This window comes from Equus caballus, chromosome 20 (assembly GCF_041296265.1).
Source record: "Equus caballus isolate H_3958 breed thoroughbred chromosome 20, TB-T2T, whole genome shotgun sequence".
NCBI lineage: Eukaryota > Metazoa > Chordata > Mammalia > Perissodactyla > Equidae > Equus > Equus caballus.
The window spans coordinates 54,024,834-54,075,639 of NC_091703.1; the positions used below are offsets into that span (position 1 = coordinate 54,024,834).

At 43.4% G+C, this 50,806-nt stretch overlaps 2 protein-coding genes across 6 annotated transcripts; both read right to left on the reverse strand.

Moving 5' to 3' along the window:
• Positions 1-7,736: 7,736 nt before the first annotated feature.
• Positions 7,737-28,967, reverse strand: LOC100069318 (glutathione S-transferase A4-like). Of its 4 annotated transcripts, XM_005603987.4 has the most exons (8): positions 28,627-28,849; positions 22,406-22,495; positions 21,938-22,044; positions 20,739-20,790; positions 16,208-16,340; positions 15,165-15,306; positions 9,983-10,114; positions 7,737-8,020 (listed from the first exon to the last, which is right to left on the reverse strand). In XM_005603987.4, exons 3-8 carry the CDS (start codon positions 22,022-22,024, stop codon positions 7,898-7,900), a joined length of 669 nt encoding a protein of 222 aa, XP_005604044.1. In that variant the 5' UTR covers positions 22,025-22,044; positions 22,406-22,495; positions 28,627-28,849; the 3' UTR covers positions 7,737-7,897. The 4 variants fall into 4 exon arrangements, with proteins under 4 accessions (XP_005604044.1, XP_070101777.1, XP_005604045.1 ...); XM_070245676.1 differs by having other exon boundaries at positions 22,406-28,967; XM_005603988.4 differs by lacking the exon at positions 22,406-22,495 and having other exon boundaries at positions 28,627-28,851.
• Positions 28,968-30,949: 1,982 nt separating this feature from the next.
• On the reverse strand, positions 30,950-47,438 carry GSTA4 (glutathione S-transferase alpha 4). 2 transcript variants are annotated; one of them, XM_070245675.1, is made up of 8 exons: positions 47,295-47,438; positions 46,248-46,352; positions 39,806-39,857; positions 38,258-38,390; positions 37,281-37,422; positions 35,520-35,651; positions 32,794-32,932; positions 30,950-31,102 (listed from the first exon to the last, which is right to left on the reverse strand). In XM_070245675.1, the coding sequence occupies exons 2-7, from the start codon at positions 46,332-46,334 to the stop codon at positions 32,810-32,812; spliced, it is 669 nt and encodes a 222-aa protein (XP_070101776.1). In that variant the 5' UTR covers positions 46,335-46,352; positions 47,295-47,438; the 3' UTR covers positions 30,950-31,102; positions 32,794-32,809. The 2 variants fall into 2 exon arrangements, with proteins under 2 accessions (XP_070101776.1, XP_014589978.1); XM_014734492.3 differs by lacking the exon at positions 30,950-31,102 and adding an exon at positions 41,771-41,872 and having other exon boundaries at positions 32,335-32,932; positions 47,295-47,420.
• Positions 47,439-50,806: the final 3,368 nt, after the last annotated feature.

Consider the following 50,806-nt stretch of genomic DNA (forward strand, 5'->3'; position numbering starts at 1 on the left):
AACTTTTTTGATTATTCAGCTATTATCAAATATAATACAGCTTGTAGAGTAGACCCAGTGAAAATAAAGATTGAATGTATACATCAATTTCAGTGTGCTTTTGTTCCCATTTGGAAAAAAATTCTACAGAAAAATTCAGCTTCCTCTTCCACCGAGTTCCCAACGGGCAAAAATTATTTGAATAAAATGTGCCTTCTTGCCTCTGCTGACCTCTAGTGGTGTCAGGAATAGTGGTGTAAGGGAGGAAGACAATTCCTCTACCCTCTCTGGGTTTGTCTGGCCGGAGAACGAATTAAATTCACATGAGACAGAATAATAGGAGAAAATTAAACACAGCTTTTTTTTTTTTTTTTTTTTTTTTTTTTTTTTTATTAATGTTATGATAGATTACAAGCTTGTGAGACTTCAGTTGTACATTTTTGTTAGTCATGTTGTGGGTACACCACTTCCCCCTTCGTACCCTCCCCCCACTCCCCCTTTTCCCTGGTAACCACCGATCAGATCTCCTTCTCAATATACTAATTTCCACCTATGAGTGGAGTCATATAGAGATCGTCTTTCTCTGACTGACTTATTTCGCTTAACATAATGCCCTCGAGGTCCATCCACGTTGTTGTGAATGGGCCAATTTCGTCTTTTTTTATGGCTGAGTAGTATTCCATTGTGTATATATACCACATCTTCTTTATCCAGTCATCAGTTTCTGGGCATGTAGGCTGGTTCCACATCTTGGCTATTGTAAATAATGCTGCGATGAACATAGGGGTGCAACGGACTCTTGAGATATCTGTTATCAGGTTCTTAGGATAGATACCCAGTAATGGGATGGCTGGGTCATAGGGTATTTCTATTTTTAACTTTTTGAGAAATCTCCATACTGTTTTCCATAGTGGCTGTACCAGTTTGCATTCCCACCAACAGTGTATGAGGGTTCCTCTTTCTCCACAACCTCTCCAACATTTGTCGTTCTTGGTTTTGGATGTTTTTGCCAATCTAACGGGGGTAAGGTGATATCTTAGTGTAGTTTTGATTTGCATTTCCCTGATGATTAGCGATGATGAACATCTTTTCATGTGTCTATTGGCCATATTCATATCTTCTTTTGAGAAATGTCTGTTCATGTCCTCTGCCCATTTTTTGATCGGGTTGTTTGTTTTTTTGTTGTTAAGCAGTGTGAGTTCTTTGTATATTATGGAGATTAACCCTTTGTCGGATATGTGGCTTGTAAATATTTTTTCCCAATTAGTGAGCTGTTTTTTTGTTTCAATTCTGTTTTCCCTTGCCTTGAAGAAGCTCTTTAGTCTGATGAAGTCCCATTTGTTTATTCTTTCTATTGTTTCCCTCAACTGAGGAGTTACAGTGTCCGAAAAGATTCTTTTGAAACTGATGTCAAAGAGTGTACTGCCTATATTCTCTTCCAAAAGACTTATTGTCTCAGGCCTAATCTTTAGGTCTTTGATCCATTTTGAGTTTATTTTGGTGTGTGGTGAAAAAGAATGGTCAATTTTCAATCTTTTGCATGTGGCTGTCCAGTTTTCCCAGCACCATTTGTTGAAGAGACTTTCTTTTCTCCATTGTAGGCCCTCTGCTCCTTTGTCGAAGATTAGCTGTCCATAAACACAGCTTTATAACATATGTACATGGGACAGGCTCAGGCAACCTGAGAAACTCGCCAAAATGGCTGAAGCCACTACCTTCAATATCATCTTAAGCTAAAGACAAAGGAGGATGTTGGGGATGAGGGGAGTCAGTTACAGGAGGCTACCAGACAAGCACAGTAAAAAGGAATAAGATTATTATGCAGATTTAAGTTCTTGCCTTCTCCATTGATAAGAGTTTCTAGAGATAAGGTCATCACCTTCTTCCTGGTACAGAGAGGGAGACAACTTTGCAGATGGAGATTTCCTTTACAATGTAAATGTCTCTTAACAAAGGGTAAGTAAACTCTGCTTTTCAGAGTTGCCTTCCTGTCTGCAGTTTATTAAAAGTAACCAGCCCCAAATAATCTTCATGCCAAAGAGACATATCTTGGGGTGGCCAATTCCAGTCCCCCACCGTGGTTAAAAGGAGCAAGAAGAAACGGGCGGAGATGCCAGGAAAAAACAAAGTACATGCTCTTTGTGGAACGCATGGAATTTATAATACCCCAAACATGTTTTAGTCAGAAGTGCATTTTAGACCACCAAAACGAAAACTCATTGATTGGTGATACTTAAATACTGTTTCCTCTTAAACAAAAAGTTGCTATAGTTGCAAAAATAACCATAAAGTTGCATTTTGCTTGGAAGCAACTCGAGTAAAGGATCTCATCCTAAATTTGCAAACCAGGAACTACCTCAATCAGAGCTGAATTCATGGCAGACCAGTAACAGATGGAATGCGAGGACGGCCCTGGTTTGTATCTCAAGTGCTGTTCACATCCGATTCTCTGGCATCAATATCAGAGAAGACCATGGACCCAAGGACAACCAGGCCAGGCTGCTAGGGCTGCCCAAGGATCTAGTGATCAAGACATCGCCGAGAACAGCCACTGACATTGGGCAAGCGATACATTCTGTGCCAGCACTGTCTCTACTGCATTGAGAGCACCACTGTCCTCACTTGAGGCTTAGAAAGATAACAGTGGCTTAGTCACCAGCTGACAGAGGCAGACCTAGGTCTTTCTGATACCAAAATCTATGCTGTTTTCACCACATTGTGTGCCTCTCACCTATGATGGGAGAGGAAGCAAACCACGATCTGGGGCTTGAAGACAACACGAACCAAAGCCACCACCCCGGGAAGCGAGTAAGGGTCTCAAACACAGAGCAGGTAGAGATGGGTGGGGGGGAGGTGGACAGGGCAGCCCAGGGCTTTGAATCCTGAGTAGTGTCACCAGTTAAAACACAGGACACATGCCACATTTGGGACAAACTTATATCAAAAAACTATCCATTGCTTCATCTGAAATGCAAGTTTGACTGGATGTCTTGTATTTTTGTTTGCTAAATCTCGCAACCCTACTCCTGAATGCCCTTGCGACTCATTTGTTTGAGTTGGAGGCAGGCCCTTGCAGTTGTCCTTGTTAAGTTAATGTTTGATGACTCCTATGGTATTGATAGCAGGCAGTGGATGAAAGGAAATAGAACATTCTTACCTCCGAGGAGGATGGCCTTCTACCTGGGGATCCAAGACTGTGTTTGCTTGAAAAGATGAGTAATAATACAAGGCCATGTCGGAAAATTCAATGCGCACGCAGGTCACCTGGGGATCTTGATAAAACGCAGGTTCTGATTTAGCAGTTCTGGGCAGGGCCTGACACTGCACTCTCACATGCTCCCAGCTTCCGCCCTGCTGCTAGTCTGGCCACACTTGGCGTAGTGAGTATAAACCTTGTGTGCTCAATGGGTGATTCAAACAAAGGGCTCGCTACTGATGAAGCTGTCCACCCCGGGGTGGGTGACAGAAGGGGACAGCAGCTGAAGTTTCACAAGGCTCAGTGCTTCAGACACAGCAATCTTCGGAATGCCTATTATTTTCTGCTGCTGTTGCAGTCTGACTGTGTGTCTTAACTGTATTCTTTTGTCAAAAGACATACAAGGCACTGTTTGGCGGAAGTGCTGACCTGGGGTTGCTATCTATTTTCTACCACTGGAAATACTTCTTCATTTCTACAGGGATTGGACCAGTCATGGGCTTCGGTTGACTTATTTTCCTGCAGACATTGATGTTAAACAATGGGGAGGATCTCATCTCATCTTTCTGTCTCCAGGGTAAAGGAATCCTTTCCGCACAATTCCACTTTTCAAAGCTAATTCTTTTTGAACAAAGGGGGCAGGACTGGATTGTGGGGTCAGCTCCAGCAAGGCTGGTTAAGGAGAAACCTCACCTGCACCAGACGGAGGAGTGGGGTTTCCCCACCCAGGACCAGCAACGTGGCTGCCACTGAACGAATCTCTGTTGTGGATTTCAAGGCCTCTGACCTCATACGTGGCCGACCTGGAGGCAGATGTCAATTTCAGGGTCATCAGCAAAAATCTCGACTCCTCTTTTCTGGGTTTGGAAGGAAAGAGGAAAACTGTGGTTTATGAGGGTCTGCCGAATGCCAGGCCTCGTGCTTAAGTCCCTCACTGGTCACAGACATCAGCTTGAAGTAAGAGTTAGCAGGCAGCCTCTGATTTTAAATTTTTGTTGAATTCATTTTATTAGTAGGAATAAATGTCTATCTTTAAAGTCTACAAACAAACCAAACATTTCAAGAATTTCTTTTTGCTTTTCTTGACGTGGATGCCCAGATACACCAGAAAATGATTTGGGAAATTGTTCAGATAGAGGATAATCTTACCCATGGAAAACCCTTTGCAATTCCATTTCCTGGAGGAGACTGGGGCTGCCCCTCCACTTGGGCGGACGTGTCTCTGGGTACGAGTATCATCTGATTCAATTAACTCCAGCATCTCTTCCAACCCCGTGACTCTTCTGTCTGCATGTTTCACACTTGACAGGATGCTTTGTCACTATGTAAAGCTATTCTCCATGACGCCTCCTGGGGATAATAAACGCAACGAAATTATAGTTTAAAATTCAACCACAAAGACCAGAAAGGAAAAACAATTGAATTAACTAGATTATTGGATTCTTTTGCAATTGTGAAAGGACAACAGGGGCATCTAGACTCCTGGGAAACAGCAGCTACTTCTAGGTGTATATTACGGCCCTGTGAATAGGGGATGCAGCTTAAAGGAGAACTTGAGAATTCTCCACACCCGCCTCTCCACCATACTGGTATCCTTGTTACGCACAGTCTGACAACAGCACAGGTCCTTCCCGCCCCTTGACGTGCTCTGCTATTAGGATTGACAGCAGGCGCTCCAGGTCCAGGCAGATCTGTGCTCAAACTTCCTTTCAACCATCTACGAGCTCTGTGATGTGGAAAGTTACTTAACTTCTCTGGGACCTACCTTAAAAGGTGGTTGTAAAGATTAAGTAAGAGTAGAAATTTCGTGCCTAGCACAAAGCTGGACACAGAGCAGACGCTCAAAAACCGTAGCTGTTATGATTATTGTATCATTAGAAAGAGAAGAGTCTATGGAAAGAGAATGTAAGGGCACTGGGGAGTGAAAACAGCAAGTGTGGATGAGAGAGGGAAGTCCACTGCCTCCACATCTCCTGGAACGGCTACTGTCTTGGGTGGTTAGAAGTCTGGCCAGGAAGCCAACCTGAGTCTACCAGGCAGGTCTGGGAATGCATCGAGGGAGAATGGGCCCGCATAGACCCACCACCTGAGGACACTTGCAGTTCACCACCACCAGGAAAACAAAAGCAAATCGTCCCTCTGGCCCATTCTGGGCTGTTGGCCTGGTGGTCTGGCATGTCAGAAGGCTTTCACTGGAAGGTGGCCAAGCAGGAGGTCCCTGCAGGACTGGGCTCCTTAATGCAATCAGAGGCCATGCAGGGAAACAAGATGGAATAATCTCTCCCCAGCCAGTGTCTGGATCTTTTTAAAGCCTTGTGTTTTACAGTTATTAGCTCAACTCTGGAAGAAGAAGGTGCCTCGCCAACACTTGTTTCTGGTCCTTTTGATAATAGCCCTTCTAAGAGGTGTAAGATGGTCTCTCATTGTGGTTTTGATTTGCATTTCCCTGATGATTAGTGATGCTGAGCATCTTTTCCTGTGCCTGTAGGCCATCTGTGTGTCTACTTTGGGAAAATGTCTATTAGATCTTCTGCCCATTTAAATGGGATTGTTTGTTTTTGCTATTGAGTTGTACAAGTTCTTTATACATTGTGGATATTAACCCCTTATTAGATACACAATTTGCAAATATTTTCTCCCATTCTGTAGGTTGCCTTTTCATTTTGTTGATTTCCTTCGCTCTGCAGAAGCTTCTTAGTTTGATGTTATCCCACTTGTTTATTTTTGCTTTTGGTGTCAGATTCAAAAGCTCATCGCCAAGACTGAGGTCAGGGAGCTTATTGACTATGCTTTCTTCTAAGAGTTTTATGGTTTCAGGTCTGTTTGTTTGTTTGTTAGATTTGTTTTGTTTGAGGAAGATTAGCCCTGAGCTAACTGCTGCCAATCCTCCTCTTTTCTGCTGAGGAAGACTGGCCCTGAGCTAACATCATGCCTACCTTCCTCTACTTTATATGTGGGATGCCTACCACAGCATGGTGTGCCAAGCAGTGCCATGTCTGCACCTGGGATCTGAACCGGTGAACCCCAGGCTGCCAAAGTGGAACGTGCAAACTTAACCACTTTGAGTTAATTTTTGTGCTCCCAGAAGGTGCCAGGCTGGCATCGGGCCTAGGACTTCTTTTCAAAGACCATCAAGTGGAACTCAGGGCAAACTAGCTTGGAGCTTTGGGAATTCAACCACACAACCCTTGGCTTCTCAAAGGAGGCACTGGGGCAAGGAGTGAGGACCGAGGGTGTGGCTGTCTTTAAAAACAATTCATGGAGGGATAGATTTTAGTTTTCCCTGTATAACCTTCTAGTCTGTTTGAATTATTTACAAAGGTCATGTGATTATAAATGGCTTATAGTTTTGAATCATTAAAAAGTCATCTCTTTTTCTTTTTCCACTTAATTTTTATCGGGTCAGACTCTCCGCTTCAGCTGGGGTTATAGGAAGAAGTCATCCCACACAGAGGGGCAGGGTTTCCTCTGAGAAGCCTTTTCTCTCACTGTGTCTTATCCATCATGTGGTGGCTGGTCATGGCTTTCTCGGGGTGCAGAATGAAACGGGGTGATTGGCTACATGCTAATCCCCAGGTTGGCATTCGACCACCCTGGGAGCAGGAAATCAGGCCTCACACGGCCTGGGGAGGGGTTGCTGAATGGCCCAGGTTGTCATAACTCTGTGATGAGCCCGTCCTCTGAAGAGGGGAGGAGGAACAGAGGGGCAAGGTGTGGTCAGGAACGGTTATGCCCTGTGGTGGCCCTGAGGGAATGGCATCAAGTCTGGCGAGTCGTTAAGTCAGTTCACTAGGAAGGACATTTTCACGGATACACACTCAGCCAGCCTGGGCAGGATTTCCCCGGAGCAGGGTGGAGCTGGGAGAGTCGTGGACCCCAAGCCGTTGGCAGGAGCCCCGGTCCAGACCAGAGACCACTGGGAACCACAGTTGTGCCTGGTCACCCTGAAAAGCTGCCCCTTCACCAGGTCAGCCCCTCCATCCCCCACCAAACAGCCCTGATGCGGAGCTGAGCTCCAAATCACACGACTTTGGAACACAACAGCTATCTTTCAAGAAAGTATATCAAGGCTAGGGACTCTTGGGTCAGTTTGCATGAAGAGTCATCGGTTATATCTCAGTCTCAATGCTACTTGGAATTGTTTCACCAAAGCAAAACCCAGTCTTGGTGGCTATGTTAGGTGGAATAGGGGTGTCTAATTGTCTAAGATTTTTTTCAGGGTCTCAAAATGGTATTCCCTGGACATTGTCTGTCCCCCACATTTCCCCTTTGGATTTACTAGTGTCGGCCATCATCATGCTCCTGATTTGCCCTTTGCCCCCGTTTTTCTTTCCCAAGTCTTCAGCATCAGGGTGGGTGTTGGAGAGAACATGCCCCCTAAAGTCTCTGCTCCCTCTTCCCCCACTGGTGCCCATCTTGATGCAGATGGCAAGAACAGTGCCCTATGTAGGCCACCACCCTAAATATATCAGCCTCCGATTTATTTACACAGAACAGTGATTTCACAAAAGTTGTAACCATCCTCCACGACTGACAAGCTTAAAAAAATTTCACCCATCAGAACGGTTTCATATTGCATTTAATGAGATTTGTTATTGATGGCCATGTGGTTTTCTTCTTTCCAGACATTTTACTCCTAAGATCTACGGTTTGCTTTGATTGGCGGCACATGCTGATGCTGCGACTGGATCATTCCTGCTGCCATCACAAGGCCTGCAGCCATCACAACTGCAGAACGTTCCTGACTGTTTTCACATAGTGGCTATCCGGGGGCAGCTTCCTCTGACTCCCAGGCTGCAGGAACTTCTTAATTGTAGGAATGTTGCTGATTCTTGTTTTAAATGCCTAAAATGAGAAATGGTAAAATCAGGGCCTCAAGAAAAATCACAAGCTTCAAGAAAAATCAAAACTTTGTCATGAAAGGAGGATGTTTAGACTGGCAGTTTATGGAGCCCAGGGTGCTGAATTTGACTTAATCACTCAGCACATGTTGGCTGGATGTTCCTGGGAAGGGTAATACACTTGCTGGTGTGTTTAGGATGAGTTAAGCTATCTTATTAAAAATCATTGTCCGGGTCTGGCCCGGTGGTGCAGCAGTTAAGTGCGTACGTTCCGCTTCAGTGGCCCGGGGTTTGCCAGTTCGGATCCCAGGCATGGACCAACACACTGCTCATCAAGCCATGATGTGGCAGCATCCCACATACAAAATAGAGGAAGATTGGCACAGATGATAGCTTGGGGCCAATCTTTCTCAAGCAAAAAGAGCAAGATTGGCAACAGATGTTAACTTAGGAAACATAGGTTTCCAAGAAAAGAAAATTGATTATGTATATTATGGTACATCCCTGCAAGAAATATAAGCCATCAATTTAAAATGATATTATATATAAAGGGAAAGAGGAAGGTCCCTGTATTGACAGGGAAAGATCTCTAGAACGCATTGTTTGATTAAAAAAAAAGCCCAGGGCAGAACAGAATATATACTATTTTCTGTTTTGTGTAAAAAAAGTGAGGAAATAAATATATATTCACATTTCCTCATATCTGCATAAATAGGAACACTGGAAGGATACACAGGAAACTAATAAATGTGATTATGGACCAGCCCAGGGGCACAGTGGTTAGGTTCCCATGTTCCGCTTTGGCGGGCCAGGGTTCGCCAGTTCAGATCCCGGGTTCACTGGTTCGGATCCCGGGTGTGGACATGGCACCACTTGGCAAGCCATGCTGTGGTAGGAGTCCCACATATAAAGTAGAGGAAGATGGGCATGGATGTTAGCTCAGGGCCAGTCTTCCTCAGCAAAAAGAGGAGGATTGAAGCACATGTTAGCTCAGGGCTAATTGTCCTCAAAAATAAATAAATAAATAAATAATAAAAGTGATGATACAGGCAGGAAGGTGGGAGAGCCGTGGTGGGAATGAGATTTCTCAATTTATACCCTCTTTCTATAGTTCTGATTTTTCAGAAAGATGTGACGACTGCCCAATGAAAATAAAATCCAATAAAATGATATGGCAGAAGAATATTTGTTGACATGTAAATATATTTATGATCATTGAAAAAGATGTTAAAAGCAGGCCACGAAACAATACTTAGCATCACCTTATTTGGGGGAAAAAAATGTAAAATAATAGGTCAGAGTCTAATGTAACAACATTTGGCTGCTTAGGTCTTTTTCTTTTCTTTTTTTGGTTTATAGAAATGTCTAATTTAGGTTGTATATTGAATTTCTTTTGTAATAAGAAAAAATGCCGTTCTTAAACGACAAAACCTGTGGTCACCTATTAGATACAATGTTTCTAAGGAAGTGGAACAGAGGCCAGGCGAGGAGTGGCAGTGGCAGGATTCAGAGAGAGTGGCCTGAGGATGGGCAATGAAGCAAGAGGGAGGCAGCGCCACCCAAGCAGAAGCTCTGAACAATCGACAGACTTCGCGGGGGCTTTGGCATCAGAGTGATTGGGGGAGTGGGGTGCAGAGTTGTCTAGTGGGAGCTGGGGAGGGAAGCAACAAGGACAGACTTCTCAGCCTTGCTTCTTCAGGAAAAACCACTCAAAGCACTAAAACATGGAAAACACTAAATGCTTATGCTAGAAACCAAAATAACCTATTCTTTCTCCCTTCATGAGGTTTTATTTCCTCACGATCCTATAGTGTAAGGAAAAGAAAGTTATACAAATGAATAAAAGTAATGATTCTTAAAACGCTCTTCTGAAGTTTCTTTTGAGATTGACCTGGAGGCATATTTTGCTGAAGTCTTTGTCTCTATTCATTGCTTCCTGGGCTTTGTGTGGCTGTTCACACACTACCTTTAGCAGAGGGAAGTCAGAAAGAACAGAAGCATCGAGTTCTTCCACCATTAAAACAGCTTCTAACAGTTGTATGTCTGCCCAACTGAATTTGTTGCCAACAAGAAAATCCTCGCCATGGTCTTTCAAAATCTACAGAAAGGAAAATAGCAAAGAGTATCGAATAAATATAAAGACTATTTTGCTAGGTAAACACTTACAAAAGCACAAAATCTTTTGTACAGATCAAATTCACTCAAGAATTTTCTTCTTGATAATCTCCAAGAATGCTGACAAGGAAAGGATGAAACCAACACTCTTACACTTTGCTGTAAATTGGCACAATCTTTTGGGAAATTTGTTAGTGATTTTCTTGAGGTGTAAAGTGGTGGAACAGAGTTCTGTCTTGTAAGCCTGGAGCTGGTTAAGTAAAACTGTCCCCACCAGTAAGGGGAGACACAGAGGTCATGGTTAGCTAGAACCTGGCTATTACACCAGAGGTGGGAATATGTCACCAATGAGATGCCAGAAGCCCAAACCTGTGCCTTTCTACTACCCATTGAAAAGTGAATGTAAAAATTCCTCAAGTGCTGCTTTGAGTAGCAGATGCACAAATACGGACTGACTCCGTAAATAAGGAACAAGATAAATCCAGGACCACATTTCTTCCTGTGATACATACAAGAATAAAAATACATGTTAGTATGTGATGAGGATCAAGCTGCCCCAGGGAGAAGCCCAAGGGGTCCTGCCCTACATACTGATCTATATCAATCTCTGGGAAGCATAGGATGTCCTGATCTGATCCAATCTGATTCTTATCTAAAGTTATAGGACCACCCAATAACCAGACCCCACCCGCACTGATACCATTTTAACGACTTTTTTACATGATCTTTCCTTTGTCTTGTAAAGAAATAACTCACCTACCTACGCCTTGTAAGTTTAGCCCGACCCTCAACCCATTGCAGCTCTTACTGCCCATGGGTTCTGTCCCCATGCTACTCCATGCTATTCTCTGAATAAACGAGCACTACTGCCAGACCTTGAGAATGCAAGAAATCTTTCTTTCAACTCCTCGGCTTGCCGAGCCTGCATCAGTATGAATGAAAAAAATGTCAAGAATCAGTGAATTCTAGAGTATCCCAGCCAAGGAGTACTCTAGTAACTGTGAAGACTAAAACAGTCATGAAATATATCAAATACATCAAATATATGGTTATTCCTGCTGAAGACAAGCTCACTGCTACAAATTAAACATTATGTCATTTGTACATGAGACAACTCCTCCATGAGACCAAGGAAATAGTCTTACAAAAAGGGAGAATTTTGAGCCATAGAGCCAAAAATAAGAGTGAACTCTTTAAGGAGTTAAAAATGTTTAAAATGTTCAAAGAGATAAAGAAAAGAAAGGCATGTAGGAAAAATACGCATATGGATTTGAAAAGAATAGAAGCAAAAACTTTGAAATGAAATATACAAACAATATAAAAATACTCAATGGAGGGGCTGGCCCCGTGGCTCAGCGGTTAAGTTCCCACATTCCGCTTCGGTGGCCCGGGGTTTGCCGGTTCAGATCCCGGGTGCGGACATGGCACTGCTTGGCAGGCCATGCTGTGGTAGGCGTCCCACATATAAAGTAGAGGATGATGGGCACGGATGTTAGCTCAGGGCCAATTTTCCTCAGCAAAAAGAGGAGGATTTGCAGCAGATGTTAGCTTAGGGCTAATCTTCCTCAAAAAAAAGAAAAATACTCAATGGAGAAGTTGAAAAAGAATATCAGGCATTTGGCAGATAGATCTGAGGAAACCCACAGAAATAAAGATACTGAAAATATGAAAGAGAAGTTAAGACACACGGAAAACAGAATGAAGCTCCAACATGTATGTACCAGGAGCCCAGGAGGACAGCATAGAGAGAAGAGGGAGGGGCCAGCTGGGTGGTTAAGTGGTTAAGTGCATATGTTCCGCTTCGGCAGCCCCAGGGTTCACTGGTTCGGATCCCGGGTGCGGACATGGCACCGCTTGACAAGCCATGCTGTGGTAGGTGTCCCACATATAAATTAGAGGAAGATGGGCATGGATGTTAGCTCACGGCCAGTCTTCCTCAGAAAAAGAGGAGGATTGGCAGATGTTAGCTCAGGGTTAATCTTCCTTAGGAAAAAAAAAAGAGAGAGAGAGAACAGGGAAGAAGCCATCTTCAAGAGTTATTTGGTGGAGGAATTTCTTGAAATCTTTAAAAAGAGGGAGAATCTTCAGACTGAAAAGGAACTCCAAGCAGATTAATAAAAACAAATCCAGAAGTGAACACACTGCATTGAAAGTATATCAGATAAAGTCTAAAAAACATCAATACAGCACCACCAAAGGAAAAATAACCACACTAATAGCAGACTCCTAAACAGTGGCAATCAAGGCCACAAGACACTGGTAATAATATCTTCAAAGCATTAAGGAAAATAATTATTAATCTAGAATTCTATAACCATCTAAATAATTATTTAAGAGTAAAGGTAAAATGAAGATATTTTCTGACAGAGACTGAAAGAGCTAAACACTTACAGACCCTTCCTGAGAAAACTCTGAAAAATACTCTTCATGTAGAAGGAAAATATGCCCAGAAGGAAGCCAGGAGAGGCAAGGAGCAATGGTGAACAAAGAAATCCCTTAACACATCTACATAAGTCTTGACTATCAAAAAACAAAGGGTGCAGGGCTGGCCCAGTGGTGTAGTGGTTAAGTTCGCGCACTCTGCTTCAGCAGCCCAGGGTTCACAGTTTGGGATCCCACCATGCTGTGGCAGCATCCCACATACAAAATAGAGGAAGATTGGCACAGCTGTTATTTCAGGGACAATCTTCCTCACCAAAAAAAAAAAAAAAAAAAGACATTGAAGGAGTATAAAATCAAGTTGTATCTAAAATATTACTCAACAAAAACATAAAAAGAAGAAGACAGGAGAAGTTTGGAGGGAAGTTAAAGCCTTGTCTTATTGAGAGGAGGATAGTCACTCATAGTTTAAGAAAAAAATGTTTATCTTCCAAACCATTAGAAGAAAAATTGGGAATAAAGAAAATCTGATCAAGCTAACAGGACGGAGAAAAGGAGGGAAGGGAACGGCAAAGAAAAGCTTTGTATTTGCAAACAGAAAACAGAATAAAATGAAAGAAGTAAATGTAAATATATTAATAATGATAAAACATTTGTCTATATGACTCGAAAATATAGGGTTGATTGAAAAAAGGAATTGGACAATAAACTTACAGTATGGTACTGTGTATGTAAAAATGTTTTAGGATCCACTTATGTAAAAATTTTTTAAACAACCCAGAGCCAAGTCTCTGTTTTAAAAATGGACAGCACTAATCTGCGTCAAATTCCTAAAAGTGGTTGCCTCAGAGAGGGAGAAAGGAAGGGATATAATATTTGGGTACAGTCCAAAGGAGATTTCAGCCATCCGTATAGATTTGTTTTAAGGAGACAAAAAACGTTTATAAGCAAGAAAACAAAAGTATTGACATTTGTTAGTATCAAGTGGTAGGTTCTGCTTTCGAAAATATTTAAAATAATAGAATAACAGGTGGAATTATCTTCAGTATAAGTGGATCATACAAAAATCTGAAAGTAAATAAAAATTTATTATAGTGAAAAGACTGGAAGGAAATACATGAAAATAACTGACATTTATCTTTTGGTGGTAAGAGTAGTAGCGATTTATTTCTTTCATGTTCTACATTTCTGTATTGTCCCCTTTTTTATATAATGAGTATCTGCTTCTCATAAAGTACTTAATAAATAAATAGTATCCTAACATTATTTAAAGAATAAAAACAGGAATAAAAAAATTAATAAACTCATTGGTCTCCTTTGAAGATGCCAGATAACTAACACATTTTGAAAAGTGGTGAATAAAAAGTAAAAAAGCATTTATCCTCCTTTCCTATATCAACCATACCCCAGGGTGACCAAATATATTATGTGGGGAAGATTCATTGTGTTGAAAGTATTCCAGCTAATAAGTGAAAAGAGACTAACAGGATTGGGATGTGAACAATTTGCACCCACTAATAAATCTGTGGGTCTAGACATTGATCATCAATCATGTTAACGTCACAAGAAGAGTGACAACCAGACAACGTGTGCTTTCCGATGACCTACGCAGCACTCCCTGTGAAAGTCTGGCCTAAATCATCAAACCTGAACCTGACCAAGCTTCTAATTCTAATTTCCAGTTGACAGGAAACCTAGAGAATAAGTGTGTATGTTGCAATTGGTAAAATCCTAGACTGTGGGAAACTGGATACGACAAATGCAAGAGGAAAAAGAGAGAGCAAAGAGACACCTTACAGATGAAAAGAGGCTGAAGACATGTAACTGACTAATTACAATGAATGAACTTGAATTTGATCCTGATTTGAACAAACAAGTGATTTTAAAAGTCTTGGGAAGTACCGGATCAGGCACACAGATTTCAAAGGCTGTGCTACGATAAAGCACTCTTTAGCTCTATAACTTTAACTCTGTGACTCAAATAATCATATTAATTTTTTTAGATGGAAGGTGTTTCAACAACATTGTACATTGTTCCCAAATAAACACGAACTCCTTGAGCTTGTCTAGTACTGTGAGGTCCTAGCAGAACCCTTAATTATAGTTATTAAGTGATCATTGTTTCCCCAGGCTAAGACTGAAGATAAATACCACAGAATTCTTTTGCCCTGCAAACATTTAGCTACGGAACTCTGTGCTAACTGACTTTCTCATCATGTCACAGGCTGTCCTTTAGTGTCTGGAACCTCACAAGATGTACGGACGGGACTTTTGTAATTAGTATTCACTCCAAGACGACTTCAGAAAAACTGTAGCTTTAAGAGACTTCGTCTTTTACATGAGCCATGATTAGTCTACAGTATTAAACCCAAAGAAATATCTGACGGACGCAGTGAATTGGAGGTGGTGAGGCCTTGGGCTGATGGCTTATTTTAAAAATCAGAATAGAAATGCCGTATCCTTTCATTGAACTTGGTTTATTGCAATCCTGTCTTGTTGGAGGTTCCATAATTATGCATGTCTGGAATCCTTATTTAAGTTTTGGTCCAAATGCAGTAAAGCTCTAACATTGCTTCTGTCTTTTCAGACATTCACTCTTTAAATATTCTTATCAGTAACAGAAAATGTAAAAGTCCCAGAACCTTATAGCTTACCTTTTCAAAGGCAGGGAAGTAACAAGTTTTAGCTTTCTTCACGACTAAAGCAAGATTCTCCTCTTTCTCCCCAGGGGTTTTAAATGCAGCCAGAGCAATCATCATCATGAGGTCCAGGGTGCCATCAGCGTACATGTCGACCCTGACAAGTCAACATGGGACTCTCATTCCGAGAGGAATCTTTGAGTATGGAGTTCCCTAATCTGCCACTTGTATGGTATAAATGGATATTGGGGCAAATAACTTGATTCCCTCTCCCCCAAGCTTCCATGCTTAGGAATGATTTCTGGAACCAGTACCAGCCAGGAGACCACGGTACAGTAGGGTCTCTGGAAATGTTTATTGAAAAAAGGAACATGTGAAAGGATTGAGTACCTCTAAGTTGAGGCCTTGTGTGCTTTCCCTCTCTCTCTTAGAACCCTGCCTAGCTGCCACGAGAACAAGCTCAGGATGAGAGAATGAGAAACACATGGTCCATTTGCCGCCCAACCAATCATCAGCCAATAGCCAAAACCAGAGCCTCGTGGCTGACTACTAGTTGACCAGACATATGAGTGAGACCAGCCAGGATAAGTCAACCCTGGCCCAGATATGCTGACCACCCAGATGACTCATAGTCTGGGGAGCAAAAAGAAATGCTTGCTGATTTAAGTCACTGTGTTTCAAGAAGATATGTTATACGGCATTATTTGTGGCCGTAGATCGTTGCTACAATGCTCAATATGTATTTGTTTGCTGAGTCATTCATGTCTACCTTCATGCAGAAAAGTTTACCAGGTTATCTTATGAGAAGACATTTTCTTAGGAGTGAGGGGAGATTATGAGAATGTTGACTGCAAACCCCTAGGAGGGGAGATCTGGAGTATTTATTCAGAGCTCTGCACAAGACATGCCGGGTGTAGCAAGGTCCTCTCCCCTGTGTTCATTCCTCTTGCCTCCTCCCCTCAGTCCAGGCTGAAAGGCTGCACCTGAACTAGGTCTTAGCTGGTGTAGGATGACAGAGCCTGGAAAAGAATCAAGTAGAGGCGTGAACACTCTGGTACCTGACTCTCTCCTTCAGGTCTTTCCCATACAAGTCATACTTGGCAGCAAGGTAGCTGAGGATGGCTTTAGTCTGTGTCAGCACCATTCCGTCCATTTCAACCAGAGGCACTTGGCCGAAAAGCAGGCGTCCATCTATGGTTCAAGCAAAGAGAGGTTGAGATGCTCTCCTTCCCTGGCTGTGGTGAGCCTGCAGGAGGGTTCACTTCTAATTTCATTGAGTGATTTCTAGTTTCATCCAAAGTGGGGAGTTAAAGGGAGCAAAATGGCGGGGTGAGCTGACCCGGGATTCTCTCCCCTCCAAAATACAACAAAAGATTGGAAGAACTGAATTTCAGAGAATAAACATAATGCCAGCTCGTTAGAGACCTACAATACCAAGAAGGAGGAGATCATAAACCTAGCTTTACACCTTCGGAGGCACCGGAACGGTAGGAGAGAACATTGCTCCCTCCCCTAGAGTCTGCGATCGCTGCGGCCCGGGTCGGGAAGGAGCGGGGGAGGGGCCACGCGACCGGGGGATCATCCAGGACTCCTACCGCTGATTCAGTGGAGACCCGCTGACGGGGGTAAGCTTCCGTCCGCGGGGACCCTATAAATCAAGGGCCTCGGGAGACCAGAGAACAGAACTCATCTGAACCCAGACTGGCGCGTGTAACAACCCCTCCCCCACAGCAAAGCCAGTGGGCGCAGCCATCTTGCTCCAGGGCGGAGAGCTAACACGCCGCTCTCGACCCCCATCTAGTGGCGACAGGCTGTAACTGCAACTGAATTCTACCACCATGAGAAAAACCACTCCTCTACCATCCAGCAATTTATAAAAGCCCCAGACCAGAAGGAAAACAATAAAAACACAGAATTAAGTCCTGAGGACTTGGAATTAGGTAAACTAAGTGATAATAAATTCAGAGCTGCTATAATCAAAAGACTCAATGAGGTAGAGAGAAAGAGAAACAAGCTGAGTTCTGGAGTTACTTCACAAAAGAGATTGAAATCATAAAGAAGAATCAAACAGAATTACTTGAGATGAAAAACACAATGGACCAGATAAAACAGAATACGAATTCCCTGAATGCCCGTGTAGACAATATAGAGGAGCAAATCAGCATAATTGAGGACAGACAGGCTGAATGGCGCCAGACAGAGGAAGAAAGAGAACTAAGAATTAAAAAAAATGAGGAAAATCTCCGAGAGATAATGGATTCAATGAGGAGTAAGAACATAAGGATCATAGGAATTCCCGAGAATATGGAAAAGGAAAATGGAGCAGAAAGTGTGCTTAACGAAATTATTGAAGAGAACTTCCCAAATCTAGGGATCAACAGAGAAATGTGTGTAGAGGAGGGTTTTAGATCTCCTAGATTTGTCAGTGTAAAAAGACCCACCGCAAGGCACATAATAGTAAAGTTGGCAAATAGGAATGATAAGGAAAGAATACTCAGGGAAGTAAGGGAAAAAAAGAGAATAACCTATAAAGGAGCCCCTATCAGACTGTCAGCGGATTTCTCTACAGAAACCCTACAAGCTAGGAGAGAATGGAGTGATATATTCAAAGCTTTAAAGGATAAAAACCTTCAGCCAAGAATACTCTATCCAGCAAGAATTTCCTTCAGATATGAGGGAGAAATTAAATCTTTTCCAGACAAACAAAAGTTAAGGGAATTTGTAACTAAAAGCCCTCCATTACAAGAAATCCTCGAGAAGGCTCTCATACTTGAAAAAAGAAAAAAGGGAGAAAGGGGACACAAGCCACAGACTAGGGAGACCGATGGATAGAACCAGAACAGGATAGCAAATATTCAACTATAGCATTAGGGTAAAAATAAGGAAACTACCAAAACAAGGACGATCTTAGCACTCTAACTACAAATTAATAAGACGAGCTGGAATAAAAAATGAAAATAATTATTTAGGAGGGCAAGAGCAAAGGGTCTAAATCAGTATTGGTCGAGTAAGTAAGAGACCACCAGAGAACAGACTATATTATACACAAGATTCTAAATACAAAGTGGGGAGTTAGAGACTCCAGCTGTTGAGGAAATGCCGACCATTTGCTTCACAGAAAATCTGAGATTTTCTTGATGGTTTCATGCATTTTTATGGGTTGGTTAATCGTGATCATTTAAGGCTTTCTACATTTACTATGATTATGTCATAGTATAGGCGCTCTGGTTCCCAAAGTTTAGGGTCAATAAGAATCATCTGGGGGAGCTACATTGTTAAAAATACTCACCCTATCTCCCAGATGTCCTGATTCAGGGGTAGAGTAAATTCTTTAAAAAATCTGAATCTTTAAAAAGTACAAGAGGTATCAGTCTAGGTCTGCACAGCATCAGGACATCACAGCAAGAACGCTGGCAAACTTGGGTCTGAATGCCAGGTTTAGCCCTTTCCAGCCATGTGACTTTTAAGCAAATGACTTATCTGAGCTTCAGCTTCCTTTTCCCTAAAATATTAATAATATCTACCTAGCAGGATTTTAAAAGGATGAAATGAGAAAACATAAGTAAAACATCACATACCATCAATAACCAATGTTCAGTAAAATCAAATTCTCTTCTTGGTGAGTGACTGCCTATACGAATAATGCATTCAAAGACACCCTACAAATAGTGCTCTTCTCATGGGATCTTGAGGAAATGAGCAGGCTTTTCATTTCATTCACACCTGTGCATTCTGAGAATAAGGATCTTTACCCAGACTAGGAATCAGACCTCACCAGTGCATTGGCAAAGGCCACAGTTAATTTCCCCAACATCCTCTACTGCTCCTACCTGACTCAACGAGAGGCAGTCAAAGATGGTGGGAGAATACCACTGAGGAACCCGTGACAGCTTTCCAGGGAGCCAGGGACCCTGTCTAGCTGGATGACTTTAGGCAAGTCTCTGACTTCCATGAGCCTATTTTCTGATCTGCAACAGTATCTGTCCTGCCCATCTTACTGCGTTTCTTCGAGTAAGAATAAGATCAAGCTTGTGATCGTGCTTTGGAAATACCAGTACTATTACTAATGGAGAGACTGCAAAACCGCCATTGCCTAAAGGTATTTCTACCTTTGTTCAATATTAAACGAGCATCTGAAGCTGAGCTCTGTGCTGCTGCTTCAGAGTGATGCAGACATCCATTAGAAATGACCCCTGCTTGTAGGAGCGGACGAGCTTCTTCAGATGGATTTTTTTAAAAAATCTCAGGTCAAGAGTACAGGAAAGGATCTTTGAGATGATTTAGTTCAATTCGTTCATATTATAGACGACAGTACTGTGGAGGCCAAGGGAGGCAAATGTGACTTCCCAAACTCACACAGTTGGGGGAAAGCCAAGCCAACGGAAGTGGGCCTCCTGACTCCTGGTCCAGTGCTCCCTTGCGGTCCCTCTCTGCCTCCTGTTCACAAACAACAGTAACGCCCAGGAGGGCGTCCCAAGCACGACAGCAGCATCATAGACTCAGGAAGGGGTGGAAGATTTCAGAGGCTGTTAGAGAGCACTTCCTAACGGAATGATCATGAGAGAGTTTACGGAGAGACAGTCATTTATTGATTCAATACATATGTATTTAACCCCTACCATGGACAAGTGACTGTCCTTGTTTGGGATGGAGTCGGGCAGAAACAAAGAGGAAGGAGAGCTTCATGGGGATTTCAGATAATAAAGTTCCTGGACAAGAATTGAAGAAGGAGTAAGTGGGCCTTCCCCATTCAATGAGATCTACTGGTACATTGCAATATAGGAAGATAAAGATTATTTTTACTTTATGGTCAGGAGACAGGATGTAGACAAGCTAAAAGCCTTGCCCAAAGTCATACAGTTTATAAACGGCAGATCTGCTGACTAGTATTCGAATGTCTTTCTTAAAAAATAATTTGTGTTAATTTCATGACTGTTTATCAGCAAAAATGAGGACACCCAGGTTTCCTTAGATAAGGAAAATAACATTATGGTCGTTAGGAGTTTAAGAAGTACCATGAAAGTACTAGTCTTTTCTCTAAGTGTGAGAATTTTTTCTGAGGAATTGTAAAGACTAAGAACTACTGCCTCGATCCAAATTTAATAAAATTTCTACAGTCTTGATTCTACAATTGTGACCTGATAAAATGCTTGCTGTTAATCTATTAAAACCACCAAGAACAAGTGGATATGAATCATGAGAACTGGAGAATATCTTAGGTAAAATTCCCTTCCTTCTGTTCCCTCCCCTCCAACCCACTGGATCATTATTTAAGAATTTTTAAAGATTTCTTCGGTGGGATGGGGAGTATTGAACCAATTGGCACTGGGTCAACCCATGCCATCCTATCTAGTTGAGGCCAGCGTCATACCTACTTGATAAGCTTTTACGAAGGCTAAGGAGACATCGCAGATGACAAATTTAGCTCTGTGCCAGGGACACAGCAAAAAGTCAATGTCAGCAGTCACACTATTCGCCTTTTTAATAGTTGTCACTCTAGAGCTCTGTGTTCTATAATGAAATGAATACTTCCTAGAAACAAATTTCATTTTTTCCCCATAAGATAACATTGAATAAATGTAGGCTCACCCTTCTGCAACTTCTCGTATTGTTCTCTTGTTTCAATAAATTCTTCTTCAAACTAGATAAAGGATAAAGACATTGTTATCACTTACAGGTCCTCAAAAAGAGAAAGAGAAAGAGAGAAATGCCCACGATATAAAATGCCCAATGGCTTCCTGCATGAAAATTTAAAAGGATTCACAAAACTATCAACTACCACATAGCTGAAAATGCTGACAGAGTATGTGTTTAGATTAGCTTAGACTAGCATGAGATTGGCACCCCTTTTTGGTTTTTGTCAACTTAAAGGATATCCCCAAGCCCCCATCCACATTTCTCCTTTTCTTCACCTCAACTCTTCCCTCTCTCCAAACTCTTGTCCTTTTCTCCAACTTCCCCATTGACCCCTCCTCTTTCCTTTCCTCTCTTTTCTTTCTTCTCTCTGTTCTGTGTTATTCTCCCTCCATATCAAGACAAATTAAATTTCTCTTTAATGCTCACATATTCAATGAAAGGGATCCAAGGATCATTACCCAGGCGGGGTTCTCATAATTTATTGATGGAGCTTCTAAAACTTTTGTGTGAAAGAGTGACTTTTTCCTCCCCTAAACCTTGAGATGGGGGTAGGATCAGGTGAACAAAAGAAAGAAGGTAATGAATCCTTGTCCTGGAGGAGATGACATTCAAACAGGAAAAAGGAGTCTACACCTGCATGAAACAAAACAACTTGAAAGCACTTGTGAAAATCTATGGAAAAGTCAGTGGAGAGGGAATTGAGAGTTAAACAAAGAGCTCCATGGGGCAGCCCTTTCAGAGGAGGGTTCGAGGGGAGGCCAGACTGCAGCCACGCCTAAGTCTCCAGTTGGCAGCCACAAGTAGAACAAGACTGAGGAGCCAAGGCAGAGGTGAAAAGCCGCCGGGAAATCAGCTGGTCCCATTGAAGAGGAAGCTCCAGATGTGGGTCTCCTCTCTCTCCTTTGTCTTACGATCCACCATGATCTTACCAGCCCCTACAAAGCTTCCATAACGCCTCTCTAGGCTCTACCTTCCAACCCCTCCTTAAACAGAGGAGTATTATCCCTCCTTCAACTCTTACCAAAGAAGACTGTTGGAAAGGGAAAGAGTGGGTACAGTCTGAAAGCATCCTCCTGAACTTTGAAGGGGGAAGAGGACCACTTCAATCTCTCCCAAATTACCCTCCTTACTTTTCCCAATCAGGAACCGACCTCCACTCCAGCTGCGGCCAGCAGCCAGCGGATTGACTCCATCCTGCCCCTGCCACGAAAGTAACAGAGCTTGGGCTTGGCCGCCATGACTCCTGGCTCGAGGTCTTCTGAAGGGCAAAACAGGAAGAATATGTTTAAAGAACAAATTAACACACACTGTATGGTGTGTCTCCACTTATAACAACTCTAAGACAGGCAAAACAAAACTATTATTTGGGAAGGCATACACAGGGGGCAAAACTATGAAGAAAAGCAAGAAAATAATTATTCCAGAAGCAGGATGCTGGTTATGTCTAGTGAGGAGAATGGAGGTTGCGATTGAAGAGGAGCATGGGGGCTTCTGGAATGCTAATAATGTTCCATTTCTTAATCAGAATTAGTAATTAGTCTTTATAATTAATATTTAAGCTGTACATAAATGGTTTACACTCTCCTGTACAATTTAAGAAAAAAGAAAGAACAACCTACATCTATCAAAGTGTTCTGTAGATTTGAGAGATTGCCTCTGATGTTTTGAGAAAGGAACCAGGAGTTACTATGATGGTTTCACGGATGTCCCTGCAAAAGAAAATCTTTTTTAACAGTGGCAAGGAGCTGGGCCTGCTTGGATGGAAATGTTCGGTGGGAATTGGGAACTCTTTCATTTCTGTCACAAAATCTGAGTGCTGGGACAAGCACAGACGCAGACCTAGACAGGACCACCTGGCCGCCAAGAAGCTGCGTAACCTTAGGCCCATTCACTAAACCTCTGTCCGCCTTCACGCCCTCAGCTGTAACTGGAGAGCATTACCCCCGGGGACCCACAGTGTTTCAAAGCGAGTACAGCCATAATGAAGCGAACTAATAGTACTTTCTACCTCCTTGTCACAAGACCCACAGAAAGCCCACAAGCCTCCAGAAATCTGTTTCTAAGCAGTGGTCCCTTCAAATGCAGGCTGCATGGTCTTTCTTCTGTCTGGTTATTCTCTTAGTGATTTGAAACCCAAAGAGATTAAAACTCTCAGCTCTAGACAGCCTTCAGGAGATCCGTACCTCACACGGCTACTGTCATGACTCGGAGGCTCCAAAAGACACTGTATTTATCCTAAAGACCCAATCAAGAGTGAGGAACGAACACCGTGCCTGGCGCCCTGATAGTGAAATCTCTCAGACAAAAGGAGCGGCAGCAAGATGCCACCCTAAAACGATCAAGAATGGGGCAAGCTTCTTGCTGGCACCACAGACTCAACACTCAAAGGGCAGCAGCGATACGGGCCCTCGGAGGTGTGGGACTAAACCGGACAAGTGGTCAGAGTCTGCGGACCAGAGAGGAATGTAGCATTTTCCTTGGAGGTGGGGGGCAGAGTCTCCGGGTGAGGGGGGAAACTGTGCTCCTTGGGGTGTAACCTCCTGAATGCGGGTTCATAGCTGAGGGAATGAACGCTGAGAAAGCTGAGGGTGCAGGTGTGGTTCTGGCCCCTCTCACTTACAGCCTCCTCTGTGCCAGGCACGGGATCCACATTATGTCCTCAAACGGAAATAAGGGGTGTGACTATCCTCATCTTTCAAAGGCAGGGGGCTCTGGGCTTTAGAGTTGTGAGTCCTCTCTCGTACAACCTCATTCCATTGCTCTCCACCCCAGTCTCTTCATCCTTAAAATGAGGGGATGGTTGTGCTGCCCACCTCCGAGGGTTACTGTGAAGGCCCAGGATGGAATAAAGTAATAGAGAAGATACGTACCACAATATCTGACCCATATCAAGTGGGTCACGCTTCTTTAAAGGATGAGTGGATTTACTGCTTTCTTAGAGTGTTTATGCTAACATTGGCTTGTCCATTCGTTTTATGTGATTTGTAAGTGATTGTTGCAAATGCAATTGAAATCTGTAAAAGGGAGCTAAAACTCTGGTAATTTGACTTGGACTCAATATTGTAATACAAAACATGTAAAAAGTAAAATCTGGTGTGACTTTTGCCTTTGTTTTGTGATTATGAGCATAAATGGAGCATTTTTGTAGCTCGCTGCTGTGTGGAAGCGTATTTTGGAATTTTATGTAACACCTTTGCACCCACCAGTTTCCTCCACTTCACTTCTGCCCGAACCTTGCACATTCTCAAGGCACATAGGAGACTGAAGGCAGTAACTTTGGGATCTGGAGCTGGATTACAAGGGACAGGATCACTCCCCACCCGGCCACCACCTCCAACGCTTCCCTGGCGCCAACAGAGCCCTAGAAGAGCAGAGTGAGGATGAAGGAAACCCCGCCTCAGGTCAACAGGACCGTGGTCTGCAATGCCCCTTTTCCAGTCTGAAAGAAGGAAACTGTGTTCTCTTGTTGGTAATAACCAGCCTCTAGAAGGATAACTAGTCACTCCTTCTTGTAAAAATCTGTACAAATGTTTGTGTGCCCCATAAATCGCTGGCTTTGGCCAAGCAGCCCCCATTCTCCATCTCTCGGCCTCAGCTGCGTGGCCTTCTAAATTGGGCTCTCAGATGAATGCTGGAGGACCCAACTGGAGCTTGTTAAAAGATCCTCAGCAGGACGTAGTCCCTACCCCAACCCCTTCCAGGAGGAGCTGTTCATTCTAGAATAGCTGAGGGCACAGAGGGAGCCCAATACCTCTTACAGTCTCACACTCCAAAACCAACTGCTCCCCCTGGATCCTACACTGCAAAACTCTGACGAGGTGGCAAACTCCTGAAGGCAGGGGCACGTCTTAGTTCTTCCATCTGCTGTGGAAACAATCCAATGTTACCCCAGACACATGGTGGCTGTTACCTCCACGTGTCACTGAGATACCAGTTCCCAGACTTGTTAAGATTTTTGTGTTCAATCTTCCATTCTTTCTATCAACATCATTTATGGAGCTCCTACTATGGATAGCATACTAGGTTCTGCACTCCAGGCATTCATAGATAAATAACATGTAGCTCCCGCCATCAAAACCCTTACAAACCTTATACCTGGTGATGGAAACATCCAGACTATCAAGAGGTAAGTCAGAAGGAAATGTGTTTAATGAAAATACAATGTGGTATTACAGAAATTGAACAGAGCCTTAAGGAATGGGTATATAGTCACACACCACATAATGATGTTTCAGTCAACCATGGACCACATACAGAATGGTGGTCCCATAAGATTAGCACCAGCTAGGTGTGCAGTAGACTACACCATCTAGGTCTGTGGAAGTACACTCTATAATGTTCACATAATGACAACATCACCTAACGATGCATTTCTGAGAACATATCCCCATCATTAAATAACACATGACTGTATGAAAGTATGTTTGTTTGTCTGAGCCCCACCCCTCCCTGTCCCATGGCATTATAGGTTAAGGGTCTAAACCAAGTCCTTTAATCCTTTTTCCTTGACCTCCAATGAATTTAAACAAAGATTTGGATAAACCACAGCTTGGTAATACGGAAGACCAAGTCTAATTACGCTTCAAATAGTAAACCCAATTAATCTCATTGTTAAAAAAAGTAGATTGTCAAAGCTTAAAAGAACAGGTGCAATGGAAAAATTCATTCCGTCCATGGAAAATGAAGCAGCAGGGAACAGAGGAGCTGTGCTTTCTGATTTCACCCCAAATGCAAACGCTGTGAACCCAGCTCCTGGAAGACCCAGGACCCAAGTGGGCAAGCTGAGTACAAGCTCATGCCCATCGCTGCAGCTCTCCTTTCTGTGCCGCTGATTTTGGCCAACAGGTGTGTCCCAAATTAAAAAAACCTGGTTCACCAGGAAGGCTGCCCGCCTGGGTCTGATGACACTGGGAATGGAGTCCCACCTCTCACTTCTCCTGGGTGCAGCTTCACCTGAGGCGAGCAGTGGGCTGCACTCCCCCACCCAGAGCCCAGGGACTCATGGCCAAGGGGGGTGAGCAGAAAGCAGTGATGATGACTTTTGGATAGTCAGAGCGTGGTCCTTGGGTAACAGGTATGCCCAAAATCTTTTAGAAAATGTGGAAGAGCATGTATCTGAGTTAGACCCTGGATACCAGTAAAAACAAAGACCAAGGTTCAAACTTCAGCTCTACCCCTCACTGGAGCAAGCTTTTTAACCTCTCTGCGCCTCAGTTTCCTCACTGGTACACCAAGGCTGATAGTTCCTAATTCATTTTGGTCAGTTTTGAGGTGGAAATAAGACAAAGTGTGCAAATTGCTAAACACAGTAAGGACTCAAAAAATGCCCCCCACACACGCACACACACAGATGCACACACACATCTTTATCTCAAGATCGCAACAACATTCATACGTGGGAAAAGAAGTCAAATTTGCTTCTGAAAGGAGTGGAAGGTATTCTCCGGAAGTGTGACTTGGGTCCAGCAACATTCTCCCCTGGGAGCTGGTGAGACACGCGGGTTCAGTCCCTGGGCCACATCTACTGAATCAGAGTCTGCCTTTCAGACAAGATCCCCAAGTGATTCACTTGCACAGGAAAATAAAGTTTGAGAAGCTGGGTCTAGAGTGAAAACAACTCAGCTGCACCTGGGGACTGCGTGCGTGGCCCTGGGTTTTTCTTCCCTGGGGAATGCTGAGCAGGCACAAATTGCAGCACAGGTTTAACAAGCAGGAAAAGCAAATGGTGAAGTGCTGGAGTGTGTGTGGCTAAGAACAGAGAAAGGGAAGGGGAGAGGGATTTGGGGGGAATTATAAGTAAATTCCCCAGGTAAGATCATTTTTATTGACCCCTTATTAAGAGAGGAATTCCTATGATGTGAGGCCTTCGATTTCCAAGTTTCACAAAGTGCCAGACATGTGGGTTCCAGCGCGTGGGGAGACCCAGACTACACCTCAGCTTCCCAAACTGTAAAACGAGGAGTTGGTTCAGACTCCGATAATCTCCTTCGTTTCTTCCAGTTTTAACAATCTTTCTGATCTTGTTTCTCTTCCCTTGTCTTCATTCTTTGCCCTCTGTTCCTAGCTGCTGAGCACCCATGTTAAGAAAGCAGCCAATTATTGGGGGGAGTGGGGGTGAAATTCTACTGACAACGTTAACTGTCATTCTGGATAATTTAAGCAAAACAACACACATTTTTCTCGATTTCAGTTAGAGCAGGCTTCTACTGAATTTTCTAGATAACGGAAATTTCAAGGGGTTCATTTATGAGGTTGCCAGTTTTAGCAGATGTTTGGGGCCAGAATACAAGATGTCAATTTTAGATCCATTATCAATAGGAATATCCTTAAGGTTCTCTTTGGTTTCTCTAATGGATCAGAATGGCCTATCAGAATGGATCACAACCAACAGACCAAAATTTGTCACTGAGACAAAAAACCCTCCCACAGAACCCTCTTTTCCTCATAAAATTTAATTCTGCTAGTTTGGAGAGATGAGAGCATTTGAGGTCTGAGTACATAATGCTTCAGAGAAGAACGTGTTGAAGCTGGAAGACAGCAATATTAACAGTAGAACAAAGACTTTCAGCGTAGCTCTGAAGGATACCTTACATATAGCTTTAAAGTTACATCCCATTTTTAATTGATTACATATGATTTCTCTTCTATTTTTCTAACATATGACACATTAGCAAAATATTTAATTAGCTGGATTTGACAGGTTATCGGGGAAAATCTCCTACATGGAACTAGCCCCTCCAAAAAAGAGCTCAGGTATTTATCGGACATTCTTACACACAAACAGCAGAACATTCCTTGGTGGGGAGCGACTAGGCGTTACTGATGTAACAAGATGATTAAGGCAGTTGCTCGATTCCAAGCTCATATGGGAAGCGTCTTCTCCAGAGAGCCCTATATTTCAGTTTCAGAAACTAAATTTCCTTCCCATTAGAGTCTAATGGATTGATTCATGTTCCCAAAACCCAGAAGAGGGTGATTTATATGCCCAAGGCCTACAAACTTACTTAAGTCAAAAATATACCTGAGTCGACGTAAACTATTATGAACTCAAAGTAAAAAGAATTTTTTTTAAATATATATATACCTGAATCAAGAAAGAGACTTTCATCTACCCAGGTCATTGAGGCCGCTTGGTGAGTTACCACAAAGTGAGTCACCACACGGCCCGTTGCTGTTTAAAGAATGGGACAAGTCCTACAAAAACCTGTCAGGGCTTGACTGAGAGACTCCTGCTTTTCAACTGGGCACAGCCCCCTGGAGATGCAGGACCCCAGAGGAAGCCCCCAGTGTCAGACCATTTGGATTAAATCTTCCAAACACACATGGAAAAGATACTACATGCAGGAGATTTAATTGACCCTTGGGCATCATGGCACAGAGTGAGCGGTTCACAGTTCTTTTCAACTGTGTACAAAAATATGAGATTTGCTTGAGGAGGAAAAAATGTAATGGCTCAAAAATTATAAAGGTTTAAATTCTACTAAGCATGTTCTGTCAACCAATCAACTAAAACACCATTTGACTCTTACACACGAATTTCTGAAATTACATTTAGTGTGTGATATGGGTGTGGGGGCATTTCAATGTCTGATGTTATGCATATCATGCATAGGCAATGAAAACCTCCAAAAGGCCTCGTCTAGATTTGCTATCTCGTTTTCATTTACGGACCTACTTGGCAGAAAAAAGACCCGGTCCTTTTATTTGATATGGGCAAGTTTAGAAATAATAGTCATTAAATTAATCCCAAAGTTAAAACAACTGCCGACTATAAACTGTAAATTTGGCCACAAAAATCCCACCAAGCCCAAAAAGAGAACACAAGAACTTCTCCACTCACCTTCTCTCTGCCTTGCTCTCGTCTGGAGTGCTGTGGGCGCATTAAGCGAGGATTTACAGCCTTTTTCTTTCCAATTGAAAGCTTTGCGCAATCAAGGGATTAGCCAATAAGAATTCCAGTCTGTACACACCTCTGGAGCTTCGCTTTACATCCATTGTTTGTGTATTAGACAGCACATCAAGTTACAGAAGCAAGACGAAAGCAAAATTTCCAGGCTCACTGAACAAATATTTACTGAGTACCACTCTGTGCGAGGCATTGTTTTAGGCCCTGGCTCTCCAAGGGTAGACACAAGAGACCCATTCCTGCACCTGTAGTGCTTACATTCTAGGGTGGAAGACAGGCAGGATAAACATATAAACAAATAAATGCAGTGTGTCCAAGGTAATAATAGCAACAATGTACCAGATGAGCATGGCTTATGGATAAGTGAACTCTATGACAGCAGTGTTATAAGGGATGGGAGGGAGCAACTGGGAATATTCTGTTATAAGTATCTGCACCACCCATGAAGCGGTTATAGCATTATTTGAAAGCTCTCTCAACTTACTTGTAAATATATAGTGCAAATTCCAGGGCAATCACTAAAATGTTCTTTTTTTTAAAAAAGAGCTATAATTGACATGCTAAGAGAGGAGAGAAAATGGAATCATATGAAATGCTCAATTAAAACCAGAGAGGGCAGAAAAAGAGTGGAAGACAAAAAAAAAAAAAAGAAATAACAATGGGAACAAATAGAAAACAGTTACAAACATGGTAGATATTAATCCAATTGCATCAATAATGATTGTCACTGAGAATGGTCTCCAACACACGAACTAAAAGACAGAGACTATCGTGAGTGGATTAAAATAGTGAAGACCCAAGCATACGTTTTCTACAAAAAAGCCACTTTAAATATAAAGACTCCCATTGATTAAACAACTAAGATTGCCAGAAGGTGCCAAATGCTATGAAAATAACAATTGCATGATGAAGAAGAGGTGTGGGGAGGGGGATGCTAAGACCTCACGGTCAGAGGAGGGTTCCCTTAGGTGGGGATGTATGACCAACAGAATAAGAAGGAGCCCACCATGCAATCTGCCGGGACAGACAATTTGGGTTAAAGGAATAAAAGGTATATTCACCAAGAAGGAACAGCAGCAAATACAAAAGCCCACTCTGGTTGTGGCTTGTTGCAGACCCGGGCCCCTGGAACCCACTTTCTGCTCTGTTCCATACCCCAGGAGGCTGGCCCCAACAGATGGCCCCAACCAGGCAGAAGGCAGAAGAGTCAGGTGTTCCTTTGGGCACCCAGTCTGCCAAAGCCTCTCTGAGTGGCGTCTTCTGGGTCCCAGGTTCCTTAAGAGCTGCACCTCTTCCTTCTGCCCCAGACACCAGAGCCCCACACCATCCAGCTTCCCCTTTTGTTCCAGACACCAGAGCCTCTGCAACCGCCCCATTTACACACAGCTGTGCACTTTAACCGCATTAGTGCACCTGCCGTGGCTTCTAGTCAGTGAGCCTCCTGACTCCCCTCTGCTCGTGCTTCCTGTCTCGTTTGTTGGGTTCAGCCCCAAACACTCTAGCACACTGACGTTTTCGAGGATAAATGATCCAGTGCCTGACCTCCCACTCTATGACCCAGAGTCTGGTGGCTCATGAAAGTGGTGGGGTCAGGTGTGGGGTGTGTGAGACTACAGGGTGGCAGTCTGGACCAAAAAGGGATTGTGAGAAAAGTGGGGTCATGCCATCTGAGGCAGGATGGGGAAGGAGTGGAACTTGTTTCCAATATGGGTAGTGAACTGCACAATTTAAGGTCATACAATCGTGAGCAGGAGCCATGGGAACCTGTCTTCATCAGAGAAAGCTTGTCCTCTTGGATTTATTTTCTCTAATCCTGTAACTCAGTGCAGAAGCCAACCTTCCTCCCTGGTTGTTTTCTCTTGAGGGCCCCCTTGTGTCTAAGAGAAATAAAACCCAAACAGAAATGTTTGCAAAATAGCTTCAAGCCTACACAGCAGGCCCCCAATTAATATTATCAGGCAATGGCCGGGGATAGTAAAATCACACCAAAATGGTGACACAAAATAGCTCAAATCTGCTGCCATCTACAAAACTCAATAATACAGATGCCCAGGTTTCATCAAATCGGTGTCTGGTTCCCATGTGCAAGTTAGTTTCCAAATGAGTGTAAGATGTTTCTCTCCCTGGAAGAGTTTAGAAGGAGCGGAGCAGAAGACTGCCCTCACTTCTGACACCATCTGCAGGTTCGCTGAGTGCCCAAAAAAACACACTCAGGTCTGAAAGTCTGCTAGAAGGACTCACAGAACTCACTAAGAGCTGTTGTACTCACGGCTATGGTTTATTACAAGGAGAGAATACAGATGAAGATCAGCCAGGGGAAGAGATGCACAGGGCAGAATTCAGGAGGGTTCCAAACACGGGGCTTCCAGATGTCCTCTTCCTGCAGAGTCATGGACAGCACTGACTCCTCCTGGCAACCATGTGTGACAATAGAGTAGTGTCAACCGGGGAAGCCCACCCGGGCCTTGAGTCCAGAGTTTTTATTGGGGCTCCATCATGTGGCATGACTGACCGCCCCCGTGGCTGATGTGTCTCCAGCCCCTTCAGACCCAAAGCCCCACCATGCATTGCATTGTTAGTGTGGCTCAAAGCTCTCACCCTAAATCACTGTTACTATCTGGCTGGGCTGAAGCCCCCAGCAAACAAAGACACTCCTCTCAGCATGACGCTCCAAGGGCTTAAAGATCACCTCCCAGAAGCAAAGGCAGACCTGCCTTCGGGCAGGGTGAGCCTCTACTCCACACGCCCCCATTCTCCTCTTTTCCTTGGCTCCTGCTCTCAGGAGCCTGGCCGGCCTGGGCCTCTCCCTCAGGAGCAGCAGCCAGGCCGTCACTGCTCCTCGGGCCTGTCCCCGTGCTGCACCTGCCACCAAGCCTTTGCTCTTCTAGCAATCCTAAATATCAGCGGGATGATGGAGTACTTGCATGGTGACAGCGTGAACACAAATAACTACCTTGACATCTATGCTTGATTTTCCTCTAATACAACACCGAGGCACCTGCAGTGACTGTGACAGGCATTCACAATCACCTCATGACTGTGTGTTTTTCACATCTCAGCCAAACGCCCCTCCTGCAGTCGGGGATATCCTCTCTCTGAGACTCTCATCAGACACCTGCCTTTCCTCGGTTTTTAAATTTCTGAGCATTAGATACTCCCAAAGCAACAATTCTTTCTTTTCCAAAATTACTTCTACTCTTTACACGTCTATCTCCCCTACAGTGGTCAATTTTTCTAGAGCAGGGGCTCTGTTCTAAGGTTCTCTTCCTGGCACCCTGCCTGGTACATAATAGGTGCCTAATTAATATCTGAGACAGAAATCAACACATGTTTAAAGCAGTATTAGTAAATCATACTTTTAGTTCTGAAATACAGAAAACTTGAAGCCTACAAATAACCATTTGGGTAGTAGGAGGATAAAAGTAACATATATTTATATCTTCTTACACGTGTCCCATATAACTGGAAGGATATTCAAATGATAACTATGTTGCCCGTGGGGAGCAGAACTGGGTAGCTGGGTGGCAGTGTGAAAAGAACACTTTCAATGGTACACCCTTCTATACTTTTTTGATTTTTGAACCATGTGAATATATTATATATTCCAAACAAGTTAATTTAAAAATTCTAGCAACAGGGCAATGATTTGTAAATTCTTTATTTTGGCTACTATCAGCTGCATTTATTACTACCAGGGATTTATAATAGCTCAGAGGGGAGTTATTCACTAGATATTCTGTTTTATTAGACACTAAAAATTAGGAACAGACTGGAGGGCATTCTGAATGTAATAAGAAGAAGAGAAAAGATGCTCAGGGGAGAACACGAGGTGTGCCCATCCTTGTTATTAGGAAATGAGTTCAGATCAGATCTAAATTAAATGTCAGCCTCTCCAAAAAAGCTTTAGAAAAAAAAAAAATCCCACAACAGTTATTCACTGGACAGAAAAATGTCGATGTTTCTAGAAGAGATCTCCTTGACATGAAAGACCCAACTTAGGAACGACTATACATAGCACCAAGACAGAGCTGGGATCACGGCAGCCTGGCATCAATGAAGACACTATGGACACAGCACTCTCTAGGGCTAGCTCTCACTCACAGATGCATGAGTTGTTTTACGGCATAAAGAGGTTGTAGACGGTTCTCACGTAGATGTCATCCGGAGGAGGCTTCTTCTTGCTACCAGGCTCAAGAAATTTCTTAATTGTAGGGATATTACTTATTTTCACGGTGAACTCCTGAAAAAGGAAAAAACCCAAGAGTTCAAGGTTAACAGCAAGGGTATTATTTACTATGAAAATACAGTTGTGCAAAATGGCACATCAAAATCTGTCCAATAAATATCTGGTGCAGGGATTCAACCAGAACTGTAATCCTGCACCTGTTTAGAGTCTGATCTCTTGGTACAATTTATGTACAATCTCTGCCAACGAAGGCTAGACTCTAGATCAGGCTTTATGCAAACCGCACGGATCATACCAAGATGTGAGTTCTTTTCAGAGATGGAAAATAAAAAAGATACTTAGAATACGATTATGATACTTGCTTAAAGAGAAAAAAGGAATGAAAAAAAAGACGTGAAGTACCTTAAATCTACTGATACGCTCAGAAAAAATGCATGAGTCATTTAAATAAAGTACTTTAAAAAGTCATCAGATGGTACAATTTATATTTTAGGATTCAGCTTCCTTGGACTTTTTTACTCCTATTACCAAATGAATCCTCTTTCTGGCTGTGTGGGGGAAATGACCAGTTGCATTTTTTGTAGTCTAGGGCTCACATACCAGATACTTCTATCAACTGGAGTAGAAGGAAAAAAATCATATTTTTCATTCATAGAGTCAAATCTTACCAATTCTCAACAATTGAGAAGAAAAATCTGTTTGACTTAGTGACAACTGTGAACTATATGAAGTGAATATCCAAAATATACAACTACCCTAATAAAATCTTTCAAAGTCAAGAGGTCATTTATTTAAAAAGCTGCTACTCACTAAATGTATATTACATACAAAGTACAGCCTTAATTAAGCAGGCACACAAACACACACAAACATATGTCACTAATATTTAATAAAAACTCTCATAATTATGTCAATGCTATTTGAATATCACAATCTTCTCTTTTTATTACTTATTCGAGCTACTTGAACTATCTGATTTTGACTATTGTACCAATATTTAGGAGGTTGTTTCGGAGAATTTACCATTTCAAGGTTTACCGGGGGTTCATACTTGTCAAGTATAACGAAACTTTTGTGACTCTTGACTTTTTTTTTACCCTTTAATCAATGCAGGAATGACCCTTTAATTCAACTCAGATCTGGTGCCAGATTCTGAAGTGCTCGATCTGACCAGAGATTAAAATAGTATTTACATAGATGTGCCTAGGGTTTAAAAACAAGTTGTTAGCAGCATGGATGGAAAATACCAGTAGGTCCCTGGGCTATTTCAAGGATCTACTGGTATTAAAGTCAAATTAAAGAACCTCCGTCTCTGTGTCTGGAAGAAGGAACGAACAGATAGCTACACTACATAATGGCTGTTGGCCCTGTTGAAGATTTCTATTCTTGTTTTCTGGGTGTATGCCTTTAACTGGTGGCTCCTGTCCTCATCAGCATATCAAAATGCTGTTTACTAGACTTGGGAAAATTATTTTAAAAGGTATGTGTGTTAATTTTTGGAGATTAAGTGTGTGTCTCTCTTGTCTTTTGATAACTTGGTCAAAGATGTGTCGATTTGGTCCTTATCAGGGGTTGACCACCTCCTGCTATAGAGGACCAGTCAGTAAATATGTTAGGTTCTGCAGGCCCTATGGGTTCTAGCAGAACGACTCAGCTGTGCCGTGGCAGCACTAATGCACAGACAATGTGTAAATGGATGGGCGTGGCTCTGCGCCCATAAAACTTATTTATGGACACTGAATTTTAAATTTCAGATGTCCTGAAATATTATTATTCTTTTGATATTTTTTCAACCATATAAAAATGTAAAAACCATTCTTAGCTCAAGAGCTGTACAAAAACAGGTAGCAGGCCCAATTTGGCCCAGGGGTGCCGCAGTTCGCTAACACCCCAGGATAGAGCAAGGCTGACCAGATTTAGAGATAAAAGGCTAACATTCTAGACGAAACTCAGGTACCCACTCACGAGGCTATCCTGACTGCTGACTTCCTTACCCTGGTCTCTCTTTCCTCATACGTATCTTTTTGAAGGCATCGGATGAAACTAGTGTTTTAAAGCCCTTTTCTGCTTCAAAATTCTATGATCAATCCTGCCAGAATAATACCGAGGAATAAGCTGAGCCACACACAGTCTCTCCTTGGAATCTCTGGGAAGGAGAATGTGGGGGCTCTGTGGGGTAATGTTTACGATGCCTCTTCTTAGCTCTCGGAACTCAGGCTTGGACATTTCTAGTTGGAGACCACATTATTTCTGAGAATGGGAGCCACACTGACGATGAGACTGGTTTTGATGCTGACTCTCGAGCCCTCCCGTCAGTACTGCACAAACAGACGACGAAAACCTCGTCCCTAGAAGTACTTCTACGGCAAGTGCCTATTGGCAACCTGTGTGGAGCTCATTCCAAGAGTGTAGTTATGGAGCAAAACTAAGGTAAAGCTTCTTTCAGCTGGAGATGATCTTTCAGCTCTAAGAATCTGGGGAGCAGGAAAACAATTTCAAGTCTGTACCTTCATCTCATTTTACTAAGTAGAATTTTAAAAAACTACACACACACATACACACACCCAGGCAACCGATCAACAGACACTGGAGGAAGGCCTAAGAGTTCTGGGCCAATCTTCTGAGACGCAGTTTTATTTACCTGGAGGTGAGGAAACGCAGACAGGATATTAGGAATTTTCTCTTCTAGAGCCAAAATGGTTTGGAGAAGAATTATGTCCGCGAGGCTCAGCTGATTACCAACAAGAAACCTTTGTCCGTGATCCCTTAAGACCTGCGGGATAGAAACGTCCTGCATCGGTTACAATTCTCGACATGGAGAAACTGACGGAGGTATTGGATCAGTGCAGTGTCTGAGAAGGCGTGAAACTAGGCCTTGTCCTTTCATCCTTTTATAAATAACATCAACTAAGAGGACGCTCCCTGTATCAGGAGAGAGAAACCAAAGGCGTAGAAATGAAAGCATCATTAAATATCTGCTTTACAGCAGAATGAGCCTGAAGAGGGGAAGGAAACATTCTGGATTTAGCACCCAGCGCTTTACAAGGGGACATCTACACCACGAATGCATCTACAGAAATGAATTAGCCCTGATGAATTCAGGAGGCTGGGGGGCACGTGATGTAAGAAGTCAGCTATAGGTCCTGTCTAGGGAGTCCAATGTCGTCTGCCAGTTCTGGGTTTCTATGAGGGACTCATGGTCACAAACTAGATGCGACTATAAAAAAAGCAGACTTGCACATCTCCCAAGACAGAGAAAATTAAAAGCACGAGAGTTCATCTCGGCTCCCGTGTTGAGAGTAACCTACAGGTGCGGGTTCACAGGAACAGATGACAATCAGGGAGAGGCAAGAACAGTGGCAGAACAGAGGGGATCCCTTTGCAGTGGACTCTTAGATGCCCATGAGGGTGAGTTTGTGTGCACATGCGTGTGCATGTACGTGTGCATGTGTGTTTGACAGGGACTCTGTGTACGACTCCAAATTAAATATGACTCTGGAGCCAGAGTCGGAGAGTACAATGAATCCAGAATTTATAGTCAGAGGCCAGGGCTCCAATCCTGCCTCCAACCTTGGGCGCGTCACTCAGTCTCTCTGTGACTGTTTCATTATGTGTAAAAGAGAGGTAACAGTTTTTAGCTCATGTGTTGGGAGCAGCCTTGATGCACTCTGGGCCACAGGGACAGAAGAACCAGCAGTGACCTGTCTGCAAAGCACCTGTTCCTCCCTTATCACACATTTCTGCATTATATTTTATATTCACAAAGTGCCTATGGGCAGGAGACCATGAAACCAGGCGACAGAAAATACCGCTCCTTCATCTGAAATCTAATTCCGCAAGGATGGCCAGAAGAAGTCTGCCAATTCTAGGTTTACGTGCTGTTTTTTGATTGAAACATTTAAAAATATTCCTCTCAGTTGAGGAAAAGAGGAGTTTGAAGCTCAGAAAAGCAGATATAGTAATAAGATGAGGAAAATAAAACAGAAACAAAAATAGCAAAGGGAAGAGAAATAGAACAGCAATGGCTCTTTTCTTCCAATAGCACGTCTGACACACATTGCCCGTTAAAGCAATGACCATGGAATGGAAGAATGACGCAACTGGGGAGTTTCTGCTTTTCTGTATCCTACATATGTGGGCACCTGGTGAATGTGCAGGAACAGTAATGCACACATGGGGTGAGCCCATATTTCTCCAGGCTTCCGAATAATGTGGTCCTAGTAGAGTCTGAGGGGCTCCAAGACATCCTGGCCTTGTGCTGGTGGCCACTGTCCACTCTCAGGTGTCCAGTGGGGTTAGTCCAATGGGGCTCAGCTTTACCCAGCCCTGAGCAGCAAGGGGCATGGCAGCAGCTGCTTTGTGGTCGGGTTATGCTGTGCGCACAGGCTTCTCTGCCACCTACCTTTTCAAACACAGGAAAGTATCTAATGATAGCCTTCTGGGCCATGTTGACCACTTCTTTTTGCTGATCATCTGGTTTTAGGAAAGGATGCATGATGATCAATTCCAGGAGATCCAGCGTCCCCTCCACATACATGTCAATCCTTAAAACAAAAAAGCAGCTTTCTCAGTTTCCTCTCTTTGAACTCATCGGTTTTTACCACTAAGAATTCAGAGTGCTTTTCTCTTAAGGCTCTGGCAACTTAAGTACCATGAAGCATTTACCTACATCTGTCTCTTAAGAGCAAAGATGCAAAGTCACTTCTAGTTGTAATTCACAAAATCATTTGGAAAAATTTGTCACAAATCAGAAAGCACAATAGTCCACTCCTCCACCCGCATCCTGCACCCACGCTCAGTGTGGGTGGAACTTCACATTTATGAAAAGAGTGCATATCATTTATGGAATGCTTGGTATGTACCAGGCAGAGTGCTAAACACTCTACATCCAATATGTCACTGAATCCTGTGACATTATGAGGAACGTGCTATCAATATCCTATTGTACAGGAAACTCATCAGGACCCCGGAACTTAGCATTTTTCCTAGTATCATACATCGAGCAAATACAAGGACCAGGCTTTGAGTTCACATTATAATCCAGAGCACGGTATCCCAGTCCTTGCATGTCACAGCAGCTTTCTGTTCCTAATACTCAAAGACAATCAATTTGCAAGAAAGGCAAAAGCAGCATCAAAGTGTTTAAAGATGTTGAAACCTGAATCCATCACACCCCAGGGTCAGGATCCAATATCTGAATTCAACTGCTTTCTATCATTTTACTCAGACTCTCTGTCCTGATTTTCCCACTGGTTTTTGTTCCCTGTTCACACTAATGACACAAGACATAAAGCAGTCAGGATGCGCTGGAGAGGACTGCTAATCAGCTAGGGTGTCAGCAAGCTGACAAACAAGAACGCTCGAGAGGAGCCTCAGTACAGGGTTCTCTCCTTGAGGTCCTTGCCAAAGAGGTGGTGCTTGTCCGCTATGTAGTGGAGGATGCTGCGGGTCTGCACCAGCTTCATCCCGTCAATTTCAACCATCGGCACTTGTTGGAACAACAGGTGGTTACCTGAGGATGGAAGCTCAGAGTTACAAGTAATCTCTTCCCTGTTCCCCATCCCCTAAAAAGGTGCTCTATTGAATGATAAAGGACAGTGGGGTGACAGCCTTAGGAAAGAGCGTAAAGCTCCCTGATGACGGATAACCTCAACTTCATTCAGGGAAGCAGATTTAGCCATAAAGCAGCCCCAACACTAGCACTGTTCTAAACCTTCCCTTTTCATTTTCACCCCAGGAAAAAATAACTACCCACAGTGAGAAGGGGTAGGGGGAAATGGAGTAAAGATATTTCTTCAGAGCTGCACTGGGCAACAGTAGCCAGGAGCTGCATGTGTCTAGTTAAACTTAAATTTAAATTAATTAGAATTTTAAAAAATTTCTAATTCATTTCCTTAGACACAATAGACACATTTCAAGTGCTCGGCAGGCACATATGGCTTAGTGGCTACTACACTGGACTGTGTACAATGGAATATTTCCATCACTGTAAAATGCCATACTGACAGCACTACTTTAGACATCTGATCATGAAAGCTAAGTCACCAGCTGATACTTACCCATGTAGGCTCGGTTTTTCTCTTCCACAGCCACATACCACTTACTACCAAGTATGCTGTCACTGGTCCCAAAGTAATCCATTACTTTCTGCAACAAACCTATATCAAACACTTTCCACGTACCAAACCCAGGGAGAGATGCAAGTATAGGCTACAGCCTAGCCCTTGAGTGGCTCAGGGTCTGGGGCATATGAAGGCAGAGGGGAGATGAGTATTCAGCACATGCCTGGTGACGTCAGGCAGTGTCATACATGACAGGTGGCATGAGACCCCCTAGAGCTGGTCCCTCTCAAGGGAGCGTTGAGTTAAGCCTGGGGACCCCTGCTGGCGGCTGGGAGGGAGCTGCATGCAGGTTTAGGGGGTATTCCTTCTGGGGCCTGGGCACGGAGGGAGTAGGGCTGACCCGGAGTTAAAGGGGGCCTTTCAGTGATTTTGTTTCTGTTTGGTATTTACTTTCAGAAATGCAGCCCAGTGTAAATGGGGACTTTTAGCTACATACTTCAAGCATGCGCCAATGCCTCAGATAATTTGGAGAGGGCAAGGAGGGGAAGATGAAGAGGAGGGAAGGGATGAGGGAGAGGAAGAAAGGGGGAAAAGAGGGCAGAGGGTTGGAGGAGAACAGGATGAAGAAGAGCTGTCCACCTGGATGCAGGAAGGAACTGCTCCCTCCCTTTAGCTGGTTCTTAAAGAATTACTAAATAAGAAGCGATTTCTTGGCAATTTCAGCTGTTATTTCCTCCTGCCTGTCTGGTTTTAGGATACTGCTCTGAAGGTCTGGTGTCAGCAGCATCTTTGCCCTTCCACACACATATCAGTTCTTAAAAAAAAAAATCAGTATTACCAACCGTTGTCTCACTTCCATACTCACCATCCTGCAACTTCTGCAGCTGATCTTTTGTTTCTAAGAATTCTTCATCGAACTAAATTTTAAAAGACACCACCCCCCCCAAAAGAAGGGAAATGTCATTACGGGTTCAGGACTGAAACAAGCAAGTTAAATTTCCTCAAAAGCAGAGAGAAAGAGCACACTTAACATCCACATTTTGGTTTCTAAATATTAATGCCCACTGGATGGAAATCAGGACTCCTGGGAGAAAAGGTGGACTCTGTTCTCTCAGACAGCGAGGAAGTGCTCAAATGCAAGGAAGTGCGAGAAATGTCAAAGGCAAAGGCACACAGGATGCTACTTGAGAGAGAGAATCCCTAGCCAAATCTGTGACAATTCAAGCATCAAAAAGAGTAAGGTCAATTATGGATTACAACACACACACACACACACACACACATCCCTGTGTCCATAAATGATGATACTAAAATAAAGGGAGAAGGAAAAGCTCCTTTTTACAGAAGAATTAGTGCTAATTCATATAGAATTATTGCTAATTAATGATAAAATTAGGAAGTCACCAATTTGCAACCTACAATGTAATAATTGATTCTTGTGTGTGTGTGTTTTTGAGGAAGATTAGCCCTGAGCTAACTACTGCCAATCCTCCTCTTTTTTGCTGAGGAAGACTGACCCTGAGCTAACATCCATGCCCATCTTCCTCTACTTTATATGTGGGACGCCTACCCCAGCATGGCTTTTGCCAAGTGGTGCCATGTCCGCATCCGGGATCCAAACCGGCAAAACCCGGGCCGCTGAGAAGCGGAACGTGCACACTTAACCGCTGCACTGGGCAGGCCCCTAATAATTGATTCTGATAAGGACCAGAATGGATACTGAAATCCTTAGGTCATGGGGCACAGGATACTCGCAATCTCAAAGGATCACCCCACAAGTTAATTATGACAAAGGAAAAATATCTTTGTAATGGAGAGATCTGTCAAACCAAGTGGTCAAACGTAGTTCCCCACTGGGGGCCACTCTGAGAGGTCATGTGCTTCCTGCTGTGACACAATGAGAAGGGCACAGGAACACTGTGGAAACATTGTCAAAAACGTTTAACCTGGATCTCATTGCAAGGTGAAAATCAGCCATACCCAGAATGTGGGACATTCTGCAACAGAAATGGCCCGGACTCTTTTAAAGAGTCAAGGGCATAGGGGAAAAAAAGAAGGAGACACTGTTCTAGATGAAAAGAAACTAAAGAGACAGAACCACCAAATGCCTGAATCTTGATTAGATCTTGGATGGAGGGGTGTGGGTGGACAGTTACAACTGCTAAATAGGTATAGAACAGTCATACACACATTTGGGGGACAATGGAGAACTTTTCCATAATGACTGTGTAGTAGATATTGTAAAACTAGTATTAATTTTCTTAGTTGTGACAATGATATTGTGGTTATTATAACAATTATTTATTCTCCCTTAGGAGGAAGATACATGCTGATATCTGCAACTTTCTTTCAAAGGATTGGGGGTGGGGCAGGGAGCAGAGAGAGGAAGGGAGAAATCAAATGTAGCAAAATGTTAACAACCAGTGAATTTAATTGAAAGGTGTCCATTGTATCATTACAACTTCTCTGTAGGTTTGAAAGTTTCAAACTAAAAAGTTAGGGGAGGGGCCAGCCCAGTGGTGTCCTGGTTAGGTTTGGGCTCAGCTTCAGCTACCAGGGTATGTGGGTTCAGGTCCTGGGCGTGGACCCACACACCGCTAATCAAGTCATGCTGTTGCAGCGTCCCACGTACAAAACAGAGGAAGACTGGCACAGATGTTAGCTCAGGGACACTCTTTCTCACCAAAAAAAAAGTTACGGGAAAAAAAGAAGCAGTGAAAACAGGTTCCTCTTCTCGTGACATATGAAACACGTTCTAAGGCACTAATGTACTTCACGTCAGAAACAGGAGGGAAGCCTCCTCCCGCTGAGTCCTCAGAGGGTTCCCTACCTGTGTCTGTCCCTGCACTGCCCCCTCAAGGCATCCGAGGGGGGACAGAGCTGACCAGCACACAACTGGAACTTCTCCCCTCCTCCATCCCAAACAGCTGACCTGGGGGGAGAATCGGGGTGATGGGATGTTGGCATGGCTTCTCTTACTCCCCAGGGTCCTCGTGGTGTGAGGAGAGGGGTCTCAGGGCCCCCTGGAGGCCCTCAATCTGGTGCCCACAGAGCAGTAGCCGCAGGGCAAGAATGTCCCGGGCATTTGTCCAAACGCCTAGCTGCTCACACGTGATGCAGGTGGTGCCCCCTCCACACTACTGCTCTCAAACCTTCATGACTGTGACCATTTAAAGCACACAAGGAAGTGCGGGGGTGGGTGTTAGACCCAGCCCCCCCCCGCCCCCCCCCCCCCCCCCCCCCCCCCCGGTTCCGATACTCAATGCAGTAGCTGGCAGAGACCAGAAAGATACATTTTTTAAAACAAATTCTTCCAAACAGTTCTGATTCTGAATTTTGACTTCTGGAGACACATATGCAAAATGTGTGCTCTCTCTGACTAGAGAAACTCTCTCGTGTCAAGCTTTACAAAACTACTGGGCAGCAAGAAGAAACTGGCACCGGAATGGGAGATGAGAGGGTGGGAAAGAGAGGAAGGACAAACATCACAAGGCAGAGCTGGGAGGGCACCTGGCGACTCTTGTCTGAGCACTGCTCAAGCGATGAGCACAGAGGCAGCGTCCAGGTTTCTGTCTGCACAACCAGGGTACTGTTCCCACCTGGGGTCTTTGGAGCACTGCCCTCCCCACACCACAGCACCCCCTTTCAAGCTCTTTCAGTTCTTCTAAGTGAATTGCCCAGAAGTCCTGAATTAGGAGTCTGTGGCCTTAAGTCTCCTCTTCAACACGTGTCAATCTCCCTGTTAACAAGGAGGACCTGACTGGGTTTCTGGGGGGTCACCAGGCAAATGAAGCCCCGAGCAGCGAAGAAGCAACATTTAGCTCAGAACAATGTCTAAGGTCTCAAATCAAGTGACTGAGACTGAGGACACCGATTCCCCGAATTAGGACAGGCTGCCTTTCAGCGGTTGTCAGTTACCCAGTTACTCAGGTGTGTGTGCTTGTGTGCTTTACACCACAGGGGCAACCCAACACTGCGACCCTGGGAGTCATGAGCTGTCCCTCTGTCCTGACTGTTTCACATCTACATGAGCACAAACTGAGCTAAAAATATCTTTTGGCAAAGAAATGGGGAGGGACACCCACCCCTCAATACCACCTTTTGGGAATTGCTCCTGTAAACCATATGGTCAGCCCTAGTGAGGGAGGCCAGTCTAGCTCCCCCCACCCTGGTCAGAACAGTGGGCTCGGGAACCAAGCTGGGCTAACTATTCTACCCCACCTGCCTGCCTGGTCTAGGGTAGTGGGTCATATCACCCAAGTTCTTTTTTGTTTGACTTATTTAGGGTGGAGTTTCTATTACTGCAACCAAGAATCTTGACTCACAGGAGAGTAGGAGGGACAGGATAGAATGAAGACAGGGAAGAGAGGGGATTTGACAAGGGGTTATATTGCATACACATATAAGACAAACACTGCAAAACCTATCAAATAAACCAGAACTGCAAACTCAGAGGCATACAGGAGTTAGATGGTTGACATAAATAAGCTGACCAGGTTTAGGTGATGGGACCAAGAATTTTTTCACCCTCCTCTTAACAAATGAGAAAACATGTCCTGAGCCAAGAGGGAGTGATGGGGACCGTGATGAATTAGAAAGGTCCATCCACAGTGTGGTCCTTAAACAGATTCAGCAATTGCTGCCCTGTGGAAATGAGGGTCCAGTATTATCAGATCTTCTTCCCATTTCTCAAGAGAAGTCAGAAATTAGAATTTACATACAAAAATTTAGAAAATTGTCAAACACTGTGTGGCAAGTTCTAACGATCTGCAAAGAAACCAAAACCAAACCAACCAAACAAAAAACAAAACCCCAAAGCCATCAACCTTCATTTGTCATCTCTGGAGGTTGCTACGGTAACGCCTCATTATTCTGAAAATTGAAAGAGACCGAATCAAGCATTTATCTTGCCTTTCCTATCTGAACTGTACTTCAAGGCAATTAAATAGTTAACAAGCAAAAAATTACTCAGTTTATTAACCACAGTTAATAAATTCAGGTGAAATGGCAGAAATAGAAAAATCGCCATTTTGCCATCCCTTACAATGATGACAATCAACAGCTGCTAAAACCACTAGTTGCAAGGGTAATGGAGGAAACTTTCCAATGCGCGGATCAGGCTGACGTCACTGGAACACACGGATCAAGCTCAGCGTTGCTGAAAACAAGACAGTCAGACATCATGCACCCCCTGATGTTGTACAAGAGAAATGTGTTCACAGCATCACCTCTGACGCAGTCTGGTAGGAAAAAAATTAGGAGAGAGAAAGAAAAAAAGGAGCCTGGATTTATCAGGGTCCAACGGCAGTTTACAGGAAATATGGAGAATAAAGGAACATGTTAAAATGAGGGTAAATCAGCCAAATCCAGAATGGGGGAAATTCTACAGGGCAGTTTCTTCCACAAATAAATGGCACCAGAAACAAATGCAGACACTTAGCACCCGGATCTTGGCTGCTAATACCATGTTCTAATAAAAGGGGCCAGGGCTCCTTGGAGGCACACCGGATTCTAGGACGAGGGCAAATTAAATATAAGGTGAGCTTGGAGCATCTTGTCGTATCAGACAGTAAGGAAGTGCTGAAGGGAAAAAAAAGAAAAAGAAGGATGGGGCTTTGTGGAAAGAACACAAGAGCCACCTGAAAGAGCCCCAATGGCCAGAGCTGGAGCAATTCGAGCAACAAAATAAAGTACTATTGGATTTTAATCCAAAATATAAAATAAATATACTTAAGTCCACACTGATATAAACAAACGATCGAATAAATAAATAAGTGAAGAGGAAAAAGATAAATCTTCCTTACGCAAGAATTCTAAATGTAGATACTCTCCCCTCAGGAGTTGGAGCTTAATTCCCATCCTTTGGAGTGTAGGCTGAACTTAATGATTCGCTTCCAAAGGACCAAAGGAAAAATAGTCACTTTACAGTGAAGAAACCTGGCAGACACCATGTTAACCAAATGACCAAGGTTAACAGCACCCATGATAGTTCATTTTAATATCATGGAACCCCTAACACGAGGCAATAAGAAGGGTACTTCATCTCTTTGGTATTCTTCCCCCAAAACCCCAAACCCCAGAGTAATCATGAGAAAAACATCAGACAAACCCAAACTGTGGAGGATTCCACAAAAACCCTGACCAATACTTTCCAAAACTGTCAAGGCTGTGAAATAAAGGAAAGACTGAGAAACTGCCACAGATTGAGGGAGACTAAGGAAATTTAGTGATTAAATATAATGTTGGATCCTGAAACAGTAAAAAGGCATTAGTGGAAAAATTAATTGGAATGAAGTCTGTAGTTTAGTTGTGCACCAACGTTAATTTCTTAGTTTTGAGTCGGTTATGTAAGATGTTGTTAGTAGGAGAGACTGAGCGACAGTCATGTGGGAACACCCTGCACTATCTTCATAAGTTTTCTATTAATCTAAAATTATTTCCAAACGTAAAGTTAATTTTTTTAAAATGCAGAGAAAATCTTAGAAATTTTTAAAATACTGAAAGAAACCTAATCAAATGCAATGCGTGGACCTGATTTCAATCCAGTCGGGGACAAAGTAACTATAAAAAGAATTGTTTGAGACAATTAGGACTAAGTGCCAGATGCTAATAAGGAATTGTTAATTTTGTTGGGTGTGGTGATGGTATTGTGGTTATGTTCTAAAATCCTCATCTTTTAGAGATAAAAACTGAAGTACTCAAAGATGAAATGGTATGTATTTTGCTTTAAAGAACCCAGTCCCACAGAACAAGTGGAGGGGATGAGAGAGACGAACAAAGTCAGCAAAGAGCTAATGACCAAGCTGGGTGAAAGGTACATGGAATCCACGGACGTTCTCTCTACCTTTGTTCGTATTTGAAAATTTCCATAAATAAGAAGGTAAAAGAACAGAACCAAAAGAAAAACAAAAACACTGTGGGCCAAAGTAGACACGTATGCAGACAAAACAGCAGGCTGCCAGTTTGAAGCCATCAAAGTAAACAGGAAATTTACCTAGAGAATGTATAATTAAAAAGTTCTGGGAGTAACTGGCAAATTTCAGGTTCACTGCTTTTCTCCTTATTAATTTATTGGTAGTAGATCAGAAGTCAATGATTAAGCAACAGTCAAGAGTAAAACAGAATTCCATTAACGACATTTCATTTATAAAGAAAAACCCCCTTGAAAGGAAGAACTCAGATTCTGACTCAAGGAAGCATGTCTGCAATATTAGTGGGAGACGACCAGAACAGGGCTCCGCCATTTATGTTTTCCTCAAAGGTCTCAAGGCTGTACGACAAATCTGTGAAGAAACAAGGCAGGGTACCTCGACTCCAGCAGCGGCTAAAACCCATCTTACGGATTCCATCCGACCTCTCCCGTTCGGATAATGGAGCTTGGGCTTCGCTGCCATGATGGCCTTGCAGGCTTTCTGAAAAACAAATCCAGCAGCTCCTCGCTTACGAACAACAGTCTCAATTTCGTGTCCTCAACCCAGTGCTCAGGCTAAACGAATATTCGGGATTTGGGCACAGGAAACTGACTTTTTTTTTTTATTACTGCGTTTTCCCTCACTCCATAAAAACACGCCACCATTTTAAAATATTTAAAAATAACAACCGTCTTTGTTGGTTTTCATATTGTTTCTATTTACGATTTCTTATTCTGGGTCTTGGGAAGCTGGGGCCATTTGCTGAAAAGACATTTGGGCTAGCAGTACGTTACTTCACGGATTCAGAACATCATATAATTTGACCTTGAAAAATCTTAGATTTTCCAAATGCAACCCGGAGAGGCCAGACGCGGAGGAGAGTTACACACCCCCTGGAACCTCTGCAAGTATTCGCACTTTCACATGCATCATCATATTTAATTATCCCAGCAAATGGGAGGTGGATGGGCTAAGTATTACGACTGTCTGCAAAACGTGCGTCTCTCGCCACGTCTGCGGTAGCCGCCCCCGGGTCCCACAGGTCCTCCGCCCCCACTGGGAGATGAGCCCCCTCTTGCGAGGGCGCCCAGGCCACGCACTCGGCCCCCCGAGACTAGCCTCCCGGGGCCCCCACGCCCCCGTTCAGCCCACGCTGGGCCCGGCCCGGGAAGATCCGAGCCTGCCTTCCACCAGTGGATTCAGACTCCGCAGAGCGGGTTAATAGAAATACGCACAGAGCCAAGAAAGACCCCAACCCCAGCCCACGTCTGCCCAGATGGGGGCGGGGGCGCAAAGGACAAGAGGGAGGGAGACAAGAGAAGGATTGAATGAGGGGGTGGTCACTGGATGGATGGGAGAGTTAGAGGCTCGGAGCTTAGAGAAGATGGGGGAGGGGAAGAGAAACAGAGGAAGGGGCGCCGGAGGGCGGCAGCGGAGACAGACCTGGAATCCGCTCGGAGCACCCGGAGCCGCACAAAGTCGGCGGCGAGCGGTCAGCAGCCAGGCGGGAGCAGCAGGCGGTCCGAGCGCGCTCACGGTGGGCGAGGCTCCGGAAAGATTTCACCAATAGAGACGGCGGTGTTTAGCATGCCCCACCCATCTGCAAGGCATTGTGGATAATATAAAAACATCTCCAATTTAAGTCAATTTAAACATCAATTTTAGAGTTTGAAGGATGAAATAACCTTTAGAATGTTAGTTAGACTTGGACTTTACCTGAAGCTTCCTGCTAGAGACCAGGCATAGTAAACAACTCGACCTATGCGTAAAGCCACAATTTTCTACAGGCTTATATACCTCGTGCTCGATCCTGCTGCCTCGGATGTGAGGGCGATCTGGCTGCGACATCTGTCACCCCATTGATCGCCAGGGTTGATTCGGCTGATCTGGCTGGCTAGGCGGGTGTCCCCTTCCTCCCTCACCGCTCCATGTGCGTCCCTCCCGAAGCTGCGCGCTCGGTCGAAGAGGACGACCTTCCCCGATAGAGGAGGACCGTTCTTCGGTCAAGGGTATACGAGTAGCTGCGCTCCCCTGCTAGAACCTCCAAACAAGCTCTCAAGGTCCATTTGTAGGAGAACGTAGGGTAGTCAAGCTTCCAAGACTCCAGACACATCCAAATGAGGCGCTGCATGTGGCAGTCTGCCTTTCTTTTGACGATACAACCAAGATACTTTTTTTTTTTTTAACGAAATGAAACAGGGGGTACACCTGCATTTAGCACACTGACGACTTGTAAATTCCAGCTATCAGGTAATTCGTATAAAAGGTACATATAGCAAATTGTTGAAAGGTAGGTATGCAGAGTGCCATATATAACATAAAAGTGCTGTTAATGCATATTTTATTAAGCGGTAGAACTTAATTTCTCGTTTTGTGTATATCTGTGCATATATTTATTTTTTTACTGTGCATAGCACCATCCTGGATGGGAGGAAGATGGGGGGGCTTGAGGTGGAGGTGTCAATGGGGCTAAAAAAGTAATTTGGCTGGTAAATAAGTTAAAACTTTTAAACATGTTTCAAAACCATCAAGGCTATCTTATACAGTATATTCACATGAATTTTAAATTTAAAAATATGTATCTTCAAAAAACGTAAAAATTATTTCTTATTCTTAGAGGCAGCTTCTGCTCTCTCGGTGTTGTTGACTATTGTTTTCACCCAGGAGGGGATCTTGAGAGCACCTGGCTTGAGAAGACCGGGGTGCTGATGAATCGCAGCAACTAGTACGATCATGTTTTTGGTAGATTTTTCCGACAGAAGTGTGGAGAATGAATTGGGACAGTGCAGGGTGGAGAAAGAGAGACCTGTTGAATGTCCATGTGAATCAAAGTAGCATCGTGAGTTTGAAGAAGACGGATAAGAAAAGGTGAAATATTAAGGAGGTGGAGGTTTTACCAACCAAGTAGAAGCAAGTAGAGGAAAGGAGGAAGAGAAAAGTCCAGAATGACGAGCCTCTCCAAACACACACACACACGCACACACCTCCTTTCCCATCCTCATCTATTTTTCATAACATTTTTTGTCATCTAACATACTATATATTTTATTTATTTATTTTATCTGTCTGTAGATTTGATAGAATATAAATTCCATGAGGTTAGAGATTTTCATATTTTTAAAATATACTTTTGTATATCCTGCTCCTAGCACCATACTTAGCAGAGAGTAGGCATTCAGAGAATATTTGTAGAAGGAAGAAAGGAAGGAGGGAAAGAGGGAGGAAAGAGAGAAAGAAGGCGGGAAGGAGGGTAGGAAAGAAGGAAGGAAGGAGGGAAGGAGGGAAAGAGGGAGGAAAGAGGGAAAGAAGGCGGGAAGGAGGGTAGGAAAGAAGGAAGGAAGGAGGGAAGGAGGGAAAGAGGGAGGGAGGGAGGGAGGGGGTGAGGGAGGGAAAAAGAAAGAAAGAAAATGTCTTGGTTTCTAGCTCCATAAAGGGTGGTAGACGAGGACAAGTTGTGGGGAAAATAATAATGAGTAGATTTGTCTTTCACTCCTATGAGCCATCCAACTGAAAATGTCCCCTAGACGGTGATGACTCAGAAGAGAGGGTTGGGATGGATCAAACGGGCAGCAACAGGATGAGCAGATCCAGAGAAAGGACGTAAAGGAAGCAGAGAAGCAAACCAACAACAGCTGGGCACCCCAAGAGTCAGAAAAGGCACACTTTCGAACACAGATAACACTGTATGTTCAATTTCATCTTTCTAATTCTGACCTAGCACAGATTACTCAGTTTAACATGGGTAGGAAGCCATTATCTTCCAACCCCGCTGAAAGTGATCATTCTTTTCGTTTTTTCCAACCCATCTTTCTACAAGGATTTATTTTAATTGAACTAGCTAGGACAAACATTATTCAATTTTGTTCATAAGCCAAACATTTATCTCCATTTCCTTATTTCTAATTGTTTGAACCATATCAAATTGCTGATACTTTACTATTTTCTTCTAACTTATAAAGATGGCAACTTCATATGTCCCACCTAATATTACAGGGGTCACATTATCCTAGCGATCTTGTTTGCCTGAAAGAGAAACTAAGGCAATATCATAAGACGCTATTATTACCAGGCTTGTGGAGAAATTAAAAGTCCTGTTATAATAATTCTGCCATTCAATGACAGAAACCCTTAGGTCAGTTTATTCCTTGGAAGCCCTTGAAATCATGCTATTCTTGGAGACCTTTGGAGTTGCTGCCAGTCTGGGACAACCTTACTTGTAGTGTCTATCCATCTACCTAACAAAGTCCTCTCAGCCTTTGACCCTTCACCCGCCCACTCAGTAGCAGGTAAAATTGCCTTAACAAAAAATCAAGAGCTTTAAATCTCAGTTTAAGAGAAGCTTTATATGTAAACACTCCAGAAAGAGGGAAACAATTGGCTTAAATTCAGCGTTAGCCATAAATGACTGGTATCTATTCTAACAGCAGGGGTTTTTTTGGTTTTGTTCATCTGTTTTGGCTTTTTTATTGCAGTAACATTGGATTATAACATTCTGTATGTTTCAGGTGTACATCATATTTCGATTTCCGTGTACATTACGTCATGTTCACCACACAAAGACTGATTACAATCCATCACCACACACACATGCCTCATCACCCCTTTCACCCTCCCCCCTTCACAGCAGGTTTTTATGGCAGGAGGGACAGCTGAGAGCTTGAACCTGAGGGGCTTCGGAAGGCGCAGGCTGGGCACACACACCATGAGGTCACACACTCAGGCTGGCGGTGTTCGAAGCGTGAAGGGCACATCTAGGGATTCACCAATACAAGTTTGATTGGTTAATCACATTCCTCCAAAATTCTTTCAAGGATTCAAAGAATGTTTGGGAAATGCACTTCCTCTGGAATCTTCTGTGTAATTCGTGAAGTTATGAACTTCTTTTGAAAGCTTATATTGTACATTATATATTGTACAATGTATGTATACAATATATATTGTTTGAGTGTGCCTTG

What these genes read in the sequence shown, in the direction of transcription:
- LOC100069318 (XM_070245676.1), bottom strand. Translation starts at nt 22,024, where the DNA reads ATGGCGGCCAAGCCCAAGCTCTGTTACTTTCGTGGCAGGGGCAGGATG. An exon ending in TGGCCGCAGCTGGAGTGGAG is followed by an intron (nt 20,791 to 21,937) that starts GTCGGTTCCTGA and finishes TCCTTTATCTAG; the next exon opens with TTTGAAGAAGAATTTATTGA. An exon ending in GACCTGAAGGAGAGAGTCAG is followed by an intron (nt 15,307 to 16,207) that starts GTACCAGAGTGT and finishes TTGACTTGTCAG; the next exon opens with GGTCGACATGTACGCTGATG.
- GSTA4 (XM_014734492.3), bottom strand. Translation starts at nt 46,334, where the DNA reads ATGGCAGCGAAGCCCAAGCTCCATTATCCGAACGGGAGAGGTCGGATG. An exon ending in GCTGCAGAAGTTGCAGGATG is followed by an intron (nt 38,391 to 39,805) that starts GTGAGTATGGAA and finishes TTCCATCCTCAG; the next exon opens with GTAACCACCTGTTGTTCCAA. An exon ending in CTGCGTTTCCTCACCTCCAG is followed by an intron (nt 32,933 to 35,519) that starts GTAAATAAAACT and finishes TTCCTTTTTCAG; the next exon opens with GAGTTCACCGTGAAAATAAG.